This window comes from Oncorhynchus masou, chromosome 7 (assembly GCF_036934945.1).
Source record: "Oncorhynchus masou masou isolate Uvic2021 chromosome 7, UVic_Omas_1.1, whole genome shotgun sequence".
In the NCBI taxonomy this organism is placed as follows: Eukaryota; Metazoa; Chordata; class Actinopteri; order Salmoniformes; family Salmonidae; genus Oncorhynchus; species Oncorhynchus masou.
The window spans coordinates 14,964,482-15,036,570 of record NC_088218.1 but is presented as its reverse complement, the minus strand read 5'-3'; the positions used below and the strand labels follow the sequence as shown (position 1 = coordinate 15,036,570).

The 72,089-nt window shown below is 44.2% G+C and overlaps 2 protein-coding genes and 1 pseudogene across 3 annotated transcripts in view; 1 reads left to right on the top strand and 2 right to left on the bottom strand.

Annotated features, from left to right (window-relative positions):
* LOC135543353 (integral membrane protein GPR180-like) overlaps positions 1-2,205 on the top strand; it is a 5,145-nt gene extending 2,940 nt beyond the window's left edge. For both annotated transcript variants that reach the window (XM_064970546.1, XM_064970547.1), the window contains exons 7-9: positions 1-120; positions 234-311; positions 397-2,205. The exon at positions 1-120 is cut by the window's left edge and continues 72 nt beyond it. In XM_064970546.1, coding sequence (XP_064826618.1) covers positions 1-120; positions 234-311; positions 397-549 — 351 coding nt within the window. In that variant the 3' untranslated portion in view covers positions 550-2,205. The remainder of the gene's footprint in view (positions 121-233; positions 312-396) is intronic.
* A 2,626-nt stretch (positions 2,206-4,831) lies between these two features.
* Positions 4,832-7,037, bottom strand: LOC135543022 (sodium/myo-inositol cotransporter-like; annotated as a pseudogene).
* A 15,616-nt stretch (positions 7,038-22,653) lies between these two features.
* On the bottom strand, positions 22,654-67,485 carry LOC135543352 (prostaglandin F2 receptor negative regulator-like). Its single transcript, XM_064970544.1, has 11 exons — positions 67,163-67,485; positions 63,086-63,454; positions 60,155-60,565; positions 58,585-58,944; positions 47,708-48,027; positions 47,491-47,611; positions 45,212-45,431; positions 44,923-45,107; positions 40,886-40,993; positions 25,236-25,541; positions 22,654-25,156 (listed from the first exon to the last, which is right to left on the bottom strand). Exons 1-11 carry the CDS (start codon positions 67,200-67,202, stop codon positions 24,993-24,995), a joined length of 2,604 nt encoding a protein of 867 aa, XP_064826616.1. The 5' UTR covers positions 67,203-67,485; the 3' UTR covers positions 22,654-24,992.
* Between the last annotated feature and the right edge of the window lie 4,604 nt (positions 67,486-72,089).

Genomic DNA, 72,089 nt, shown 5'->3' with positions numbered 1-72,089 from the left:
GGTCTGTTACTCATATCTCTACGTATCATCCTGGCCTTGTTGCTAGCCTCTGTGCTCTACACCATCATCAGCACAGAAAGGAGCGCCCTCAAGAGAGACTTCTATCTCAGCTTCGCCAAGGTAGGCGTAGAAATACAACACAGAATAGCTGGTAACCCTTTCCATGCGTTTATAGTGCCATCTACAGTGCATTATAAGATTGGTTATTCCAGTCTCACTAGTTTGTTTCCCAGGGTTGTTTTATCTGGTTCCTGTGCCACCCTGTGCTGGTCCTACTCTCTGTGGTCTTCAACGAGCATCAGAGAGAAAAGGTGAGAGGACGACACTCTATAGATAGATATTGTACTGTCTCATTCGGAAGGTTTTTGGTGCTGATGTTTGTGTGTCTGTTTGTAGGTTGTGACAATCGGTGTGATTCTATGCCAGGCTATCTCCGTGGTGATCCTCTACCAGCTTTTCCTGTCCCGTAGCTTATACTGGGAAGTATCTTCTCTCTCCTCTGTCTCACTACCCCTCACCATGTCCAGAGGGGTCCGGGGACGCTACTGACCCCGCGTGCAGGGGGAAGACTTTTACTGTGACACATGCCGAGGGCGAAGGGATACACTGTGACACCCGCAGTTAATGGGACAATACTTCCACTCCTCTCCACCCACTCACGGCGAAGGTGCCCCCACAGATGGATGAGGAAAGAGAGGTGGGTGGGATGAAGAGTAGGAAGTTCACCCAAAAATATAGAAGAGAAGAGGAATGATGGCCTGCTCATGTAGCTGGATAGCACACCTATTTAATAGCCTCCCAAGCAGGATGAGAGTGAGTCCTGGGTTTAAGCGCACATAAAGTATGTATGTAAATGAGACATTTGTTAGTATACAACAGATGTGGACAAATGTAACTGCCAAAATAATGGAAACGCGAGTAAAAGAGGGATCCAAAGTATATTAAAAGCAGGTGCTTCCACACAGGTGTGGTTCCTGAGTTAAAGCAATTCACATCCCATCATGCTTTGCTTAGGGTCACGTATAAAAATGCTGTCTGCCATGGCTGTGGCCCTACAGGATTACAATGCCCCCATTCACAGGGCAAGGGTGGTCACTGAATGGTTTGATGAGCATGAAAACTATGTAAACCATATGGCCGTCTCAGTCACCAGATCTCAACCGGGGACGGTGTTTTCCACCACCATCAACAAAACATCAAATGATGGAATTTCTCGTGGAAGAATGATGTCGCATCCCTCCAATAGAGTTCCAGAATCTATGCCAAGGTGCATTGAAGCTATTCTGGCTCGTGGCACAACGCCCTATTTAGACTCTTTATGTTGGTGTTTTCTTTATTTTGGCAGTTACCTGTATGTTAGTCTTATTTGTAGTATGCATGTGTGAAATTGTGGTTCACTGTTTTATTTTGAATGTCAAACTTGGGCTGGATTTGATGTGTCTTTCATTTTCAGACGGAGTTTAAGACTCCCAAAATATTTAGATTACAACGAAAGGTTACTGATTGTCAAATTCCCTGTTAAGTCTTATTCATTGCCGATAAAGATATCCAGGCGCGGACTGAAATACATTTGTTTACTGTTGATCCATAGAGATATGGATCCATGTTCAGTGTGGTAAATCTCAAACCAAAAATATAGTATGATTTTAACTGTCAGAAATAGAAAGTTGGGTCGTTTAAACATTTTTTTTAAACAGAGTTGCTTCACACTGTTTTACTGCCGTTTCATTCTATTGTCGTCAATTGATCGTTCTTTCTGCAAGGTTCAGGTTTAGGGTGTGCTGAAGCTATTACAGAAATCACATGGAACTCATGGAATCTTTGTGTCATCCCCAGCACTCCAACACTGCAGCTAGTTGCATGTGTGAGAATCATATTACTATTTTTAGTTGTGCAATTATTGAATTATACTTGAATATGAACGCTTGGTATTGTTTTGTCTGACATTGGAGCTAGACATGTGCAATGTCTAAATGCAGCTTTATTTTCTTTTTCAATCGTCGCAAGTGCCTGAGAAGACAATCCCTTTGCTAGTAGAAGGTACCTGTGTTTGTCTATGAAAATATGGGTTTCACATTGACAAACATGACCAGTCTGATAGTTAAGTTATGCAGAGATATTGGGGCGCAAATGGTCAACAGAGCAGTGACTGTGTAATGTTCATATTAAGCATGTTTATAAGGCTGTTTTAAATTCATTGCTGTATACTTTTGTAAAATAAGTCTTTATTAGATGCTGATGCAATACAAGAAAATGTCTGCAGGGGGCAGCAGTTCTCTTGATCTATTACAGTAGCTTATGTTGACCAGCGTTTCTCAACCCTGGTCCTCCAATATTCCCAACGGTGAACATTTTGTATTGTAACCCTGGACAAGCACACCTGATTCAACTTGTCAACTAATCATCAAGCCCTCAATGAGTTGAATGAGGTGTGTTTGTCAAGGGCTACAACGAAACGGTCTATTTTTGAGCTAAGACACTGCTGTAGACTACTCTCAACCAATGCACACGCAAACCATAGAAGTTACCAGTGTCTTTGCTCAAACTGCCTGCATTCTCATTCAACAATTAAATGCATGATAATTCAAACATGGAAGGAGAAACCACGTGGTTGCTAGGAAATGTGGTTGCTAGGAAATGCCACCACGACGCTCCACATTGAGTACATAAACAGTTTTCCACTCTCCACTTCCTCAAATGGATATGAGAGGCTAATATCAAACACTAACATCAGAGCTAAGCCAAGTCAGTCTCACTTTATTTGGGTAGTTGCTTGCAGATAGATAATCATCTTTGGTTGGTTATTGTTTTCGGTCCATCTGCTATGGATTCCAGTATGTGACACTAAATAGGCCAATATAAATAGTAGCCTACACAACACAGTCAAAGTTGTGGAAACATGTCGTGGAATGTGGTTAAACTAACCCCAGACTTCTAAACAGTGAAAAGGGGAGGAGTGATGTTACTGATGTTTCTCCACTACCTGCCTGATGGCCTGTCTTCTTCTTTGGTGGTTTCGGAGTCACTGTTAGTTAGCTGGTTATAATCCTTGTTTTCTGGATGCTCTTCTTTCACTCATTTTACCTTCATGTTGCAAAAGATCAAGAACACACCATAAACTATGATGGCTGTGTTTACACAGGTGGGCCAATTCTGATCTCCCCCCCCACTAAATCTGTCTTTTGACCAATCAGATCAGCTATGAAAAAGATCTGATGTGATTGGTCAAAAGACCAATTAGTGGGGGGGGAAAAGATCAGAATTGGGCTGCCTGTGTAAACGCAGCCTATATGGCATTGAACCCTAGATGAATTAAAACTATTTGAGAGTGGTGGGCTATTAGTGACAATGAGGACTAGGCCAGCAGCAAAGTAGTGCTCACTCCCACACCAATCCCATACTGCTGTTTAACCAGGTGCTCCTGTGCTGGTTTACACACATCAGTGGCTCCCTACAGACCAGACCATGGCGTCTATCTTGGGTCTTTTCAGGACACCGGTTACCCACTGGGCTATTTCTGACCTCAGGCACACCAGGACACTGTGGGCTGAGGGGGATGAATACACACAGGACATATTTTCCTGCAATACCACCATTAACTCCCTTTCTTGTATTATGCAAATAGTCTGACAACAGGAACGTGCTTGGGCTAATACTGTAACATTCATTTGCACCTTTTTTGACTCTACCATAGAAAGTAGTACCAATTCAGGCAGTACTATTCCATTTAGATAAGGGGTTTCTATGTATTCTATATCTAGGTTAGGTAGAGCGTAGCGTATGTGGCAGCCTGAAACTACAGGCAAAGATGGACAGTTTCTGTTAGATGTATTTGAAATACTTATTTGAATTCCGAGTATTTTGTTAATTTGACTTACACTTGGCTGAACTCCAATCCAATGTATTTTGTATTTTCAAAATACTGTAATTTGGATTGTCAAAATACAAAATACTTTTCTGTACCATTTTTGATAGCGGTTCACATTTTGTGGCCCCTCCTTCATCCTGCATTGGTATCAGAAGTCTGATAGCACTATGGTGTGATACAATTGCTAAATTAATGAATGAATGTGTGTTTGTCATCGGCAAGGACTTGGGAGTTTTATTTGGGATTAAAAGAAAGGGAATAGAGCTAAGCACAGGCATAGTCCTAAAGGAAAACCTGGTTGTCTGCTTTCCAACAGACGAAGAGACAAATCCACCTTTCAGCAGGACAATAGCCTAAAACGCAAGGCCAAATATACACTGGAGTTACTTATCAAGACGATATTGAATGTTTGAGTGGCCTAGTTACAGTTTTGACTTAAAAAATGTCTGTTTAGAAATGATCAACAACCAACTTGACAGAGCTTGAAGAATTTTTGAAAGAATAATGGGCAAATATTATACAATCCAGGTTTGCAAAGCTCTTCGAGACTTACCCAGCAAGCTATAATTGCTTCCAAAGGTAATTCTAACATGTATTGACTCAGGGGGTTGAATACTTATCTAATGAAGATATATTAGTGTTTTATTTTCCATTGAATTTGTTGTGAATTTGTAGTGTAGTGTAAATCGTTGACAAAAAATGACAATTACATCTATTTTAATCCCACTTTGTAACAACAAAATTTTGAAAAAGTCAAGCGGTGTGAATACTTTAAGGCACTGTACCATACGAAATGTAACATTACATACTAGATTTACGTTTCCTATGTTACGTCTACATCTGAATCCATGTTGGAGGACCACCAAGGTTGGACATTTTTGTTCTAGCCCAGCTCAAGCACACCTGATTCACTGGGCTTGAACTTTTGGGGTGGCGTAGGAAACACAAGTTAAGAAACACTTCTTTAGATGTCACATGTAGACATATTACATATAAACTATATTGTGTATGTCACAGGTTGAGATCCCCTCCTACAGAGAGAAGTAGATGAAGAGGAACACCCCCACAGAGCAGACCAGCACCAGGCCCATGTTGAGGATGAGTCTGGTTCTGGGGGTCTCCTGGAGCATCTCCTGCAAAAGTCTCTCTTCCTCCTCGGCTGATCTGGGCCGGGTCTTAGCCGGCTCCTCCTTAAACCCACAGAACCACTCTAGAACCATCACACACCTCCCCTTCTCCCCTCCTACTCCTCCACAGCAGACCACCCAAGGCTTTTCTTGGTTTACCGCCATTCCAGTGCTTGAAAAGGTCGGGTGGCTGCCATTTTGGAGATTAGATGGAGACTCCATATAGGATAAAGCCTCCACCCCATTATGGAGGTCTTTGGTCGTCTCCTTGTCTATGCAGCCGTTCCCATTGACATGGGTCTTAGTTTGGGGGTTCAGCTTGCTCATCTCCTCCTCGTCTCTCTATGTTTAGGGTTGTGTTTCCTTGGCGTAGCCCCCAGAAGGTAGTGGTGCGGACCTGCTCTATGCTGGGTGGAGGGGTGCAGAGGCTAACCACCACAGCCACCAGGCCTGAGACCCAGAACAGCCCGGATGCCACGTACATGAAATGAACGTCCTTGACAAAAGATGGCCGCTCGTCCGGCTCGTCGCAGTGGGGCTCTCTGTAGACGAACGCAAGCACCAGTCTCGTGGCGCCCAACGCGAACCCCACTATGCCACCCCAGAACGCACCAGTCTCATTGCAGCGCCGCCATAGGACGCCCAGCAGGAATAGGGCAGCGATGGTCGGGGTCAGGTAGTCAGACACTTCCTGGATGTAGTAGAACATCTGGCCTCCCTGCATCTCGATGATGACAGGAACCCAGGCAATGCTGATAACCACCATGAACACCACGAACACACGTCCCACCACATTCAGCACCCTCGACAACGCCCGCTCCCGCGCCATTTTGTAAATGTCCAAGGTGAAGATGGTGCTGGCGGAGTTGAAGATGGAGTCCAGGTCGCTCATGAGAGCTGCGATCATCACCGCCATCATCAGGCCACGCAGACCCACCGGCATGACGGACATCACCAGGCGGGGGTAGGCGATGTTAGAGCACCCGGCCCTGGATCCACACACCTCCATGCAGTGTTCTGGGCTGATACACGCCAGCTCATCTGCAAACAGTATACGGGAGATCATCCCGGGAATGACGATGATGAACATGGGCAGGATCTTGAGGAAGCCGGCCATCAGTGTGGAGCCTTTAGCGTGGGGGATGCTCCGTGCGGCTAGCACCCGCTGGACGATGACCTGGTCGGCACACTAGTACCAAATGGAGGCCGGGGTCTGGCCAAGGAGGAAGCCCGGCCAGGGGAGGTCCTTGTCCAGCGGGTCCCTTAGGATGCGCAGGGAGTCGGGCTTGGGCTCCACATGGCAGGAGGGGATATAGGTGAAGTTGGAGGATGCTAATATCGCTGTGATGTTCGGTCTGGCTTCCATGTACTTGGTCTGCACCCCTTCCAGGCCACCCACTTTTACCAGGCTAATGGCGGTTAGGCATAGCGCGCCACCAATCATCAGTAACGCCTGGAGGGTGTCGGTGTAGATGACCGCAACCAGGCCCCCTGTGACGGTGAGCAGCGCGGTCACAGTGATGAGGAGGATGATGGACAGATTCCAGCCCAGTACCTCCTGGATGAAGAGCGCTCCGGAGTACAGGTCCACAGAGAGCTTGGTGAAGATGTAGAGCAGCAGAGAGAGAGCAGCGAAGTAGACCGTGAGCCGTCGGCCGCCGAAGCGCTTGGCCAGGTACTCTGGCATTGTGTAGACCCCAGAGTGGATGTAAACAGGGATGAACACCCAGCCCAGGAGCTGGAGGAGCAGGAGGGCATTGAACTCCCATGCGGCGACTCCGAACCCGCTGGCCGCCCCGGACCCTGCAAGGCCAATGAAATGCTCGCTGCCAATGTTGCTGACGAACAGAGAGGCACCAATCATAGCCCAGTTCATTGATCGGCCGGCCAGGAAGTAACCGCTCACAGTGCTCCCATTGGCTTTCATCATGGCGAAGAAGCCAATGGCAAGGACCAGGACGAAGTACAGCACCACAACAACGATGTCCGCCGCCTCCATGGTGGTGGGAGCCATCTTGGATAATACTTCTAAAGACAGTTATTGAGGAGTTAGGTGATATGGTTGCTTTAGTGATCAGTACCCTTTCAATTTAAGTACCAGTCTTTCAGTTGATTATGAGAGATTCTAAGACACTGAATGCTTGGATGTTGCAGGCGAGTCAGGTCCAGTTTAGGTCTTGGTGAGGTATTCCCACAGAAAGGCACCCTAAGGGTTGACGGGGAATACTGTAGGTTGGAGGTAGCAGCTCATCTGTATCGACACTCCTACAATAGAGCACAAAAACACACAACAGATCAGGGTTGGAAAAACCTTTTTTAAATAAACAGAGGTTAAATAAATAAGAAGATATACAGTACATCTAAAACTGTGTTTCCCCAAAGAAATAGCGGGTCAAGATAAACTGGTTTTGAGTTGTGGCAAAAGTCTTTTAATTAAGTTGTGGCTGGGTCCTGGCCAGGAACATTGGTTTCGCTGACTTGGTTGGCCACTAAAAAACCTCAAAAGCTATAAAAGGGTCACAGTGAAAAAGGCATTTGTGAACCACTGATCTATAACACATAGCTAACAGTATAGTCGTATGAGTCTTGTATGAGTTTTGCACAGTTCAATGGGTGCATGCATACTTACCCCTACCAGTCCCACCCTCACGCTTTATTTCTCAGTTTACCGGACGACTACTCCCCTTATATAGCTGTGTAAACAGTCATCCAATTTTAACATGCAGTAGCTGGATCTTCGTGTGTCAGATGGGTGTACATATTTGTGGTCGTCAGGTTTGACTCAGATTTATGTCAAATAGTTCCATAGGGTGTCGTTTGTTCATCTGGGTTATTTTGAAGAGATGCATGTCACAAAGGGACGGATGTGTCTGAGTTATTGTACGCCCCAATGTGTGCTCCTTCCACAACCAATAGCTCTGGTGTGTGATTCTAACACCGTGTTTATGGGACAATCAAAGCCTCGCAGGGCTATGGACATAGGGATGTGTCTGTTACTGACATTCATTCTAAATGTGTCCAGGCAAAGCCTCGCAGGGCTATGGACATAGGGATGTGTCTGTTACTGACATTCATTCTAAATGTGTCCAGGCAAAGCCTCGCAGGGCTATGGACATAGGGATGTGTCTGTTACTGACATTCATTCTAAATGTGTCCAGGCAAAGCCTCGCAGGGCTATGGACATAGGGATGTGTCTGTTACTGACATTCATTCTAAATGTGTCCAGGCAAAGCCTCGCAGGGCTATGGACATAGGGATGTGTCTGTTACTGACATTCATTCTAAATGTGTCCAGGCAAAGCCTCGCAGGGCTATGGACATAGGGATGTGTCTGTTACTGACATTCATTCTAAATGTGTCCAGGCAAAGCCTCGCAGGGCTATGGACATAGGGATGTGTCTGTTACTGACATTCATTCTAAATGTGTCCAGGCAAAGCCTCGCAGGGCTACCACACCACATTAAATTGGAGGATAACCCTAAGCGAAAGACTTGACAGACAGTAAAAAGATGAATAAGTTAAGGACATTTTTGAACAATCACTAATTCTGATCCAAACTTTACAAAAGTGTCATTAAGGTTCATCTTTCTCTCTGGCTTTATCTGGTGATTCTAGAATTATGATAGACAGAATATATGATTGATTAACAGTGTTGAGTAGTAAACTACACATAGTTCTACTAGTAATTGAACTACATTTTGCAGGAACGTAGTGGTAGTTGAAGATAATTCAAATGTTGGTAGGGTAGTTAATTAGTATTCAGTAGTTAATTACTTTTGTGGTATGTAACGGTGTAACTACTGAAACTACACTACTTTTTAAATGGGTGATGTAGGCAAGAATTTCCTTTCTTTTTCTGCATCAGACCTGCCTAATTCTCACTTGAAACATAGTTTAAGTGTTTAATAGTGATGGATTCTGGGTTCTGACTCCTAAACTTGGAATAGTACTATAGTCTAGGTTCTACACCAGAAGTTAATTGTTATCTGAAGGAGAAATGTATATGGTGGAGGCAATTACGCTTGGAATGTACTGAGTAAGGGAAGGGCAATCACATGTGGCAGGCACTGATAAGGGTGGTGAGATGTGGATTAGTGACGAAGGGGGCCGAGGTCAGCTCAGATCACATTAAGGGAGATGGAACAGTTTATTGCCCACATCACTTCATTTCCTGCCTAGCAATAAAGATGTAATGTTTCGAGAGAAGGAGGACGTCACCCAAATTGGGGTTTATATACTACCACTGGTGGAAGCATGTCTTTGTCTTATGCAGCTGTATTGACCCAGTGGGTGAATAAACTTGGTTTACTCTTTAATAATCGTCCGTGAGTTTTACTAGGTAAATTTAGAACCTCACAATAGGCTAAATGACACATTCCGTAAACATCGGACTCCAGAAAAAATACATTGCTTTCAAAAAAATAAGCAAATACGTTTGGTGTTTGCCAAAAGGCCTGTGAGAAGAACATATGGAAGAAGGTACTCTGGCCATCAAGGAAAACACTATGTCTTGTGCAAACCCAACACCTCTCAACACCCCGAGAACACCATTCCCACAGTGAAGCATGGTGGTGGCAGCATCATGCTGTGGTGATGTTTTTCATAGGCAGGGACTGGGAAACTGGTCAGAATTGAAGGAATGATGGATGGTGCTAAATACAGGGAAATCCTTGAGGGAAACCTGTTTCAGTCTTCCAGAGATTTGAGACTGAGACGGAGGATCACCTTCCAGCAGGACAATGACCCTAAGCATACTGCTAAAGCAACACTCGAGTCGTTTAAAGGGGAAACATTTCAATGTCTTGGAATGGCCTAGTCAAAGCCCAGACCTCAATCCAATTGAGAATATGTGGTATGACTTAAAGATTGCTGACCACCAGCGGAACCCGTCCAACTTGATGGAGCTGGAGCAGTTTTGCCTTGAAGAGTGGGCAAAAATCCCAGTGGCTAGATGTGTCAGGCTTATAGAGACATAACCCAAGAGACTTGCAGCTGTAATTGCTGCAAAGGTGGCTCTACAAAGTATTGACTCTGGGGGCGGGGGGTATATAGCTATGCACTCTCAAGTTCTCAAATGTTTTGTCTTATTTCTGGTTTGTTTCACCACAAAAAAAATATTTTGCATGGTATGTGGTATGCATGTTATGTAAATCAAATGATACAAACCCTAAAAAAGAATAGGAAAAACGCCAAGGGGGGGGGGGGCACGCCCTTAGTCAATTACAGCACAAACTCTGTTTACCATGTGCTCTCTCCAATCGTATCAGCCAGCCATAATAAGCTTTCAGCAAACAGTGATCCAACATGCCTCTGGACTGGATCACTTCCTGTGGGCTTGTTAAACATTGCAGGCGACTGACTGATCGATAAAAATAACTGCTCATAAATAACTACTTCATATTATTTGAAGATCAGTCAGTCCCAATTTATCCATGATACAGTGGCTTGTGAAAATACTTATTACACCATAATTTGCAAATAAATTCATTAAAAATCCTACATTGTGATTTTTTGGATTTTTTTTCTCATTTTGTCTGTCATAGTTGAAGTGTATCTATGATGGAAATTACAGGCCTCTCATCTTTTTAATTGGGAGAACTTGCACAATTAGTGGCTGAAACTGCTGAAACTGATTGAAAACCTTGCCTTACCATGTTTAATTGCAGGATAACCATAAGTGTCAGACAGTAAAGATTAATAAGTAAGGAAATGTTCTAACAATCAATTCTGATCCAAACTTTGCACAAGTGTCAATAAGGCTCATCTTTCTCTCTTGCTTTATCTGGTGACTCCAACATTATGATACAGTATTCATAATGTTTCTCTAACCTAATGTATGATTGAAGTGCACCAAGGTCCCTAGACACTGGAACACTCCATTAGAACGGTGGAAATGCCGTGCATCAAGTGAGGTGCACTAGCGCACAATCGAGAAGTGGTCCCTAGACTTACAGGTTTAAGGTAAACGAACAGGTTTCAACTAATTTTTCAGGTGAATGTGTCACTTTCCACCTTGTGACATTTGGTGTAGCATCAACTGGGTCCGGGCCACCGAGTGGGCAGTTGTGGAGCAGGGACCATTTTAGTTTCATGGTCTAGTGTTTCTTTGTGCCCTCCTAGGTTTTGCAGTCTCTCCCATGGGTGGTTCTGAGCGCAGGTGAGGAAGCCAGTCTCTCCCCTTCTGGTCCAAGAGACACTAACTGGCCTGGGGCATGTCAAGGTGCCTTGTGGGTGAAGGCTAAATGGAACTGGTTGGAGGTGTGTGGCCTGGTGAGCTGAGGGCAATGTGCCAGCAATAGGGCAGGTCTACACCACTATGGGAGCCCTGGCTGCCTCAGGACACATGTGGTAGAGTTGCTAGCAGGTATTGGAGGTCTATTTTTCCGTGGGGACATTGTTGTATAGTTAAGAGTTTCAGGGAGTTTATCTTTGAGTGCAATTTGTGTGTTCTAACCCGTGTGTAAAACCTATTATTGCACATGTACTTTTGCAGAGTTTCAATATTAAGTGCAAGGAAACACTCATTTTAAGTGGGTGAGAATGTCACCTGTGACTTATTGGCACGTTTAACCTGAGTAGCATTTTCTTTTGGTTAATTGCCTGGTTATGAGCTAAATGATAGTATTTAAAACTATTTTTTTCCAGGCAGCTGCCCACAGGAAGTGACGCTGTCCCGAGGCATGGTAGATCATTGTTCGCTGAAAGCTTATTATGACAGGCTGATATGTTTGGTGAGAGTACAAATTGAGACTGTGCTGCGACGTTTGCTACACTGACTAAATCTAGATGATGGACACCTACCCGATGGGCTTGCTGTGCCCCTTTGTTTGCGTCTGATTTTAAAGTAACGGTAACGACATCGAAATGAACATAACTGAATTGTGAAACCAAATTTGAAAATGCGCCGGTACTGAGAATGTGCTGAAACTGATAGAAAAGCATGCCTTACAAAATAATTGTTAGTCATTTTTGTCTGCCTCTTATTTCACGCTGCCTGCTCAACTAAGACCTAGAATCTGTCACTTTCCACGTGACAAGAAGAATGTCAGAATGTTAAAATAATTTAAATAAATTTAAAAAATCCCATTTCCGGAATAAAACAACAATTTAATTAGGTTTCCATTGAATTTTCAACTCTACTGATGGTCTTGCAACCGAATGTGTATTGGGACGTGCGCGCTAGCCACCAGCTCATTCCGACATTTCTTGATTCCATTTCAGGTGTATATATAGATAATTTATTGCAAGGTCAGGACTTAACATAGCATTTTGCTGCACCCGCTATAACATATTCTAAACCGTTTACTTGACTTAACGTTAATTTGATGAAAAGTTCTGCAAGCACTTCCTTATACGTCTATATGACTTGGAAGTGTGTTTGTGCTCTGGAGGTCATGTGCACACTCCAGGGGTGCAACACCTTTGGCAAAAATGCATGAAATTAAAACACTTTCAGGGGTAGGCTACATCATTCTCCAGCTAATCCTCTACATTACATCCTACTTGATGTTTCATAGCCAGCGATGACAAAACAGCCCATGTTGTTGCTCTATTAGTTAAAAGTTCCCGTGGAACACCCTCATTCCCCCAAAGGGCTTTATCACTAAACCAAACATCCTTTTAATGACGTTTTAGTCATTTAGCCGACACTCTTATCCAGAACGACTTATAGGATCAATTAGGGTTAAGTGCCATGCTCAAGGGCACATCAACAGATTCTTCACCTAGTTGGCTCAGGATTTTGAACCGTGACCTTTCAGTTGCTGGCCCAAAGCTCGTTAGGCTACCTGCAACCCAAATTGTCTGAATAACACACTGATGACTGGACACTGTCATAATGGCGTGGACTGTCACCGATGAAACCCCCAGAAGCACTCACTCCCTGAGTGACAGGCATGTAAATATATTATTAGGCTGCCCATTACCCTGATGTGGACCAGGGATGTGGCAGTCGTCTTCTGCAAAGACACCATGAATGTGCATTTTTCATCCCTTAAATCACTGCTAGCTGTATAAAGAAGGCTACTTAATTAAAACATACTTTGAAGTATAGCATTTGCTCAAGTTTGACAATCCACAACATTTTAACCACTGCACTTAAGTAGGCTACATTTATTTTACGTTATAGCAGAAGCTCTTATTCAGAGCAATCACAGTTAAGTGCCTTGCTCAAGGGCACATCAACATATTTGTCACCTGGTCATCTCGGGGATTTGGTCAAAGCCATCTCTTAACCACTAGGCTATCCCTACCTGCCGTGAGTCATTTTCTATTAAGGTATCTTTACTTTTACTCAAGTATGACAATTTGGTACTTTTCCTCCCTGCTATCTGGGATCCTTGAGACGCTAAAGCCAAACCTTAACCCCTACCCTTACCGTAACCCTTAACCATTTAAAAATTAAACTTCAACAGGGAAGGGCCATTCCATGGATCCCGATAGCACGGACCCCATTGCTGGCTTTGACCAAGACAGCCATTTTCCCATGGAGCTGTGTGTGTACATCGCAGAGATCCATGCAATAAACTGAATTTGATCAAACTGTCATTCATGGAATTGATGTGTGTGAGTTTACCTCATCAAAATAATGCACTTTTGCTTCAATATTAATAGCAGCTACAAAGTACGAGCCAATTTTGTTGTGTGTCCTCTTGCCAAGTGATCTGGACCTTTATTGCGCTGGAGGCAGAGTACCGTGGGCTACCTGCAGGGTCGCTGGTTCAATCAAATCCCACTCTGGCTCTTTGCTCTCAATTGCTGCAGTTGTACTGTGTAAAGACAGGCTTCACATTGCACCCAAGGGCATTGTAATCTGCAAATGCATTGACAAATAAAACCCGGATGATCTCTTTGGAAATCTTCTTTCTTTGAGCTTTCTCAACAGTCTTGTTGATTTTGCAACATTCTATTCTAAATTGCAGATAGCAACCCTAAACCTGGTTATGAGTTTATCTATGTAATGTAGGTCTGATGTAGTGTCTAGATAGACACTTGGTGGCAATGTTGCATTTCTAACAGTATAAAATACCGATGTCAAACCTTAAATCACTATGAAATGAGAACACTTTGAATGGGGCAGACAGGAGGCACAAACCACAAACAGGAAGATACTATTTTTAACTTAACAAGGTTATTCGGTTTTGGAAGCTAAATGTCTGTGGAATCGATAGAGATCTGTCTCTAAGGTGAAGAATAGGAGCCAGGTGTTAAAGGTTGCTCCAGTCCATAGAATTAGAATACTAGAATGTACATCAACCTTCTTATGATGGTCCAAAGGTCAGCCATGTTGGTGAGGGAGTTGGTCAACCATGGTTTACCAGTGCTGTGATAAGATATTGTGTAAAATAATGAATTTGAATAATTTATCTGCACTGTATGTTTATTAGCTAGCTAGCCAGCCAATTTTAGAGGAATGATTCCATAAATACTTCAAATTAACTGCCAATATACCAACAGTCCATTCAAACAATGCAGTCAATCCACAGACATACACTGTCTTAAATCAGTTGATGATAGAACTTAGAAAAGTTGTAAATGCAACAAGTACTAATATTGCATCATATAATAGAACTCACAGCTTTCCAAAAAAACACACCTGTTTAGATATATTTTTTATTTATACAGAAAATGTGTATAAAACCCCTATAAAATAAATTTCTAATGATATATTTTAGGTTGACAATTCTATTACACAATTTCTGATATCACATGCCTTACTTTTATTTTCCTGCATAAGTCCAATCAGGATTATGCCTCTACTGCCATTCAATCCAATTGGACTGGTTTGTTTTTCTCCCTGACCAATATGGCTGCAATTTGAAACCCATTCTGAAACTTTTATGACATAGCCCGTCTAGTAATTTAATATGATCTCTATGCTCCAGTCACTCTCCAGCCCTAACAACTGATTCCAGATCAGAGCTGTTCATTTCAAGGCTATTGTCAAGGTAACAGGTCACATCTCCACTGCAGACAATAGAAATAGAATACCTATGATCTTCTAGAATGGTAGACGATTATAGCTAGAATAGAGTGATTCTAATTGCTACATATGTTTCCAAACTCTGACAGGCAAAGAAAAAGATCAACCAAAAGGTCACAGAGCTCTAAAATGCCCAATTGTAACCATGGAGATGAGAATATTTACATTCTAACCCAACCTTTGCTCTCAATGACAGGAAGAGAAACGAGGAGGCCTATGGGAAAAGTGAAGGAAGAGAAGAAGGAAAGAAAGAACAGAAAAGTTGATTCAACATGGGCTATATTGATTCTCAGTCTGGGAGAGGAAGAGAAAGGCTTTTGACCTGAATGAAGCCAGTCCAGAAGTCATTTCCTACACCGTTAGGAATCTTCTTTAGCCTCGTTTGTGTCACAGACTAGTTGATTCTGATAACTGATGGATTTTTAAAAGACACATAGCCTACAGTAGAGTACTGTATTCTTAAGGACAAAGTTCTAAAATGTACAATTAGCTAGGTATTTTAGCCATTCATTTGACTTGTGTTATTCAGAGGGACGTAACATAAGTTTATTTAAATAAGGAGCCTGAAACCCCTACTCAATAGTAACATCCTAAATCCCTCTTCACAATGGCAGCGCTAGACTATAAGATTCTCCAGGATAAGCATTCCTAACAGTGGTGGGCCGTCAGGGCCAGCAAGGCCTTCTCTGCTGGCCTAAACATCATCAGAATATATATATTTTTTAAATATATTTTCCCACAAATATGTATTAAATTATTCCCCAGAGTAAGAGTTATACTCTTCATTTCATAGCTTTCCTCTTGGTTGCACTGCTTCCAGCCCCAGGTTGAGATTTGGAGGGCTGGTCTTTATGTTAGATCTTTTATCCAATCATATTCAGCCATCATGTGTTGCCAGGGGTCTAAAATCTGCCTTCAGGCCTTCAGAATCAACAGTGCGGGCGCTTGTAGCTTAAAGTGAATGGAAATGAAACTTTAGTGTCAACCAATCAACTTTAGAGTTGGCTATTGTACGTCTGCTGGCTGGCTCCAGTGTTACACAGGAGCCAGCTAGCAGGCGTAGTGCGTGCTCGTCTTTTGATTGGATTACCAATATTGAGAGGCAGGTCCTATGGGCAGGTATATGCAGAACCTTAGAACTAGGAAACTGAATTTGATAAACAAATTAATTTGCGTACTACTAAGCTGTTTTTTCAACCCACAATGGCGGAAGGAGGAGAAGATATCGATTTGGTCGAGGATATAATTATAACGCCATTAAAATACAAAATGACCTAATTTATGCTATTGCTGAAGTGATGGGAGAAGAGATCAAAATGGAGATTAAAAAAGCTCCCTTTGTTGCTGTTATGGTGGACGAGACAACAGATGTGGGAAATGCAGCACAGCTCTCACTCGTCCTGCGTTATGTGACGGACACAGGAGTCAAGGAGCAATTTATCCGATTTGAAGACGTGACAAGCGACAAGCGAGCTGATGACATTGCCGCTCTTATTTTCAGTTTCTTGGAGGAAAATTAATGTAGTCTGGATAAAGTTGTGGCACAGTGTTTTGATGGCGCGGTAGTCATGGCATCTGGACTCAATGGGGTGCAAGTTAAGGAGAGGGCACCAATGGCCTTATTCATTCACTGTTATGCACATCGACTAAATGTAGTACTGACTCAAGGAGCGTCAAAGCTTAAAGAATGCAAGGTCTTCTTTGCCAACCTCAATGGCCTTGCAGTATTTTTCTCACGATCCCCTAAGCGCACGCAACTGCTGGATGACATCTGCAAGCTTCGTCTTCCTAAGGTTGCACCAACGAGGTGGCAATATACATCTAGATTGGTCAATGCAGTCTTTGAAAAGAGAGTTGCCCTAAAGGAGCTGTTTAACCACTTACTGGAACATCATGATGACCATGACGGGGATACTGTGCTTATGGCTGATGGATTTAATGCACGTTTGGATGATTTTGAGTTTTGTTTTTTATTTGAAACATTCAATGGGATTTTGAATTATTCTGAGGTGCTTTTTGAATTCTACAGAAACAAACTTTGGATGTACAATTCTGCCTGACAAGGGTGAACGAGTTTTGTGACACAATTGAGCGAGAGAGGCGCAGGTTCAGTCAAATCTACGATGACACAGCGTGCTTCTCAAGTTCACCCAGCGCACGCAGAGGCCCAGCACAAGGAGACCCTCACACATACTACCAACAACTCCACAGCAATATTCTGGACAACATTCTTTGCCAGATACGAAACAGGTTTCAAGACCACGAAAAATTAATGTTTCTCTCCCTCCTGGACCCCCAGCACTTTCAGACCTACCTACGAAAAAATTCCTGCAAACAGCCTTCTGCAGCTTAACAGAGAGTCGCGGAACACTGTTCGACCTATCCAAGCTAAAAACAGAACTGACTGTAATGTATGCTATGACTGATTTTGAAGGGAAAAGTCCCTCTGATCTCATTGATTTCCTTAAGCAGAAAAATCTGAATGAGGACATGGGACAACTTTACACATTGGCATGTGTGACAGTGACCATCCCTGTGTCCACGGCTTTTGTCGAGCGGTCATTCTCGGCCTTAACCTGATGGGGCTATGGGAAATACTGCCCCCTTTTGGATGAATGGTGTGCCCAAAGTAAACTAAAAAAAAAACTGTCAAAAATTGCTAATATATGCATATAATAATAATTATTGAATAGAAAACACTCTAAAGCTTCTAAAACCGTTCGAATTATGTCTGTATGTAAAGCAGAACTCACAGGGCAGCCATTCTCCCAAACTATCTCTCCCTCCTTAGAAAATTCCTCCAACTTTGACGTCATCGCCCCCACCCTTGCCAACCAGCTATGGCTCTGGGAACAGTTTCTATCTCTTCAGCACGCTCCCGTCTTACAGTGAGACGTGCAAAGGAGAAAATAGCACGAGCTTTGACTGCTTGGTGGGCCAAATACTGAGGTGTCACGAGTTTTCAGGAGCGCGCTCTGGAAAAACGGACGTTATTTTCCAAGCTGGTTGAAGTGAGTTCGTTACGTTTGATTTAATCGCCAATTGTTTTGTACGTTAAAAACATCCTAAAGCTTGATTCTGCATTTAGTTTGACCAGTTTAGTCGACATATAATATGTAAATTTGAAGTTTTGATGCGCAATTTTCGTGATCAGAAGTCCTTTTTGGGGTAATTCACCTGAAGATGTTAGCTTTTGCTAATACAAAGACACACCAACTGCAACCAAACGTTATATTAGGTAAGTATAACTCCTTCCACGGCATTCTTGTCGAAGACCATCAAAGGTAAGGGAATATTTATGTTATAAAATTGTATTTTTGTCGAATCCAACATAGTAGAGAAATAATGCTAATGGCTGAGCGCCGTCTCAGATTATTGAATAGTGAACGAATTCTGTAACGTTAAAAATAAATGTAACACAGCGTTTGCATTAAGAAGAAGTGTATCTTTCTAAATACATGTAGAACATGTATATTTAGTCAAAGTTTATGATGTTTATTGCTGTTATCTGGCGTTAGCTGCTGGAGATATTTATAATTTCTCCGGTCATTTCTGCTGCATTTTTTGAACATGGCTCAATGTAAATGGAGATTTATGGATATAAATTGCATATTATTGAAAAAAACATAAATGTACTGTGTAACATGTGCTATTACTGTCATCTGATGAAGATTTTCAAAAGGTTAGTGAATTATTTTTCTTTTAATCCTGCGTTTGTGATTGTTCTAATTTGCATAGCCATGTGGCTACATATTGTATGTTTCCCTAGTGGTGGTTTAACATAAATATGTGCTATGTTTTCGCTGTAAAACATTTTAAAATTCTGACATGCTGGGTAGACGAACAAGGTGTTTATCTTTCATTTAAGCTATTGGACTTGTTAATGTGTGGAGGTTAAATATTTTTAAGAATATTTTTGCTTTCCCTGCGCCACCGTTGTGGGCTGAAGGGGGAGGGGGGGTTCCCAGTTGGGAACCCGTAGCCCCATCTTAAAGCGAATCAAAACATATTCCAGAAATGCTACTGCACAGACTCGGCTTTCAGCATTAGCCTCCATGTCGATAGAAAAGGACTTACTGGTGGAACTAAAACACACAGATAGACTGTACAACAGAGTCATTGAAGTCTTCTTGAGGAAAGAAAGAAGGAAGGATTTTGTGTTCAAATAATCAGTCTTTGGTGAGTAGGCATACAATGCATTTGATTTTTTATTAAATGTGTATGTATGTTTCGCATTTTATTTCGTTAATATTAAATAGCCTATATATAAACAAAATAAAATGGCAAATAGCCTATGTTGCAAATTATTTGTTTTCTTTCTTTTATTTTCAGTGAATAGTTATGTCTTTATCATCACGGTGAAACTGCTTTGGGTGCGACAATGCGCTGTTTAGTGAACACATTGTATTTTTTTTTTGGGGGGGGACTTAAAGCTCAAAGTTTGTGGACCAGAAATGGATAGAAGAAGAATATTAATATAACTGTTGCACTCGACTATGTTCTTGCCTATTAGTTGAACTGTACTGTATTGTACTCTTCCCCTGCAATTCTCGGAATAAAAATGTCAATTTCAAGGTGACGCAACGCCTGGTTATAGTGTGTTTCTGTCTAAATGTATAGTGTCTAGAGCCATGGTATCATAATGATGGTAATAAGAGGTGGATTAATTCGGGTGGGACTGTGTAGGACCTCACTGAAGGCCCAGGCCCCAGGCCCACGGCACGCTACTGATTCCTAATGCATGCATGTGGTGAAACAGGAGACTGATGAGGTTGGAAAGAACTTTGTCCTCCCTCATTCTGTTCCTTAAGCCAGGCAGAGTAGTTCTACAAATGGCGGGGGGATTGAGTCAGGCAGAGTAGCTGTGTGTGTAACAGAGGTGGGACTGAGGGCGTCTTATTGTCTGGAGACATCTGATCTGTTCACTGACTGAAGGAACATAAAGCTTAGACTCAGCTGTTTTAACAGAGAGAAAGACTGCAGTAACCAGAGAGAGATCGAGGGATAGAGAGAGAGAGAGAGAGAGAGAGAGAGAGAGAGAGAGAGAGAGAGAAGAGAGAGAGAGAGAGAGGGACAAAGAGGGAGGGAGAAGGAGATTACATGAGTTACATATATATATCCTGATGGAAGTTCTTTACCCTTTAGGTCAACAAACAAAAACAGCCATTAGATTGCAGCACTGAATTATTGAAAGCACATTCCTGGTAGGCATCCATCCACCATATTGCTTTCAATCACCCTGTGTTTTCAGACCAGAACACGAGGGAGAGCAGAGGAGACGAGAGGAAGCCACTTCAGGCTATTGAGATGCAGCCTTTAGGCTCTCGTCTGTCACAGCGTCAGATCAGTGGTTGTTGAGGAAAGGAGAAAAGCCAAGGTATCTATGACAGTGGAATGGAATACGACCACAGAGGCCCTGCTGTGTGTGTAGGATGTATGGGTATGGGGTTAATTCAATACTCGGCCATTCGTCACTGAGCCACCCTGAGCATCTATGCCAGCAGCTGTATGGCAATGCGAGGGAACCTGACCTAAATAGCCCCATGGTGCTAGCATGCATAACAATGGACTAGATCAGGGTTACCCAAACTCGGTTCTGGTGCCCCCCCTGGGTGCACGTTTAGTTTTTTGACGTAGCATTACACAGCTGATTCAAATAACCAACTCATCAAGCTGGGAGGCCCCAGGGCCGAGTTTTGGAATCCCTAGATGAGATGACCGCAGGCAGGGCCTTAATGTAGGCTGATTGAAGGCTAATAAAGACTGCTCCGCGTTGGCAGAAGTCTCTGTGGCTCCGTCCTGTGTTTATTATAGTGTCTGTATGGCTGTGCTAAATCAACATGAGCAGAGCTAATAGGCATTACAATGTTAGTCACTCAGAAAGATGGCTGTGCCAGCATGGATGGACAAACAGGGTGATGCAGTCAGACCTGATGGGATATGTGTTCTTTATTAAAGGTTAGAGGTCAGGGCTACTTAGTGATTGGAAGCATATTGGTGGTTAGAAAGGGTCAGGTTTCAGTCCCCTCTAGAATGATACAAAAACAGACAGAATAACTAAAGGGCTTCAATGTATCTTCCCGCAGGCTGTGAGCATTCATAGAGCATACATAACACCCGTATGAACGGATCTATAAACAGCCTTAGAAGCACACCAGCAGCCGTAGTGGCAGAGGTTAAATAACTGCAATCAGTGAAGATGTATATGGATTATGGGAGGGAGATATTGAACAAAATGGCCATGTGACTGAAATCCAATCAAATTTCACATCCATGGGTGGTGTTTGTTTTATTGATTTCATTTCTATGAGCCAGGGCCTCCTGAGTGCTGTGACAGTGATGGGTGAGGACACAGGAAGTTGGCACGGGGGACCGTCGCCCTGAAGAAAACACACAGCCTTACAAGGACAAGGCATGCTCCAACCAACTCCCAGAGTATGACACTACTGGAGGTGTGTGTATAGTAGACAGAATATAACTGTGGATAGGGGGAAACTAAACATAGATGTAGGTTACGTGTGTGAAAGAGCGTTTGCAGGTGGTGGAGGCAGATATCACACCCCCAACTTTCTTTCCTCTCTCTCCTCCACCCCCCCCCAACCACACACCCTCCGACTGTAGACAGTTGCCATGGCGAGGCGTTGACGAGTCATCGCCACATTCCGGGGCATGGCTCTCCCCCCTGGACACTCTCCGCCTCTCAAGTTTCATATTTACTCTATGCGGTGTACTGTTGTGTGTACTCATGCAGTCCCCTCCCTTCAGTTGCCTCCTGCTGCTGCGGAGCTAGATCAACCAACATACCGGAATCATTAACCTGCCTGTACGTCACGGGTGTCAAACTCATTCCATGGAGGGCCTAGTGTCTGCAGGTTTAGTTTTTTTCCTTCTAATTAAGCCAGACAAGGTGAGGGTAGTTCCTTACTAATTAGTGACCTTATTTTCATCAATCAGGTACATTAGAGAAAATAACCCGCAGACACTCAGTCACTCTGTGGAATGAGTTTGACAAGGGATGTACATGGTTTCAGAAGCAGGATTGGATTTGTCTTAAGCATATCACACAACTGACCATATTGATTCATTCTTGACGATGTATTCAGACCTACAGGGGTGTTTACCGAGTTAGCCGAGGGGCTAGGAGTCCATTTGGAGGACAGATGTGAAACAAAAGGCCACCCAGGTCTAGAGTTGTAGTAAACTGTTGTTCTGAGCCATCAGGCCCAACCAACAGATCCCAGAGATGATATGTCTAATACAGGAAACACCATTGAGGATCAAACAAGGCCTTAAACGATCTGTGTCCAGACAAATACACACACACACACATCACCAGAAGGGGCATGGAGGATACAGCACCAACATCTAGGTCAATTTTTTTAAAGCGAGGGGAAGATGGAGGGAGAGAAAGAGGGGAGAAGGGAGTGAGAGAGACATTTAGGGAGTAAAGGAGAGTGAGGGATTAAGAAAAACAGGAGTGAAAAAGAGAGGGGAAGAAGAGAGAGAACGTGATCGAGAAGGTGAGGAAAATAACTCACTGGAGGCTGACAGTTCTAAACATAACGCTCATCTGCATTTGTAATTGAAGGAGAGAGAGGACACAGAAGCTATTCCCTGAAGAACGACAAGAGATGGAGGGAAGGAAGGAGGGATACAACAAACCAGCTTCAGTCGTGGTACTGTTATAAAACATTTATTCTGGCAGAAATATTTGAAGTTTTTCAGAGGCCTGGAAGCAGAGGCGAATCATAAAAAACCCTGATTGATCGTTACCCAGAAAAACATCGGCACAGAATAAGATATTCATGTCAGATAAAAATCCATATTGGGCTTTACAATCATTTACAAAAAGACTTAGAAATCAATTTCAAATTACAAAAAATAAAATGACAGTAAGGATCTTTAAAAAGAACTTGCAGTGTTTTGTGTTGGTTGTTGTCCTATCGGTCTGTGGTTCTAGACTTTAGGGAGGTTCTTCGAATAGATCTCGGATCAGCTTCCCCAAGTCCAAACCTGAACTAAATACTTACAAGGTTGCACACAGAACAGACCTTGGGTCAGTGCTTAGGGACACCTTTCACCCACACAGTGGGACAGCTCGAGGCCTGATACCAATACTATAAAATGCATCTTTCCTTCAAGTACATGTCTGATCTCATACATATGTATGGCAGCTGATAGCCAGGGTTCCACTACACATCTTTCACCAATCCAGTCATGTCAGATAAGGAAGGATACAATTTCTAAGTATTTTAACAGGGCCCTAGTGTATTGATTGGCACACAGCAGCTCTTCTCTCGTCGGGGGCACTAGTGAGTTAAACCAGGTCAGATCCCAGAGCCAAAGCCCCAGTTGGTACCTGGCCAGAACCTAGATACAGCTGGTGCCTCTCACAAGATGTGCATTCACACAGGGTTACATTGGCAGTGTGTATACAGGACAGTGTGTGTGTGTGTGTGTGTGTGTGGGTTGTATGTGTGTGTGTAGGGTTGTATGTGTGTGTGGTTGTATGTGTGTGTGATTTTATTTGTAGATGTTGGGGTACATGGAACTGGATAAGAGGAGTGTGTGTTTAACTGTTGGTGTGAATGTCAGTATGTTGAGTGTTGACAGCATATGGAGTGTGTGTGTACAGACAGGGCAGCATTTCAGTAGTGGTAGTTGACATCAGGTACAGGACCATTCTAAAAGGGCCTTCTGGGTCTAGGTTGGGGTAATTAGTAGAGGGTAGGGCTGGTCTTTGTCGCTGGGCAGAATACTGCTGGGCCAACCACTAACCCCATGAACACACAACAGCCCTGAGAGCCCCAGCCCCATACAAACACAGCATAGTCCTTTCTATGGACACACAGCTATTGTACTGTACCTGAGACCGGGGAAGAAGACTCCCTAAGGGACTGGGCCCTACTAAACTGGGAGGTTACATGGAGGTTGCTTTCAGGAATGGGTTTATTGACAGTTCTATCTCAAATCCTTCTCCATTGCATTCCAGAGGTGTATCTCCATGCTCTGGCTTCCTCGTCCCGTCTTCTTCGCTTCATCTGCACTGATGTGAATGAAACGGGTAGGCTTCAAACATTATATTGCTTAGATCCATCCTGTGTTTATTGATCAGTGCAGATGAAGGAGAGGAGACGAGGAAGCCACGTTGGAACTTCTTCAGCTAGAGCCAGGCATTGGCTGGGAGAGTGTGTGGAGGACTGCAGGTTCCACGCATTAATCCAGTATGCTACCTATATAAACAATGTGTCCCTCTGACTGTCAGTCCATATCATACCACTCCTCTCAGTCACCACCACTAGTCCACTCTCTTATTGGCCAGCTTGCTCCTCAACTTGCCCCATATAAACCCTAGGTCCAACATAACATCAATGTCCTTCACAGTGGGGGTAGCATCAGTGTCAGTGTAAGGGGTTACAGCAGGTGAGCTCTGGGTCCTTAAGTGTCTTTCACTCGCTCCAGAGGAGAGCCTCTGAGGTCTTCAACGTGCACCAAGGAACCTGGCTAGTTGCTGTGGAGTCACTGAAATGACATCACACCAGGAACAGGGCAGGTCAAAACGGGTAAAGTGGCTCTTTCCCAGCCTCAGGTGTGGCAAACAGCACAAATATGGTACACACACATCTCCATTTAAAAGCAGTCTCATTTCAAAAACTAGTGATGAGGACAAACGTAGACAAAGTCCACTAAGGTAGGAATACTCCAGGGCTGTTTTGTGCAATACCTAACATCAATACGTTCACATAGGCAGACTAGATATCCTGCACTCTTCTTTAGCAGTTGATTCAGTTCAGTGTTTTTTCCCCCTCTACAGCTCCACAGTAAATGTCCTATTGTCTCTCCTCCTCCTCCTCCTCTCCCGTTGGTGCGCTTAAAAGCTCCACGGAGCGCACCCAAAGGGCTGTGATTGGTCAATTGTCTGCCGTTGCCGTGGTCATGTGCCGGCGCGGTAACGTGCGCGTGCTGGTAGTTCATCAGCTGGAGAAGCGGTGGTCGCTCCAGCGGGCCTGTGCTAGTCAATCCATCTCCAGGTCCATGAGTTTGTTGCGTGAGCGGGGGGTGTGTGTGGTGTTGCGGCAGCAGCAGTGGGCACAGATGAAACCCAGGAGGAGAGAGAAGAGCCCCACGGACACAGAGGCTACAGAACCATACAGCAGAGGCAGCTTCAGAGAGTCCCACACTGGAGGGAGACAGACAGACAGAAAGTGTTAGTTACTGTACACACACACACACACAACGCCCCCCCCATCCTTACTCACTGGGGAATCGTACAGTGAGGAACACCCTGGTAGAGGTGAGTTCTGCCCCGTGTGTCCAGGCCCCTGTGGAGGCAGACAGGTACCAGGGCGTGGCCTGGCAGTGGTACTCCCCGCTGTCGCTGTCCTGGGTGGCGTGGATGTTCAGGGCGTAGGTGTGTGTGTCTGTGCGCTCCAGGGACACGTCACTGCTGGCGTTGCGCGCCTCCTTCTTGACCAGACCGAAGCGGTCCACGCTGGCCAGTAGGGTGCCTTTGTTCCCCCCTCTCAGCCGCGTGAGGTACCAACGCACCTCGTAGGACAGGTCATCTGAGGGAGGAAGAGGAGAGAATTCTATTAAAACCACTTCATTGGGTTATTTAATATAGCTAACATCAGCAGATTGAAACTGTGGATGTAGGGACAGGAAGAGGGGAGACTGGCCAGAGCGACAGGGGGAAGAGACTGGCCAGGGAAGAGACTGGCCAGAGCGACAGGGGGGAAAGAGACTGGCCAGAGCGACAGGGGGGAAAGAGACTGGCCAGAGCGACAGGGGGGAAAGAGACTGGCCAGAGCGACTGGCCAGAGGGGGGAAAGAGACTGGCCAGAGCGACAGGGGGGAAGAGACTGGCCAGAGCGACAGGGGGAAGAGACTGGCCAGAGCGACAGGGGGGAAGAGACTGGCCAGAGCGACAGGGGGAAGAGACTGGCCAGAGCGACAGGGGGGAAGAGACTGGCCAGAGCGACAGGGGGAAGAGACTGGCCAGAGCGACAGGGGGGGAAGAGACTGGCCAGAGCGACAGGGGGGAAGAGACTGGCCAGAGCGACAGGGGGGGAGACTGGCCAAGCGACAGACTGGCCAGAGCGACAGGGGGGGAAGAGACTGGCCAGAGCGACAGGGGGAAGAGACTGGCCAGAGCGACAGGGGGGAAGAGACTGGCCAGAGCGACAGGGGGGAAGAGACTGGCCAGAGCGACAGGGGGAAGAGACTGGCCAGGCGGGGGGGAAGAGACTGGCCAGAGCGACAGGGGGAAGAGACTGGCCAGAGCGACAGGGGGGAAGAGACTGGCCAGAGCGACAGGGGGAAGAGACTGGCCAGAGCGACAGGGGGGAAGAGACTGGCCAGAGCGACAGGGGGGAAGAGACTGGCCAGAGCGACAGGGGGGGGAAGAGACTGGCCAGAGCGACAGGGGGGGGAAGAGACTGGCCAGAGCGACAGGGGGGGAAGAGACTGGCCAGAGCGACAGGGGGGAGAGACTGGCCAGAGCGACAGGGAGAGACATGGAGGGGAGACTGGCTAGAGAGAGAAGAGAGGGGGAGGGGACTGGATGGAGACAGAAGTGGAAGGGGGAGGAGAAAATGGGAAGGATTTCTATAAAATACTGGTTGGTTGAGGCCAAAGGTTTTGTCAGTCTATCGCTGAACCTACAGTTAGTTTCGGGTGTTGCCACCGTCTCAATGTTGATCTGTGATGGGAATTCATGGCTCTGAAAAACTCTACATGTAGACATGCTATCACTGAGAGAACATAGAACACAGTACACATCTTCCATATGGATACATCTGTTTCTCTATCCATGTATTCATATATCTGTGCTATGGGCTCTTAGCAAAGGTCTAGATGAGCAGCTTTAACCAGTCATTAATGTGTCTAAAAGGCACTATCATTACTGTCCCACCCACACACAGATTACACATCAATACTGTGCGCGTCTCTACAGCCACCTTTAGATAACATCTCACAGAAAGAGGAACAAGAGGAAGAAAAAAATAACAAGAAAAGGAGAGGGAGCAATGAGAGAGGGAGAGAGCAATGAGAGAGGGAGGGAGCAATGAGAGAGGGAGGGAGCAATGAGAGAGGGAGGGAGCAATGAGAGAGGGAGGGAGCAATGAGAGAGGGAGAGAGCAATGAGAGAGGGAGAGAGCAATGAGAGAGGGAGAGGCAATGAGCAATGAGAGAGGGAGGGAGCAATGAGAGAGGGAGAGAGAGCAATGAGAGAGGGAGGGCAATGAGAGAGGGAGGGAGCAATGAGAGAGGGAGGGAGCAATGAGAGAGGGAGGGAGCAATGAGAGAGGGAGGGAGCAATGAGAGAGGGAGGGAGCAATGAGAGAGGGAGGGAGCAATGAGAGAGGGAGGGAGCAATGAGAGAGGGAGGGAGCAATGAGAGAGAGAGGGAGCAATGAGAGAGAGAGGGAGCAATGAGAGAGGGGGAGCAATGAGAGAGGGAGCAATGAGAGAGAGAGGGAGCAATGAGAGAGGGAGAGAGCAATGAGAGCCAGAGACGAGCAATGAGAGCCAGTGACCCAGAATGTGGTATGACTTCTTCAGTCAGATTTGATATCCTGTCCAGCAGCCTCTAATTACTGGACATCTTAACCACCAATACAGAGTTCTCTCCACTGGAGAGTTGGATGTAAAAAAATAAATAATTAGGTACTATGGGGTGAATCCTAACTTTAAGTAACATTTTCACCTCATATTCAATTGACAATGTGTGACTACCTGAAGATTCGTCCATTAAAAATGCTAATACAAGGCCTACTTTGTGAAAAACAAAGATGCTGATGGTAATGATGATGATGAATAAGATGGGGAAAGGCAGGAAAGGACACAACTATATTTATAGAGATGGAACGGAGGGCACCGCGACCCCTCGTTTCCACAACCTCGGTGTCCGGATTCAAGAGGTGACTGGATGTGACACGAGCCTAAACGTAGAGGACCGCTGGACTAACGGACCAATCAGGCCGATTCCTGCAGAACTAATTGAGGACTGGTCAGTGGACATTAGTCTTAAAGGGATAGTTTGGTAGCTGGGCTGTTGTCAGTCTTAACCCTTTTCACTCCTAGAATTTGGACTAGATGGATAGGGCCAAATTAAAAACTTAACAGAACAAATATGAAAAATAAAAGTTTTGAGAATGACAAATATTAATTTCCACAAGGGTTTGTTGCTTCAGTGTCTTCAGATATTTTTGTCAGATGTTACTGTGGAATACTGAAGTATAATTACAAGCATTTTATAAGTGTCAAAGGCTTTTATTGACAATTACATGAAGTTGATGCAAAGAGCCAATATTTGCAGTGTTGGCCCTTCTCTTCCAAGACCTCTACAATCCACCCTGGCATGCTGTCAATTAACTTCTGGGCCACATCCTGACTGATGGCAGCCCATTATTGCATAATCAAGGCGTGGAGTTTGTGGGTTTTTGTTTGTCCACCTGCCTCTTGAGGATTGACCACAAGTTCGGGATTTCTGGCCATGGACCTAAATTATCAATGTTTTGTTCCCTGAGCCACTTAGTTTTGCCTTATGGCACGGTGCTCCATCATGCTGGAAAAGACATTGTTCGTCACCAAACTGTTCCTGGGTGGTTGGGAGAAGTTGCTCTCGGAGGATGCGTTGGTACCATTCCTTATTCATGGCTGTGTTCTTAGGCAAAATTGTGAGTGAGCCCACTCCCTTGGCTGAGAAGCAACCCCACACATGAATGGTCTCATGATGCTTTACTGTTGGCATGACACAGGACTGATGGTAGCGCTCACCTTGTCTTCTCCGGACAAGCTTTTTTCCAGATGCCCCAAACAATCGAAAAGAGGATTCAGAAAAAATGACTTTACCCCAGTCCTCAGCAGTCCAATCCCTGTACCTTTTGCATAATATCAGTCTGTCCCTGATGTTTTTCCTGGAGAGAAGTGGATCTTTGCTGCCCTTCTTGACACCCGGCCATCCTCCAAAAGTCTTCGTTTCACTGTACGTGCAGATGCACTCACACCTGCCTGCTGCCATTCCTGAGCAAGCTCTGTACTGGTGGTGCCCCGATCCCGCAGCTGAATCAACTTTCGGAGACGGTCCTGGCGCTTGCTGGACTTTTTTGGGGGCCCTGAATCCTTCTTCACAGTAATTGAACCGCTCTCCTTGAAGTTCTTGATGATCCTATAAAATGGTTGATTTAGGTGCAATCTTACCGGCAGCAATATCCTTGCCTGTGAAGCCCTTTTTGTGCAAAGCAATGATAACGGAATGTGTTTGACAGAGGAAGAACAATTATTCCAAGCACCACCCTCCTTTTGAAGCTTCCAGTCTGTTATTCGAACTCAATCAGCATGACAGACTGATCTCCAGCCATGTCCTCGTCAACACTCACACCTGTCTTAACGAGAGAATCACTGACATGATGTCAGCTGGTCCTTTTGTGGCAGGGATGAAATGCAGTGGAAATGTTTTTCAGTTCATTTGCATGGCAAAGCGGGACTTTGCAATTAATTGAAATTCATCTGATCACTCGTCATAACATTCTGGGGTATATGTAAATTGCCATCATACAAACTGAGGCAGCAGACTTTGTGAAAATGAATGTGTCATTCTCAAAACTTTTGGCCACGACTGTACACTTCATTTTCATGTGCATTTTACAGTACTTTTTGCAGCATTTCTCATAACGAAAATCTAAAAATACTCTGGATACATTCAGTAACATAGAAACTGGTTGCTTAAATGGGAAGAGGTCCATGATAAGGCGTTGCTCTGCCTTCTTGACATCTCAGTCGAGGGAAAGTGTCAGTAACATGCATGTCAATCAAAAAACGGCCCATTATAAATCTCAACGTGGTTCAGGTGTGCATCGTTTGAAAGCCCGTTCTATTGTCAACATTACTAGTTATAAAATACAGTCCTACATTAAATACATTTTAAAATGTGACGTACACATTATGATATCAAACCGGTATTATAATCCTCAACGTCTCATCTTTCAGAACACACGGACTCCTCTAGATTTACAGCATTCCCCTCGCTCAGACTACAAACTAAATTACTAAAGTAGCCAAAATCATCCGCGACGAGTTACAGGTGCTGAGACTAGTAAAAGTAGTAGTGGTAGTACGTTTCTAGGTAACAATGTAAACAATGCCACTTTATATGAACGGGACCATGTGTATGTTGTCTCATATCATGGGCAGGAGAGGCTCTAACAATGGGAACTCTAAACCACCCGTTGTATAAACCTGTTTAGAACGTCTGCCAGTTGAAACTCATACAACGCTGTAAAGCAGACAGCTTGAGCTCTGACGTCATATACAACATGTTACTGTACAGCCCCTGCATTCCAATTGAGGTGCTCATTAATGACCAAATCTGCCATTTTCAACCAGTATATGGGATGACAGGGGCTGTGAGTGTAAAGGGTTAATAGTTTGGTAGCCAGGCCTTTTATATTGAATAGTAAGCAGAGTGTTTCTATGAAGCCACTTAGTTCCCATCTGAAAGGATCTCCTAAGTTATAAAGCCTCATAAAGCCACCGTTTTCCTCCTTTGACATTGAATACAATTATAACAAAGGACAGGAAGAGAGAACATGAAGATATTGAAACAACAACACATCCCTGGAGTTGTATGAACACCCATTACACTATCCAAATAGAATATATCTAAAGAGGAATTAAAAGGTGACCCACCACACCTTGGAGAAACAAAAAGAAGAGTAACCTGCCAAGACCCCCTCTTCCAGGCCCTGCAGATAACATTCTCTCACGCACATGCACACATGCCTGCGAGCACACACACATCGTCACATTGCCTCAGATTGGTCCCAGCTGTTTCAGTGGACTGTAATTCCTTGAATATACTGCTCTTTGAACCGCACGCGTAGCAACAATAACCAAGACGGCAAAACAATTACATTATCATCACCAGTGTTCCCATTAACAAGCTTGATCCCCACCACAACACAACAGTATGCTGTAAGATTCCTTCCACTGGCCCTTTTATCCCCCCCCCACCTCCCCTCCACCATCCTCCCCTCCACCATCCTCCCCTCCATCTCATCAACACCAGGAACCGCTAAGGAGAAATAAAAGTAGATTGTCTTCACATTGAAATGAACTAAATACATTTGATTGGTTCATTCCATGTATTGATCCCCAGAGGTGGGGAGTTCCTTAGTTTTTCCAGCAGCAGCAGAAGGTAAAGACCAATAGTGGTAGATACTACAGGCATCCAGAACACAGAACTCAACAGGGACACTGCCACTGATGTCTGATAGAACAAAGTCTATTACACGTGGGCCATAAAGCGCTGCTACAACACAGCACACAGGAATACTAAACACTGCATGGACCTCGTAGAATCACAATGAGCAGAACGGCCATTCCAATTACGAGCAACGGGCCATGACCGACGGGCGGCGGCCATTTTGGGTGTCTCATTTGGAATTGACGCTAACAAGTCATGACGTCGCGTAAATTCTATTGCGTCGTCAATATTTGGGTGGAATGTGGAAAATGTAGTATTTCTTAGAGTTATGGGCTGATCTAAAGAGACATATCGTGCAGTAGGGTGCCATTTCACACACAACTCATGTCTGTTCTGTTGTGTTATCCCTTCTATTTCTATGCTCAGGCCGTCCTCCCCTTTATTAGCAGAAGGACTTAATGGACTGAGTGAGTCTTTTTCCCCGCACCAGGGAGTTAGACCGTTCTCTTCACCAGTCCTTTAGGAGGTCTCTCCAGTCTCCTCTTCTCCCTGTGAGGGGGAAATGGGCCATGGAATAGAACTATTAATTACTGGCTGGAGAGGAGAGGAGAACAGGGTTGGCAGGCTAGTTTGATTCTGTGGGGCAGGCTAGGAGAGGAGACTAGACACTCAGTGAACTACTCTAGACGTAAAGGATGGTTCAATCCTAGTCAGACGTTTACATGCTTCTTTAGTGGGTTTACATTTTTTTTTTTAATATTTAACTAGGCAAGTCAGTTAAGAACAAATTCTTATTTACAATGACGGCCTACCCCGGCCAACGCTGGGGCAATTGTGCGCTTCTCAAGTGTACTACCAATCACGGCCGGATGTGATGCGGTACTGAGCAGAGTCCATATTCCACTCCATTCAAAGAAAATTATAACCAATGAACAATTTTATGTTCCATCTTTCTCTTGATCTTAATTTAACCTCCTGTTGTCCTTTTTATGTTATGTCCTCTCATGGCAGCAACTGGCACAAGCAGGGACAAAGTCTTCAGTGTCTCCCCTAAGGAAACAGACTCCGTACTCTGGGTACAGATTCACGACAGCATCTGAGAAAAACAGCTGTTGCTTGTCAGCTTCAACTGATGCCAAACAAACAAACCCATAACTCTGCTCTTTGATGACAACATCCGTGTCCCAACCACTCACACACTTCTATACATTTCCTGGGCATTCTATACATTTGCTGTGCATTCCTTACGTTGTGAACATCTGACGTCTCCCATTAGTCTTGGTCAGCGGGCATCAGCACGCCAGGCCAACAGCTAGCTAGCTTTCTCAACAGCATCAGTTCACAAGTGCAACATTCCCACCAACAGACGTGCAGTCTGTCGGTCTCACACAATCGCCACACCGGCTGCGTCCTAATGATCTAATATATATGTATTTCCTTGACGTCCACTAATCTGAAAGGACATGATGATAGACCAATATATATATATTTTTTAATCCATCTGTCCATTTATATCAGCTAGGAAAGGAAACAAGGAAAGGTGGCTGTTTGTCATCTTGCGGTCTCTCTGTGACGGTCTTGTGGGTAGGTCCATTCCAGTCCTGCATAGGAATGTGATTCTCCTGCTCAGGCTTGTTCCTGCATTGTACATGTTGTATATAGAGTATCACTGTGGATTACTCAACACTTACACCAAACCATCAGTCCTGTCAGGTACTATCCAGTCCCTCTCCTTTCTATAGAGCAGTGGTTCCCAAACGTTTTATAGCACCGCACCCCCCTCTCGCACCAGGGTCACCTGTAAGCCCCTCTCGCACCAGGGTCAGCACACTTTTTTGCCATCATTGGAAGCCTGCCACACACACTATATGATACATTTATTAAACATAAGACTGAGTGTGAGTATATGTCACAACCCGGCTCATGGGATGTGACAAAGAGCTCTTTTAGAACCAGGGCACAAATAAAAATAATCAAATCATTTTGCTCATTTTTTTACAATGTAGAAAATAGTAAAAATAAAGAAAAATCCTTGAACAAGTAGAGGTTCTGAAACTTTTGACCAGTAGTAAGTGTGTGTGTGTATGTAAAAACCATTGAACTATATATATATATATATATATATACACACACAGTGCCTTGCAAAAGTATTCGGCCCCCTTGAACTTTGCGACCTTTTGCCACATTTCAGGCTTCAAACATAAAGATATAAAACTGTATTTTTTGTGAAGAATCAACAACAAGTGGGACACAATCATGAAGTGGAACGACATTTATTGGATATTTCAAACTTTTTTAACAAATCAAAAACTGAAAAATTGGGCATGCAAAATTATTCAGCCCCCTTAAGTTAATACTTTGTAGCGCCACCTTTTGCTGCGATTACAGCTGTAAGTCGCTTGGGGTATGTCTCTATCAGTTTTGCACTTCGAGAGACTGAACTTTTTTCCCATTCCTCCTTGCAAAACAGCTCGAGCTCAGTGAGGTTGGATGGAGAGCATTTGTGAACAGCAGTTTTCAGTTCTTTCCACAGATTCTCGATTGGATTCAGGTCTGGACTTTGACTTGGCCATTCTAACACCTGGATATGTTTATTTTTGAACCATTCCATTGTAGATTTTGCTTTATGTTTTGGATCATTGTCTTGTTGGAAGACAAATCTCTGTCCCAGTCTCAGGTCTTTTGCAGACTCCATCAGGTTCTTACAGAATGGTCCTGTATTTGGCTCCATCCATCTTCCCATCAATTTTAACCATCTTCCCTGTCCCTGCTGAAGAAAAGCAGGCCCAAACCATGATGCTGCCACCACCATGTTTGACAGTGGGGATGGTGTGTTCAGTGTGATGAGCTGTGTTGCTTTTACGCCAAACACAACGTTTTGCATTGTTGCCAAAAAGTTCAATTTTGGTTTCATCTGACCAGAGCACCTTCTTCCACATGTTTGGTGTGTCTCCCAGGTGGCTTGTGGCAATCTTTAAACGACACTTTTTATGGATATCTTTAAGAAATGGCTTTCTTGCCACTCTTCCATAAAGGCCAGATTTGTGCAATATACGACTGATTGTTGTCCTATGGACAGAGTCTCCCACCTCAGCTGTAGATCTCTGCAGTTCATCCAGAGTGATCATGGGCCTCTTGGCTGCATCTCTGATCAGTCTTCTCCTTGTATGAGCTGAAAGTTTAGAGGGACGGCCAGGTCTTGGCAGATTTGCAGTGGTCTGATACTCCTTCCATTTCAATATTATCGCTTGCACAGTGCTCCTTGGGATGTTTAAAGCTTGGGAAATCTTTTTGTATCCAAATCCGGCTTTAAACTTCTTCACAACAGTATCTCGGACCTGCCTGGTGTGTTCCTTGTTCTTCATGATGCTCTCTGCGCTTTTAACGGACCTCTGAGACTATCACAGTGCAGGTGCATTTATACGGAGACTTGATTACACACAGGTGGATTGTATTTATCATCATTACTCATTTAGGTCAACATTGGATAATTCAGAGATCCTCACTGAACTTCTGGAGAGAGTTTGCTGCACTGAAAGTAAAGGGGCTGAATAATTTTGCACGCCCAATTTTTCAGTTTGATTTGTTAAAAAGGTTTGAAATATCCAATAAATGTCGTTCCACTTCATGATTGTGTCCCACTTGTTGTTGATTCTTCACAAAAAAATACAGTTTGATATCTTTATGTTTGAAGCCTGAAATGTGGCAAAAGGTCGCAAAGTTTAAGGGGGCCGAATACTTTCACAAGGGTCTGTCTGTCTGTCTGTCTGTCTGTATGGTTTTTCTTTATTTGTACTATTCTGATCAATTTGATGTTATTTTAAACAGACCAAAAAAAATTGCTTTTCTTTCAAAAACAAGGACATTTGTTTGTGACCCCAAACTTTTGAACGGTAGTGTAGATATTTGTTTTAAATGTGAATCACGCTTTTAATATACATACACCCAACGACATTTGGGAATTTTGTTTGGAAATACCTGCTATATAGGGTATCACTGTGGATTACTCAACATTTACACCAAACCATCAGTCACGCCAGCTACTATCCAGTTCCTCTCTTAGACATCTGTTCCCCAAGTCTCTCTGCCATTTAGTTTCATGTGGTATTGTTGACAGTTTTACAGCACCTCACATATCCAACATCAACAGCATTAATATGGGGATTAAATATACCCCACCTCTGTAAGAGAAGAAGGAATAAATAGTGTGTGTGTGTGTGTGTGTGTGTGTGTGTGTGTGTGTGTGTGTGTACGCACGCTAAGACAATAATGGTTGGGTAACACCATCCGGTGCATGACTAAACGACAGCACACAACCACACACACACACCTACCCACGTGAGTTTAGGACACCGCAGACGTCAGGGTTGGGCAATACCGTATCAGTCGGCACATGACGAAACTAAACAAACCACTGCCACACCTGAAGGAAACGAGATGTATCTGTTTTAGTATCAGTAGGATCAGTTGGAACAATTTGGCTTGAATAGTGCGTCACAATACCGATTGTGAGGCATCATGACCAAGTTAATACGAAGGTAAGTCTGGCTCACAGATGAGACATGGAATTCTTAAAGCTACAGGTCAGAGTCTGCAGGCTTTTACTCCAGCCTAGCTCTAATTAATTAACACCTGATTCAACTAAACCAGAGGTCTTGATAATCAGCTGATTGGTTGAATTGGTTATGTCAGTGCTGGGATGGAACAAAAGCCTAGGCTACACCTGAAAGCTCTCACCACTGTCTGAGAAAATTCTGCCGTCGATTGAGAAGACAAAATGCCATTCTAACCAAAAAAAGCCATGAGCTAATTAACAGACTAACAGTGTAGTTCAGTAATACCATTCCCCTGCAGCCTTCTAGCTGTCTCCCTGTAGGTAACTAACATACTAACAGTGTAGTTCAGTAATACCATTCCCCTGCAGCCTTCCAGCTGTCTCCCTGCAGGTAACTAACTAACATACTAACAGTGTAGTTCAGTAATACCATTCCCCTGCAGCCTTCCAGCTGTCTCCCTGTAGGTAACTAACGAACAGACTAACAGTGTAGTTCAGTAATACCATTCCCCTGCAGCCTTCCAGCTGTCTCCCTGCAGGTAACTAACATACTAACAGTGTAGTTCAGTAATACCATTCCCCTGCAGCCTTCCAGCTGTCTCCCTGTAGGTAACTAACATACTAACAGTGTAGTTCAGTAATACCATTCCCCTGCAGCCTTCCAGCTGTCTCCCTGCAGGTAACTAACTAACAGACTAACAGTGTAGTTCAGTAATCCCATTCCCCTGCAGCCTTCCAGCTGTCTCCCTGTAGGTAACTAACTAACAGACTAACAGTGTAGTTCAGTAATCCCATTCCCCTGCAGCCTTCCAGCTGTCTCCCTGTAGGTAACTAACTAACTAACAGTGTATTTCAGTAATTCCCCTGCACCATTCCCCTGTAGGTAACAACAGCTAACTGTCCAGCTTCCCCTGTTCTCCTCCCTGCAGGTAACTAACAGACTAACAGTGTAGTTCAGTAATACCATTCCCCTGCAGCCTTCCAGCTGTCTCCCTGTAGGTAACTAACATACTAACAGTGTAGTTCAGTAATACCATTCCCCTGCAGCCTTCCAGCTGTCTCCCTGTAGGTAACTAACATACTAACAGTGTAGTTCAGTAATACCATTCCCCTGCAGCCTTCCAGCTGTCTCCTGTAGGTAACTAACATACTAACAGTGTAGTTCAGTAATCCCATTCCCCTGCAGCCTTCCAGCTGTCTCCCTGTAGGTAACTAACTAACAGACTAACAGTGTAGTTCAGTAATCCCATTCCCCTGCAGCCTTCCAGCTGTCTCCCTGTAGGTAACTAACTAACAGACTAACAGTGTAGTTCAGTAATACCATTCCCCTGCAGCCTTCTAGCTGTCTCCCTGTAGGTAACTGACTAACAGTGTAGTTCAGTAATACCATTCCCCTGCAGCCTTCCAGCTGTCTCCCTGTAAGTAACTAACATACTAACAGTGTAGTTCAGTAATACCATTCCCCTGCAGCCTTCCAGCTGTCTCCCTGTAGGTAACTAACATACTAATACCCATTCCCCTGCAGCCTTCCAGCTGTCTCCCTGTAGTTCAACATACTAACAGTGTAGTTCCCATTCCCCTGCAGCCTTCCAGCTGTCTCCCTGTCTAACCTAACAGTGTAGTTCAGTAATGTCTCCCTGCACCATTCCCCTGCAGCCTTCCAGCTGTCTCCCTGCAGACTAACAGTGTAGTAGGTAACTAACATACTAACAGTGTAACATACTAACAGTGTAGTTCAGTAATCCCATTCCCCTGCAGCCTTCCAGCTGTCTCCCTGTAGGTAACTAACTAACAGACTAACAGTGTAGTTCAGTAATACCATTCCCCTGCAGCCTTCCAGCTGTCTCCCTGTAGGTAACTAACTAACAGACTAACAGTGTAGTTCAGTAATACCATTCCCCTGCAGCCTTCCAGCTGTCTCCCTGTAGGTAACTAACATACTAACAGTGTAGTTCAGTAATCCCATTCCCCTGCAGCCTTCCAGCTGTCTCCCTGTAGGTAACTAACATACTAACAGTGTAGTTCAGTAATACCATTCCCCTGCAGCCTTCCAGCTGTCTCCCTGTAGGTAACTAACATACTAACAGTGTAGTTCAGTAATCCCATTCCCCTGCAGCCTTCCAGCTGTCTCCCTGTAGGTAACTAACATACTAACAGTGTAGTTCAGTAATACCATTCCCCTGCAGCCTTCCAGCTGTCTCCCTGTAGGTAACTAACATACTAACAGTGTAGTTCAGTAATAACATACCATTCCCATTCTGCAGCCTTCCAGCTGTCTCCCTGTAGGTAACTAACATACTAACAGTGTAGTTCAGTAATACCATTCCCCTGCAGCCTTCCAGCTGTCTCCCTGTAGGTAACTAACATACTAACAGTGTAGTTCAGTAATACCATTCCCCTGCAGCCTTCCAGCTGTCTCCCTGTAGGTAACTAACATACTAACAGTGTAGTTCAGTAATACCATTCCCCTGCAGCCTTCCAGCTGTCTCCCTGTAGGTAACTAACATACTAACAGTGTAGTTCAGTAATACCATTCCCCTGCAGCCTTCCAGCTGTCTCCCTGTAGGTAACTAACATACTAACAGTGTAGTTCAGTAATACCATTCCCCTGCAGCCTTCCAGCTGTCTCCCTGTAGGTAACTAACATACTAACAGTGTAGTTCAGTAATACCATTCCCCTGCAGCCTTCCAGCTGTCTCCCTGTAGGTAACTAACATACTAACAGTGTAGTTCAGTAATACCATTCCCCTGCAGCCTTCCAGCTGTCTCCCTGTAGGTAACTAACATACTAACAGTGTAGTTCAGTAATACCATTCCCCTGCAGCCTTCCAGCTGTCTCCCTGTAGGTAACTAACTAACAGACTAACAGTGTAGTTCAGTAATACCATTCCCCTGCAGCCTTCTAGCTGTCTCCCTGTAGGTAACTAACATACTAACAGTGTAGTTCAGTAATACCATTCCCCTGCAGCCTTCCAGCTGTCTCCCTGTAGGTAACTAACATACTAACAGTGTAGTTCAGTAATACCATTCCCCTGCAGCCTTCCAGCTGTCTCCCTGTAGGTAACTAACATACTAACAGTGTAGTTCAGTAATACCATTCCCCTGCAGCCTTCCAGCTGTCTCCCTGTAGGTAACTAACTAACAGACTAACAGTGTAGTTCAGTAATACCATTCCCCTGCAGCCTTCTAGCTGTCTCCCTGTAGGTAACTAACATACTAACAGTGTAGTTCAGTAATACCATTCCCCTGCAGCCTTCCAGCTGTCTCCCTGTAGGTAACTAACAGACTAACAGTGTAGTTCAGTAATACCATTCCCCTGCAGCCTTCCAGCTGTCTCCCTGTAGGTAACTAACAGACTAACAGTGTAGTTCAGTAATACCATTCCCCTGCAGCCTTCTAGCTGTCTCCCTGTAGGTAACTAACATACTAACAGTGTAGTTCAGTAATACCATTCCCCTGCAGCCTTCCAGCTGTCTCCCTGTAGGTAACTAACATACTAACAGTGTAGTTCAGTAATACCATTCCCCTGCAGCCTTCTAGCTGTCTCCCTGTAGGTAACTAACATACTAACAGTGTAGTTCAGTAATACCATTCCCCTGCAGCCTTCCAGCTGTCTCCCTGTAGGTAACTAACATACTAACAGTGTAGTTCAGTAATACCATTCCCCTGCAGCCTTCTAGCTGTCTCCCTGTAGGTAACTAACATACTAACAGTGTAGTTCAGTAATACCATTCCCCTGCAGCCTTCCAGCTGTCTCCCTGTAGGTAACTAACATACTAACAGTGTAGTTCAGTAATACCATTCCCCTGCAGCCTTCCAGCTGTCTCCCTGCAGGTAACTAACTAACAGACTGGAGCCATCCATTTGGAACCGCTTTGTACAGTTCAATCGGTTCCCAAGTTGTCAAGCGGGTGGTTACGTGTGTTGGCATAGCTCCAGAGACAAGTTGAGAGAAAGAAAGAGGGAGGTAGAGGACCCTGGTTCAAGCCCAGTCACAAGCAAGTTGAGGGAGGCAATGTTACCCCAATGGTGGAACAAACTCCCTCACGACGCCAGGACAGCGGAGTTAATCACCACCTTCCGGAGACACCTGAAACCCCACCTCTTCAAGGAATACCTAGGATAGGATAAAGTAATCCTTCTCACCCCCCCCTTAAATGATTTAGATGCACTATTGTAAAGTGGCTGTTCCACTGGATGTCAGAAGGTGAATTCACCAATTTGTAAGTCGCTCTGGATAAGAGCGTCTGCTAAATGACTTAAATGTAAATGATACTAACAGTGTAGTTCAGTAATACCATTCCCCTGCAGCCTTCCAGCTGTCTCCCTGTAGGTAACTAACATACTAACAGTGTAGTTCAGTAATACCATTCCCCTGCAGCCTTCCAGCTGTCTCCCTGTAGGTAACTAACATACTAACAGTGTAGTTCAGTAATACCATTCCCCTGCAGCCTTCCAGCTGTCTCCCTGTAGGTAACTAACATACTAACAGTGTAGTTCAGTAATACCATTCCCCTGCAGCCTTCTAGCTCTCTCCCTGTAGGTAACTGCTATGTTCCACCATCAGGAAAAGAAGCTGCAACTGCCCATAAGATTACCATGACGTTCTCTGATATGCACGTGAATAACAGGAAGGCGTATGTGTGTATGCATGTGAATCCATACACACACACCGACAGCTGGGGTTCTGAAAAATGATGACCCCCCCTTGCATAATCACACAATCACATTCAGACAAACACACAGAACACTTTGTTCTGATCTCTGACCGGTCTTGTGTAAGACTGGACTGAAGAATATAGAACGATAACAATATGAAAGAGACAGAGAGGAGGAGGAGAAAGGAGACAGACAGAGACACAGAGTTAGGTAATCTAATAGCTGAGGGAGGGAGAGGAAGACAAAGTGATAGAGAGTTGATATGAGAGAATGAGACAGAATGACTTCCAATAAGAGATCACACTGCACTCCTCCCTGAGCTGGGAGAACAGTGATAGGAGAGGCAGGAGGAGGACAGGATGGAGAGATGTGAACAGGAGAGCTGATAAGAAACAAATTAACTCAGTCCGGCTCAACACTGGAAGGTTGTGTCTTATGGATACAGTTATCACCTGATGATTGTGTGCGCGTGTGTCGTCCCCTACCTGACTTGGGGGATGCTCCAGAGACGCTGAGGGCACACACCATCTTGGCGGTCTCCCAGGGATAAAGAGTGGTGGTGTCAGAGCGGATGGCCACAGCGAACAAGGGGCCTACAGGAAGGAACACAGAGGTTACATTCACTGTGTTTACACCCCTAACACTGGTCCTTCGCCAGGTCTTTCAAAGGTGCTAGTCCAAACAGCTCACACACACAGAGAGACAGAGACAGAGAGTGTGTGTGTTTGTTAGAGGTCGACCGATTCATCGGAAAGGCCGATTTCAAGTTTTCATAACAATCGGAAATCGATATTTTATACCTTTATTTAACTAGGCAAGTTAGTTAAGAACACATTCCTATTTTCAATGACGGCCTAGGAACAGTGTGTTAACTGCCTTGTTCAGGGGCAGAACAACAGATTTTCACCTTGTCAGCTCAGGGCATCCAATCCTGCAACCGTACAGTTACCTTGTCCAATGCTCTAACCATTGCACTCCACGAGGAGCCTGCCTGTTACGCGAATGCAGTAAAAGCCAAGGTAAATTGCTAGCTAGCATTAAACTTATCTTATAAAAAACAATCAATCAATCATAATCACTAGTTATAACTACTAATCCAGTTTAGCAGGCAGTATTAACCAGGCGAAATTGTGTCATTTCTCTTGCGTTCAATGCACGCAGTCAGGGTATATGCAACAGTTTGGGCAGCCTGGCTCATTGCGAACCAATTTGCCAGAATTTTACGTAATTATGTCATAACATTGAAGGTTGTGCAATGTAACAGGAATATTTAGACTTAGGGATGCCACCCGTTAGATAAAATACCGAACGGTTCCGTATTTCACTGAAATAATAAAACGTTTGGTTTTCGAAATGATCGTTTCTGGATTCTGTGTGTTATTATGGTATAATTAAGTCTGATTTGATAGAGCAGTCTGACTGAGCAGCAGCAGGCCCGTAATCATTCATTCAAACAGCACTTTCGTGCGTTTTGCCAGCAGCTCTTCACAAGCACAGCGCTGTTTATGACTTCAAGCCTATCAGCCTCATGGCTGGTGTAACCAATGTGAAATGGCTAGCTAGTTAGCTGGGTGTGCGCTAATACCGTTTCAAACGTCACGTGCTTTTAGATTTGGTGTAGTTATTCCCCTTGCGCTGCAAGGGCCGTGGCTTATGTGGAGCGATGGGTAACGATGCTTCGAGTGTGGCTGTTGTCGATGTGTTCCTGGTTCGAGCCTAGGTAGGGGGGACGGAGGGGGACGGAAGCTATACTGTTACACGGCAATACTATAGTGTCTATAAGAACATCCAATAGTCAAAGGTATATGAAATACAAATGGTATAGAGAGAAATAGTCCTATAAATACTATATTAACTACAACCTAAAACCTCTTACCTTGGAATATTGAATTCTCATGTTAAAAGGAACCACCAACTTTCATATGTTCTCATGTTCTGAGCAAGGAACTGAAACGTTAGCTTTTTTACATGGCACATATTTCATATTGGCACATATTACTTTCTTCTCCAACACTTTGTTTTTGTATTATTTAAACCAAATTGAACAGGTTTCATTATTTATTTGATGCCATTTTATTGATGTATTATATTATATTAAGTTAAAATAAGTGTTCATTCAGTATTGTTGTAATTGTCAATATTACAAATGTAAAAATAAAATAAAAGAATTGCTGATTCAGCGGTATCTGCTTTTTTGGTCCTCCAATAATCGGTATCGGCGTTGGAAAATCATGCCCTAACCCATCTGGACAAGAGGAAGAGGAATACCTATGTGAGAATGCTGTTCATCGACTACAGCTCGGCATTCAACACCATAGTACCCTCCAAGCTCGTCATCAAGCTCGAGACCCTGGGTCTCGACCCCGCCCTGTGCAACTGGGTACTGGACTTCCTGACGGGCCGCCCCCAGGTGGTGAGGGTAGGTAACAACATCTCCTCCCCGCTGATCCTCAACACTGGGGCCCCACAAGGGTGCATTCTGAGCCCTCTCCTGTACTCCCTGTTCACCCACGACTGCGTGGCCACACACGCCTCCAACTCAATCATCAAGTTTGCGGACGACACAACAGTGGTAGGCTTGATTACCAACAACGACGAGACGGCCTACAGGGAGGTGGTGAGGGTCCACGGAGTGTGGTGTCAGGAAAATAACCTCACACTCAACGTCAACAAAACTAAGGAGATGATTGTGGACTTCAGGAAACAGCAGAGGGAACACCCCCCTATCCACATCAATGGAACAGTAGTGGAGAGGGTAGCAAGTTTTAAGTTCCTCGGCATACACATCAAAGACAAACTGAATTGGTCCACTCACACAGACAGCATCGTGAAGAAGGCGCAGCAGCGCCTCTTCAACCTCAGGAGGCTGAAGAAATTCGGCTTGTCACCAAAAGCACTCACAAACTTCTACAGATGCACAATCGAGAGCATCCTGGCGGGCTGTATCACCGCCTGGTATGGCAACTGCTCCGCCCTCAACCGTAAGGCTCTCCAGAGGGTAGTGAGGTCTGCACAACGCATCACCGGGGGCAAACTACATGCCCTCCAGGACACCTACACCACCCGATGTTACAGGAAGGCCATAAAGATCATCAAGGACATCAACCACCCGAGCCACTGCCTGTTCACCCCGCTATCATCCAGAAGGCGAGGTCAGTACAGGTGCATCAAAGCTGGGACCGAGAGACTGAAAAACAGCTTCTATCTCAAGGCCATCAGACTGTTAAACAGCCACCACTAACATTGAGTGGCTGCTGCCAACACACTGACACTGACTCACTCCAGCCACTTTAATAATGGGAATTGATGGGAAATGTAAATATATCACTAGCCACTTTAAACAATGCTACCTTATATAATGTTACTTACCCTACATTATTCATCTCATATGCATACGTATATACTGTACTCTATATCATCGACTGCATCCTTATGTAATACATGTATCACTAGCCACTTTAACTATGCCACTTTGTTTACATACTCATCTCATATGTATATACTGTACTCGATACCATCTACTGTATCTTGCCTATGCTGCTCTGTACCATCACTCATTCATATATCCTTTTGTACATATTCTTTATCCCCTTACACTGTGTATAAGACAGTAGTTTAGGAATTGTTAGTTACTTGTTGGTTATTACTGCATTGTCGGAACTAGAAGCACAAGCATTTCGCTACACTCGCATTAACATCTGCTAACCATGTGTATGTGACAAATAAAATTGGATTTGATTTGTTGATCGGTCGACCTCTAGTGTGTGTGTGTGTGTGTGTGGATAAGCACCTACAGAGGGACTCAGAATGGTGTCTCCTCTAACACAGGTTCAACACACACGAGAAAGATCGCCAGTGATACGGATCATTGCAGCTTCTAACTGATTTGTCCAGGAGAGGTTCGTTATGGGGTGCCGCTTTGAAGCTTCCACCCCAAAGAGGAAGAAGGGCTGCAGGAACCTAGGAGCGTTGGACCTGTAACCGAATGGTTGCTAGTCCGAATCCCCGAGCCGACTAGGTGAAACATCTGCTGATGTGCCATTGAGCAAGGCACTTTACTATATTTGCTCCTCTAAGACAGCTAAATGACTCAAATGTAAGAGAGCGTGTGTCTTTCCACAGTGAGAGAAATGTAGAGAGAGCGCGTGCTCAAGAAGTCTACCTCCCCAGAGACAGTAATAGAGGTTTCAGTAATTAGTTACATCTCTCTCCCACGAACATCAAACACAGCCAACTAGGCCAATACAGGGAATGTGAGAGAGTATATTTAGAGTTCATGTGAGAGAGTATATTTAGAGTTCATGTGAGAGAGTATATTTAGAGTTCATGTGAGAGTATATTTAGAGTTCATGTGAGAGTATATTTAGAGTTCATGTGAGAGTATATTTAGAGTTCATGTGAGAGTATATTTAGAGTTCATGTGAGAGCTTCAGTAAAAGTCTAGTGGGTATAGACTCAGTAGGACACAGAAGATATTGTATGTAGCTCAGTGGTGGTCAGAGTGTGTGTTCTATCCTCGTACCAGTCTCCTGGAAGTTGATCTGGACCTTGTTAGACTTGGCGCTGACAGCTTTGGTCCAGGCCTGGCCTGGTTGTTTGGTCCAGGCGGTGATGTCACACCAGTAGAAGCCCCTGTCAGCCTGCTGCACTCCAGCCAGACGGAAGCGGAACTCAGCCGGACCCGTCTTAGTCAGAACCAGGCTGTCCCTGGGAGCCAGAACACAGTTTACTTTCAGCATAGGTCACTAGTAATAACACAACAACTTCATTCATCTTATGATACATACTGCTCAGTGTGTGTGTGTGTTTACCTGCGGTTAGGGTCTGTAGCCCCTCCATGTTGTAGTACAGAGTCAGGACTGAGAGAGAGGACGGTTCTAGTGGCAGAGTCCACACTGTCCTGAGTCTGCACCAGCACAGAGTAGCCCGGGTCCTGCAAGTGCACATGGGATACGGTACAGCTCATCTCAAAGGTGGCTCCGCCAGCCACCACCTCACGCACACGCTGTGCCACGGCGGTTAGAGACGGACCTGGAGGGAGGACAGATCAATCAATTAATAATCAGTGAGTCGGTCAATCTGACTGACTTTATGACTTAGAAAGCTGCCTGGAGCGCAACCTAAATCAAGGACCATGAGAGCAACTGGGATTTGTGTGATAGTGTGGGCCGGGTACCGAGGTAATGGCAAGGGAAGCAGTGCAATCAATCAAGATAGAGCCTGAAGCTAGTAGAGTGGTAAGGAGTAGCCAGGACTACAGACAGACATTAAACAGTCAGATGCTCTGCAACCACAGCTACTCTAACCTAACAACCAGCTGTCAGTAGTAACCACAGGGACTGAGTGGACAGACCATCAGTAGGAAAGTCCGGATTTCATGAATGGACAAAGACACTGACTGAGCTCTGCAGAGAAAGATGGACAGAGAGAGTGAGATGAAGAGGGAGGGAGAGATTGAGAGATGAACAGAGAGAGAAGGGGATTCCCAGAGTTGCTGGGAGGAAACAGAGGAAGACAGTCAGAACTAGAAGGGGGAGAAAAATACAAACTGCCTACTGTATATCCTCGTCGCTATTCAGTAGCTTTTACACTAGATCATCATCATCTAACCAGCTTTATGGGGTTCACAGAGTTCAGTTTGGGTGAGTGTGTGTAAAAAGGTTATTTTGTGAGAATCTGGAAGCCGAGGGGCAACTTGAACTATTTAGACTCAAATCAACAGTGGAAACTAGGACTCATAGCTGTCACTCAGGGCAGCTGTCTAGGTCCCTTAATTCAATCTTTACTAATGTCATGCCACCTGCTTTGAAAAAAATGACCCAACACTATACACGTCAGCAGCTACTACAGCGACTGAAATGACTGCAATGCTCAACAAAAAGCTGCAGTTAGTTTCAAAGTGGGTGGCAAGGAATATGTTAGTCCTAAATATTTCTAAAACTAAAAGCAATGTATTTGGGACAAAAATCATTCACTAACCCCTAAAACCTCAACTAAATCTTGTAAGAAATAATGTGGAAATTGAGCAAGTTGAGGTGACTAAACTGCTTGGAGTGACCCTGAATTGTAAACTGTCACGGTCAAAACATATTGATACAACAGTCGCTAAGATGGGGAGAACTCTGTCCATAACAAAGCGATGCTCTGCCTTCTTAACACTATCAACAAGGCAGGTCCTACAGGCCATAGTTATGTCGCACCTAGACTACTGTTTAGTCGTGTGGTCAGGAGCCACAAAAAGGGACTTCGGCAATTGGCTCAGAACAGGGCAGCACAGCTGGCCTTTGGACGTACACAGAGAGCTAACATTAATAATATGCAAGTCAATCTCTCCCGGTTGAAAGTAGAGTAGATTGACTTCATCACTACTTGTTTTTGTAAGAGGTGTTGACAAGCTGAATGTACTGAGCTTGTCTGTTTAAACTACTAGCTCAGACACCCATGCATACCCCACAAGACATGCCACCAGAGGTCTCTTCACAATCCCCAAGTCCAGAACAGACAATGGGAGGCGCACAGTACTACATAGAGCCATGACGACATGGAACTCTACTCCACATCAAGTAGACCACCCTCCCTATTGTATACAGTGCTGTCCATGAGCTACTCTTGTCCTGTATTATGTCATGTTTCATGTGGACCCCAGGAAGAGTAGCTGCTGCTTTTGCAACAGCTAAATGGGGAAATACTCACACGCCAAACTGACTGACACCATCTAAGGTATGTTAGAGACTGATGCCTGTGTGTGTGTGCGTGTGTGTGTCCTAGACTTGTGGTGTGCCATGGTACAGGCTTTCCTGTTGTCAGACATACATTGGCGCCTCGACTTCCTCTGCCATGTCTGTTGAGCAGCCAACATGAAACAAGCCAAGGTTACATGGTAATGTTTTACATCCTCTAGCTTGGACTCCCATCCAGAACACACGTCCCTTATTACCTCAAACACATCACATAGAAAACAAATTAACATAGCAGAATGACAACTGTATTAAATAGCAACATTGCTATATTCAGGTGGTTTCATCAAAAGAGAAATAAAGAAGGAGGGAGGAGAAGAGCGAGATGATATGAGAGCGTCATCACTACTTACGTTTGGGTTCCCATCGCACAGTCAGAGGGGGGGTGAGGAACTCTGCTGCCTCCTCCATTCCACCCTGCCTAGAGGGAGTCCACGCTGTCACACTGCACGCATACGCCCCCATGTCCACATCCTGACGGTACACACACACACATTTTTAGCGGCACTTGATTTAACACAAACTTGTGTGTCTAACAAATGATTGTGCTTGAGGTACACACACACCTACCTGTGTGCGTAGGAAGCGGAGCTTGAATGTATCCGGTTCTACTCGGGTCAGAACGATGGCACCAGACTCCAACCTATCATGGTACAGTGTCCCAGACTTCAGGTTGCCGTGGGCATCCAGGGAACCAATAGGGAGGGTGGTCTGTGTGGTTGTCAGGCGGTCGCCAGGTGGACCAGGAAGTGGTGTGTATTCCCAGGTCACGCCCAGTCGGCCCCCTGCAAGGAAGTGGGTGATGTTGGTCACATGACACGCCAGCTCTGTGGGGTCACCTGTGACCTGCGGGGTCGACGAGGGGGTAAGGGTCACTGCGAAATTAGGCTCTGGAGGGAGGGACAGAAAGATGGGGGGGGGGGGGGGAGAGTGCGAGAAACATTAAATAAACAGACTCTAAATGTCAGTAAAGGGACATGGTGAAATAACATCCACCTTAGTGCATTCAGGGTAGTGTAACATGTTGACTCCTGCTGTACACAGAACCAGACCAGTTAGTTAAAAATGAATAATCTGGAAGCCACTTCACAGCCACTACGGTAGTGGTGAGCAGAGCTCTTCCCTGTCTGTAGCCATGAATCCAATGGGTGGTGTGTGTGTGTGAGTTAGGGATGTGCATGGTTATTTGAATAACCAAACGGGCGTTAGTATTCAAATAATTGGGAGTACTCATTTTTTGTGAGAGATAAAAGGTGTTTTTAAAGTATTTAAGGTAAAATATCCATGTGACATTGTTATACCATGACCTTTCAAATTATGAATTTAATAAAAACGAACTTTGATGTAATACATGACATGCGCCCCATAAAAGACTGTTAGCCTTCACGTGTGTAGCTTGTTGGTTATGTTGGCCAATCAAAACGGCAAAGAGGCTCAATGTGTAGCAAGTGGAATGAGAGTTCACTAATGCAGTGCAAGATACAACAAAAATAACCAACAGGTAGGCTGTCTTATCTGAATGGGGTTGGGGAGAAAGCACAGCATATGGCCTCAATTAGCCTAACTTGACTGCTAGCTAGCTTCTAGGCTCCTGCAGTCTAGAGAGGTATTGATAAATGGGATGAAAAATTGCTTCTACAGGTTAGCCAGTCTTGGCTGTAGTAGGGTTGCCTTGGGTACTCGTCTCGCTAGCTCCTATCTTACTGGTCCCTCAGCAGAGAATCAGCCTCTCTCCTTCCCACAGCAGTGCTCAGGTTAAAAAAACTTAAGCAAAAAATAAATAAAATACAAAAATCATTACAAATATCTAGATATGACAAAAATTCATGATACTATTCAAATAGTGAAATTTTTTCTAAACCCCATTCCTAGTGTGTGCGCGCAAATGGGGCAATCAGACTTTTCAAACACGCACACACAGTGTATCAATGTTAAGTGTCAGTGGCGGAGTGTGTGTTGGGTCTCAGTAGGTGATTGGGCTGGTATCTCAGTCAGACCTCTAGTCTACAGATTGTCCCTTTATGCTCCAATGAACAGGGAACACACATATTCCTTGCTCTCGATTAGTGTGTGTGTGTGTGGTCATGGGTTTTCCACATTGTGTCATTTGGACGTCACAGGGGCTGAATCATGCACTGTCACCATCTGCTACACTGCTGTGAGGATCATCACAAGATCATCTGTGAAAATCCTCCTTCCTTTGTGAGGAGAGAATCCCCGCCAATTACCCATGTGCCCATTCCTCCACTTTCACACCCCTCATCCATCTTTCCACACACACACACACACACACACACTAGCTCCATTAATAGACCAAAGGAAGACTCACACTGCAGAACGACTCAAACACATTTCCTGCTAATGGCCTACAAATGGAACGAAACATACATTATAACACACTCACGTGCCCACACAGGTGCACATCCACCCACCCTCCCCTACTTACCCAAGACCGGATAAACTGAGGCATTATGCACAGGACAAGAGCTGTTCCAGGGCCATTTGTTAAGGGAATAGAAAGCTGAAATCTAGTCCACCCAGTAGAGAGCTGATACCAGGCAGTGAAGAACACTACTCTGCAATGATGAAGAAGATAATGGCCCTCAACAAAAACAAGACTGGCTGTGGTTCCCAACTGGTTGGTATGGACCATAGAGATGTAGAATACATTAAATGTTCTTCATACATATATGCATGTAATGATATGGAGCTACTTCTGGGTTGTGGCTAAAGACTGGGGTACTATCTCGGGTGCACTAACTAGAACCACAGTTCTGTTTACTTGAAAGGTTGTATTGAAAAACAGACATGGTTTGGGTATAGCCTAGCACAGCATAGGGGTTGACAACCACTGTTCTACAAACTAACCACATTCAGGATTAGGTGCTTGCTTGTCTTAACTTCTTTGGGACTGGGGGGGATTGAGTAGCTTGGATGAATAACGTGCCCAGAGTAAACTGCCTGCTACTCAGGCCCAGTTGCTAATATATGCATATTATTAGTAGATTTGGATAGAAAACACTCAGAAGTTACTAAAACTGTTTGAAAGATATCTGGAATATAAACAGCACTCATATGGCAGGCAAAAACCAGAGAAAAAAAAATCCAACCAGGAAGTGGGAAATCTGAGGTTTGTAGTTTTTCAACTCATGCCCTATCGAAGATACAGTGGGATATTGGTCATATTGCACTTCCTAAGGCTTCCACTAGATGTCAACAGTCTTTAGAACCTTGTTTGATGCTTCTACTGTGAAGTGGGGGCTCATAAGGGCTGTTTGAGCCAGCTGTCTGGCAGATTGCCATGAGCTCGTGACGCGTGTTCATGTGAAAGTTAACTCACGTTCCATTGCTTTTCTACAGACAAAGGAATTCTCCGGTTGGAATATTATTGAAGATTTATGATAAAAACATCCTAAAGATTGATTCTATACTTCGTTTGACATGTTTCTACGAACTGTAATAGAACTTTCAACTGAACTTTCGCATGGACTTGCCGGCGCGTCGTGACTTTGGATTGTGTACTAAACGTGTGAAAAACAAGAAGGTATTTGGACATAAATGAGGGACTTTATCGAACAAATCAAACATTTATTGTGGAACTGGGATTCCTGGGAGTGCATTCTGATGAAGATTAAAAGGTAAGTGAATATTTCTAATGCTATTTCTGACTTCTGTTGACTGCACTACATGGCGGATATCTTTTTGGCTGTTTTATTGTCTGTCAGATTATTGCATGGTGTGCTTTTTTTTGGAAAAGTGTTTTTGAAATCTGACACAGCGGTTGCATTAAGGAGAAGTTTATCTAAAGTTACATGCATAACACTTGTATTTTCATCAACATTTATGATGAGTATGTCTGTAAATTGATGTGGCTCTCTGCAAAAATCACTGGATGTTTTTGGAACTACTGAACATAACACGCCAATGTATACTGAGATTTTTTTATATAAATATGAACTTTATCAAACAAAATATACATGTATTGTCTAACATGAAGTCCTATGAGTGTCATCTGATGAAGATCAAAGGTTAGTGATTAATTTTGTCTGTATTTCTGCTTTTTGTGACTCCTCTCTTTGGCTGGAAAAATGGCCGTGTTTTTCTTCAACTTGGCTCTGACCTAACATAATCCTTGTGGTGCTTTCGCCGTAAAGCCCATTTGAAAATTGGACTCTGTGGCTGGATTTACAACAAGTTTATCTTTCAAATTGTGTAAAATACTTGTATGCTTGAAGAATTTTAATGATGAGATTTGTTGTTTTGAATTTGGCGTCCTGCACTTTCACTGGCTGTTGAGGTGGGATGCTACCTTCTCGAATATCCCAGAGGTTTTAAAAGTGTGACCTATAAAAAAAAAAACTACAACCACACACACGCGCTAAACAGACAGACACTTCGGAGGACATTTCAGTTGATTAAAAGCCATGATAAAACCAGTTTGTGTTTCAATTGATTTGGATCAGACCTGTCTTAGGGTTGTGTCAGCAGGGGCAAGCTGACACAGTGTTAACTGCCAAATATCTCTGGGGGGGGGGGGGGGGGGGTGTGAGTGACTCACTGTTAATACAGGTCTGGAGTGTCAACGGTAAACACAGCCTGACCTGTGTTTGAAATAAGTCATCCAATCTTACGTCAGTATGAAGTTCAGGTAAGAACATAAAATGAGTTGTACTTTGACCTCGTTCAGTAAGGGAACAACATACTTCAGCCACTGGGAGCTGAGTGCGACACTGACGTTTGAGTGTGGAGTTCTGCACCGCTTTCAAGTTTTTTGGTGCGTTACCATAGAGATACCATCCGTTTATAACAGACGGGAACTATCTGACCATCTCAACTCTAGAGACGTTTACTAACGTACTAGAGAGTTCACCTGTTCAGACTACCACACAAACCAGACGTAACTAATGAAATTCTGTATATTTCATGAAAATAGTTAAACATTGGTTCCAATAAATAATAAACATACTCAAGAGTCTGTCTGCACACACACACCTAATATAGTTAGTGTGTCTCACACACACATGCTGTGCAACAAACCAAAATGCCAAGGGGAGATTTAATTATTAGGACAGAGCAAGCAGGTGTTCTATCTGGAGTGAAGACAGAGACAGATGGATGAACGAGGCGAGAGAAAACGAGAGCGAGAGAGAAAGAAAGAAAAGGGACTAAGCATGTTCCAAGGAATGTTCTCAGAAGACCCTCGCCACTGCCAAGAAGCTCCGGCCTTCACCGGAGGGTCTCTGGTTTCACTGGGGTGTTTGAGCATGTGGTGTGTGTCTGTGTTGAACCAGATATGACCCAGAGTGCATTCCTCCACTCAGTCACCACCCTGTCAACACCCTCCATCATCACTTTTCCTTCACTCCCTCAGTATACAGCAGCCACTCAGCATCCGGAAGCCTGAGATGAAGGTGATTTGGAGAACCAGAGGTGGTCGGTGCTGTTTATGATGAGGGAGAATGATAATTTTTTTATGATTAGTCTTATTTTCTGTTCCAGTATGTTGGATTCACCCAGCTCAATGTAACATTGATAGGTTTAGGCTACTACATGATAAGCAAATCTTCCCTATCCCCATCAATGCGTTTGCTATTACCTAGCCTATGAATGAAAGTCACCATAGGTGCACAGGTCAAGGTAATTTTTTGTAATCAAGGTGAGAGAGTGACACATTCAATACCACCTTCCACACTCTTGCCTGCATCTAGCTGATCTAGGGTGTGAATCATTCATACACCATGGTGCTACCCTACAGAGTGCTGTTGAGGCTACTGTAGACCATTGCAAAACAGTGCGTTTTAATCAATGATTTGGTGAATATATTGTGTATTGTTTTATCTAAAAAGTGTAACATTCATGTTTAACAGTTTATTTTTATGAAACTCACTGAGGATGGTCCTCCCCCTCCCCTCGGGAGCCTCCACTGGAGAGAACCCATTGAACTCTATGGTGACTCTGGGAGATTGTATGGGAGAGGTGACACAGCACTAACATCACAGGGGGGGTTGTAGGATGGAGGAAGAATAACAGCAACTTAAAGTTGTAATAGGTCACTTTTTGGGCAACTCAACCAAATTCACATAGAAATGCGAGTTACAGATCTGTCATCCTCATTGAATGTTTTGGCATCTTTTACTTTCAGTTTTGTGCAACAGCCTCAAACAACTAAAAACAAGATTTTGGGTTATTGAAAAGGTATTTCACAGCAGTTTAGGTGGTACAGTGTGATTATCTATAGAATGACTGCTTGTTTTGTCAAACTGAAATTAGGCAAACTATTAGAATATTAGCAAACAGGATTTCTGCAAATTGCACCTTTAAGAATGGCTCATTAAGTGTGTGCGTGTGTAACCACAGGAGGCTGCTGAGGGGAGGACGGCTCATAATAATGGCTGGATTGGAGTAAATGGAATGATAAACACTTGGAAACCATGTTTATGTTACCAATCCTTTGATTCCGTTCCAGTGATTACTATGAGCCTGTCCTCCACAACTAAGGTACCACCTCTGGTGTGTCATGCTTCCGTCATCATTGTGACATACAGTAACTATTGTTGTGATGGACTGCAGATGTAGAGTCAAACAATAGTACCAATCAGTCAAGGAAAGACACACCAGGGTAGCTCGCCCCCTCGGCAGCTCCATAGGGGATTAGAAGGACAAAGTGACTTCCAACTCTTTATAATACACCTCTACTGTTGGACAGAGAGGTTTATGGTGGTTGGAGGTATCCTGTAGAGAGAGTCTGCGTGCACGTTACTACATACAGTGCATTCAGAAAGTACTCAGACCCCTAGACTTTTTCCACGTTTTGTTGGGTTATAGCCTTACTCTAAAATGTATTAAATAGTCACACCCCCATTACTCAGTACTTTGTTGAAGCACCTTTGGCAATGATTACAGCCTTGATTCTTCTTGGGTATGACGCTACAAGCTTGGCACACCTGTACTTTGGGAGTTTCTCCCATTCTTCTATGAAGATCCTTTCAAGCTCTGTCAGGTTGGATGGGGAGTGTCGCTGCAGAGCCATTTTCAGGTCTCTCCATTGATGTTGGATCAGGTTTAAGTCCAGGCTCTGGCTGGACATCTCAAGGACATTGAGACTTGTCCCGACACTCCTGATTTGTCTTGGCTGTTTCCTTAGGGTCATTGTCCAGATGGAAGGTGAACCTTCAACCTAGTCTGGAGGTAATGAGAGCTCTGGAGCAGGTTTTCATCAAGGATCTCTCTGTACTTTGCTCCGTTCATCTTTGCCTCGATCCTGACTAGTCTCCCAGTCCCTGCTGCTGAAAAACAGCATGATTCTGCCACCACCCATGCTTCACTGTAGGGATGGTGCCAGGTTTCCTCCAGATGTGACGGTTGGCATTCAGGCCAAAGAGTTTAATCTTGGTTTCAACAGACCAGAGAATCTTCTTCCCTCATGGTCTGAGTGTCTTTAGATGCCTTTTGGCAAACTCAAAGCGGGCTGTCATGTTACTTCTACTGAGGAGTGGCTTTCGTCTGGCCACTGAACCATAATGGCCTGATGGGTGGAGTGCTGCAGAGATGGTTGTCCTTCTGGAAGGTTCTCCCATTTCTACAAAGAAACTCTGTCAGAGTGACCATTGGGTTCTTGGTCAATCAAGTTGTAGAAACATCTCAAGGATGATCAAGGGAAACAAGATGCAAGAGCTCAATTTGTCTCACAGCAAAGGGTCTGAATACTAATGTAAATAAGGTATTTTTAATGTTTAATAAATGTGCAAACATTTCTAAAAACCTGTTGTTTGCTTTGTATGTAGATTGCTGAGGATTTCTTTTTATTTAATTAATTTTAGAATAAGGCTGTTGTGTAACAAAATGTGGAAAAAGTCAAGGGGTCTGAATACTTTCCAAAGGCACTGTATACTACCATTTCCTCAGCGTAGTAGGTCAGAATTTCATGGGATTTGGGTGCGAGTGTGAATGTGAGTCTTCCAGACGTAGGCAGAGTTCCTCTTCCATTGATGTCTGGCCTTGCCTACGACCACTAGGCTTAACCCAGGGCACTTCTCTCAACATGCACAATGGCAGACAGAAAACAGACATCTAGTAACCACCAACACATACATATGGTTGGTGAGTCTGTTGGTGTAGGGCTCTATGGTACTAGAGGGAACTCCTACACTCTGGCCTCTGGCTACACATTCCTTTCCTCCATGACCATTTTCACTGCACAGTGTTTGGTGTGTGTGTCAGAGGAGCGTCATGTTTGGGACTCTAGAGAACCAGCACCAGGCAGACCTACTTCCAGAGCAGATTTAACCCCACAGCTACTGCAGCACAAACAGCTACTGTGTGGCGCATTCAAGATCTGAATTCGAAGACCGTTTCATACATTAGGAGCAGTGGGGTTGCTTATTATCAAGCTAATGCTAACCCAATGGACTTTATGACATTTCCTCACACAGAAATACAACACGTAGCCTAAAGCAGCGATTCTCAACTGCTGGATCGCGACGCAAATGTGCGTCACAGGAGGTTTCTTCAGAGTGTTTTCAATATAAAACTCCATTAGCAATGCTATTTTGGAAGTCTCAAAACAGTGAATTTATTACTGTTAGATTCTAATTTTCAGTGTAAAAACTCTAGATACCATGAAAGTGCAAACCAAGTTTATTCTTCCCAGAGGGCCAATACAGCCACATTAGACAAAGTCATTCACACAAGCACTGATATTTAATCCTTTCTATGCTGAGTCTCCTCCTACACATCTGAACAAACATTGTATCTTTATTGCTAGGCAGGAAACGAAGTGATACGGACCATAAACCTTTCTCCCTTAAACATGACCTGGACCCCTTTCATCACTAATCCATGGCTCTCTCCCCTTATCAATGCCTGCCACGTGATCATTTCCCCTACACTCAGTACGTTCCAAGCTTCACCACCAACTTCTGGTGTAGCCTCTCAGCTATGACACCCCTCAGGTACCTTTTAAAACTAATGATTAATAACATTTAAAGTTCAGAAACCCAAAACCATCATTAACATTCTTCATCAAGAATATGGGGAGGATTGAATTAATGACAATGAAAGAGGTTGGAATGTGGTTCCCTTGTCATATACAGTGCCTTGCGAAAGTATTCGGCCCCCTTGAACTTTGCAACCTTTTGCCACATTTCAGGCTTCAAACAAAGATATAAAACTGTATTTTTTTTGTGAAGAATCAACAACAAGTGGGACACAATCATGAAGTGGAACGACATTTATTGGATATTTCAAACTTTTTTAACAAATCAAAAACTGAAAAATTGGGCATGCAAAATTATTCAGCCCCTTTACTTTCAGTGCAGCAAACTCTCTCCAGAAGTTCAGTGAGGATCTCTGAATTATCCAATGTTGACCTAAATGACTAATGATGATAAATACAATCCACCTGTGTGTAATCAAGTCTCCGTATAAATGCACCTGCACTGTGATAGTCTCAGAGGTCCGTTAAAAGCGCAGAGAGCATCATGAAGAACAAGGAACACACCAGGCAGGTCCGAGATACTGTTGTGAAGAAGTTTAAAGCCGGATTTGGATACCAAAAGATTTCCCAAGCTTTAAACATCCCAAGGAGCACTGTGCAAGCGATAATATTAAAATGGAAGGAGTATCAGACCACTGCAAATCTACCAAGACCTGGCCGTCCCTCTAAACTTTCAGCTCATACAAGGAGAAGACTGATCAGAGATGAAGCCAAGAGGCCCATGATCACTCTGGATGAACTGCAGAGATCTACAGCTGAGGTGGGAGACTCTGTCCATAGAACAACAATCAGTCGTATATTGCACAAATCTGGCCTTTATGGAAGAGTGGCAAGAAGAAAGACATTTCTTAAAGATATCCATAAAAAGTGTTGTTTAAAGTTTGCCACAAGCCACCTGGGAGACACACCAAACATGTGGAAGAAGGTGCTCTGGTCAGATGAAACCAAAATTGAACTTTTTGGCAACAATGCAAAACGTTATGTTTGGCGTAAAAGCAACACAGCTCATCACACTGAACACACCATCCCCACTGTCAAACATGGTGGTGGAAGCATCATGGTTTGGGCCTGCTTTTCTTCAGCAGGGACAGGGAAGATGGTTAAAATTGATGGGAAGATGGATGGAGCCAAATACAGGACCATTCTGTAAGAACCCGATGGAGTCTGCAAAAGACCTGAGACTGGGACAGAGATTTGTCTTCCAACAAGACAATGATCCAAAACATAAAGCAAAATCTACAATGGAATGGTTCAAAATAAACATATCCAGGTGTTAGAATGGCCAAGTCAAAGTCCAGACCTGAATCCAATCGAGAATCTGTGGAAAGAACTGAAAACTGCTGTTCACAAATGCTCTCCATCCAACCTCACTGAGCTCGAGCTGTTTTGCAAGGAGGAATGGGAAAAAAGTTCAGTCTCTCGATGTGCAAAACTGATAGAGACATACCCCAAGCGACTTACAGCTGTAATCGCAGCAAAAGGTGGCGCTACAAAGTATTAACTTAAGGGGGCTGAATAATTTTGCACGCCCAATTTTTCAGTTTTTGATTTGTTAAAAAAGTTTGAAATATCCAATAAATGTCGTTCCACTTCATGATTGTGTCCCACTTGTTGATTCTTCACAAAAAAATACAGTTTTATATCTTCATGTTTGAAGCCTGAAATGTGGCAAAAGGTCGCAAAGTTCAAGGGGGCCGAATACTTTCGCAAGGCACTGTATTTGCAATCTATATAACATTTAAAAATCCAGATTGTATTTTGTCGATTCTTTTCGCGATGAGAATATTGGGCCGGGACTGAAACAACCCGATTCAATTTGGGTCCTGAGGAAAAACCAGTTAAGAACCACTGGCCTAAAAGGTCATGAAAATCTATACCAAACTGGGAGGGACGACATGAACTTATCCATTGCAAAATGTTTTGCTACGGTGGTCCCTAATGAATCCCTACACGACCACCCACACACTCTGAAGGATGGCATGAGTGACACCACAGCACCTTGAACCTGTCAGGTCATATACAGTTACACCCTTCACCACCGCTTTGGTCCCAGAGCAACCATGCTGTCATTGTAAATAATAATTTGTACTTAACTGACTTGCCTAGTTAAATAGAGAGGGAGCGAAACAGGGTGTAAAACTAGAGAAAGGAGTTAGCTAGGCCTAAATAAGCAATATTTTTCACTGTGGGGGCAGGTATGTCAGAAAAAAGGCTTGACTAAAGGATAGGCTCACTCTGCGGGTGCCTGTGTATGATGTGTGTGTTCGTTCCTGTGTGTCTCTGTAGTACAAGGCATCACTGATGTACTGCCATGGTGAAGCATGTGTGTTCAAAGTAAGCCTAGTGAGAGGCCAATGCTATTAATAGTATGTTAGATATGGTAATCTTGGTTGGACTGCATTTCAAGACCTGAAAAACATACAGTAGATATTTTAACAGCATTTTCACTCACTGATCTGTGTGACTAGAACTTGTATTGGGTTGGAGGTCTTCTCTGCAGCCTGGTACCATCTTCCTCCTCCTCCGACCCAGGCCCGGACCCTACAGGAGTACATCCCCTTGTCAGACCCCCTTACCCCCCTCACCACCAGCCTAAACTCCCCTGGCCCCGTCCGCTCCAGCCCCACCGAGGGGGACCCGTTTGAGACCACCCCGTCACGGCCCAGGCTGACCGCTGTGCGTCCGTCCACAAGCCAGGTGACCTCCAGGGCCAGGGAGGCCAAGTTACCCGCGGAGACCAGGCAGGTGAGGGTCAGGGTGTCGTCCATGTTGAGCGTGGTGTTGGACATGGCCACGACAGACAGTGAACGAGCTGGAAGGCGGAGGGAGAAGACAAAATGGCTGCCGTTAGAACCAATAAACAAGGAAACAACCCCTAGACACCTGTAGAACTGGACCGGTTGGATAAGTAGAAGCAATATGGTGAAAATATAGAACACTCCAGCACAGTTGGATATGGAGATACAAGTACTCTACACATCAAGAGAAGACGGAGTAGAAGGGATTCAACATGTAAAACTTGATTAAAACCGTCCAGATCAAAAGAACCAACAGTGAGAAGTTGAAAAGACCCACATAGAAGATCAAGGATGACTATTTATTAAAAAAGCCCATTTCAAAAGCTCTAGAACCCACAAAAAGTCAAGTATAAATGGGTAACTATTAAAAGTGAATATACGCCGAGAACGATTTAGGCTAAATGGTAAGAGTTTCAAAGCTATGGAAAGAAAAGTCAAGGAAAATCACATTAAAACATGATACGACTCATGACTCCAGAGACTGAACTGAAGCTAAACCCTTTTGGGGGGGGTTTATATTTCTCAAATTAAATCCTGGATACTGCTACTATGGGAGACTAGGATATCTGGTAGGTGAGATGACTTCACTATAGCTCACTATGCATGTTTAGACAAGAGAGCCAGGACAAAGGCCCCTGTTAGACTTCTCCAATCCTCTTTACTTTAGCATCTCAGTAGACAGTCAATAGTGGCTGCATGGCTACACTAGTCTGTACTTAGATACAGCATGTAAAGGAAGGCCCAGTCCCTCTATGTTGTCTTCCTGCTGAGCTAGTCCCTCAGTCTCTCACCCCATTTTAATCAATCACCATGCAGGAGAGGGTTCAGGGGATATGGTGTTCCAGGCAACCACTGTGTGTGTGTGTGTCGGGGGTTCCTCACACACCCAGGGATAAAGGCCTGACAGGGGGAGGGGCTGAGATAGATCTCTGGGTCAAGAGCCTCTCCAACACAAAGAAATGCTGCTAGGCTAAAATAAAGTAGAGGCCATAGAAACGACAACCATCCCCCAGATCCCGCTCTCTCAGCTGTTCCTAACCATTCGATATTTTTACATCTGTAAGGTGGAAGCCATATTGTGGAAGCTCCATTGCACTGCTTATACCAATCCAGACCATACAGATCTGCAAATATCTCGGGGTTAAGGTCAAAGGGGAGTGATTTAGGATCGGCTGAATGTTTCACATACTAAAGTACATACAAGACACACCCCATCCCCTTTACCTGTAGGTGTGACTGCCACAGCTCCCATCTCCACAGCCTTCCCCACGATGTTCTTCCACTGACCCCCTTCCTCGTGAATCCATTCCCTCCCCGTGCACATGTACATCCCTGCATCAGCCTGTGTCACCCCGGCAACAACCAATCCAAATGCCCCATCTCTGCGAATAGCCAATCGGAGCCCTCCGTCAGCATAGCGCTGGGCGGAGCCACTTCCTGTGACCACATCCCCATCTGGGCCAACGGTCAGGATATCCACCAATGGGATGCCTGGTCTCTGTAGCGACCAGGTGACGGACAGGTAGGTGGGATCAGTGAAGTGGCGGGTGACGTTGCAGGAGAGGGTGATGTCACCACCTTCAGGGACCACGGGCTCTGGGGGCTCCGGGGCCACCTTCAGGGTGTTAGCAATGACTGTAGGGAAAGGACAGAGTTACACACACACACGGCTAGCGTCGTTAATTTGCTGCTTCACTACAGCGACATGGTTCTTTACTGCATGTTAAATGTCATTGTGACAGAACGCTAACAGATGTTGCCGTAAGCCAACACATCTCAAAATGTCATCATGTTCGTTCTTCTTCGCCAAGAGTCATTACTGCTTTTATAATCCATGAAAAATCTATTAATACCAAATGTCAAGCTTACACATGCGCATCTTCCTTATCTGTCCATTCCCCCCCCCACCCCCAAACACACGGTTTAGGCTGTCAGTGAGGGGTGTAATGGGGGGGTGCTGCTGTCAACAGTATGTGTAAGGAGGGTTTAGATTTGATAATCACAGAGGAGAGAGAAGCCCTGTTTACTCTGACCGTCACAGCTGAATAAACAGAAGAGAAACGAAAGGGAAGGGGGGCGAGTAAGAGAGCGAGAGACTGTATGCCTGTGGCTCTCTCGCAATGTCTGTTCATCGCACCCTTACGCTCTTCCTCACTCCCGCTCCCTCAGCCTCTAAACAAGAATGATACTGTGCTTTGAAGTGTTCATATTCTGATGAACCTTCTTACTCTAAGCTCAGTAAGCTGCCATTCTACCAAGTCTTTGATATTGGACTTAGTGTCCTGGAGCTGCCAAATCACTGTCACACTCAGTTAAAAATCACCCTTACCCCCCCAACTAGCTAAACATATTCCTGTCTATGTGTTCGGGTACGGAGAAAGTGAACATCGCACAACAGAAAGCCATTAATGTTGAACGTGCTGAAAGCCATTCAGTGGATCATGAATAGTTGACATAGCAGAAGCAGCATTCAGTCTGTTCAGGGCGGGAGCAAAAACAAATTGTCAGAAAAAAAGTTGGGTCTTCCAAATGGACAATGACCCCAAGCCTGACCTCAATCCTATAGAAAATTTGTGGGCAGACCTGAAAAAGCATGTGCAAGCAAGGAGGCCTACAAACCTGACTCAGTTACACCAGCTCTGTCAGGAGGAATGGGCCAAAATTCACCCAACGCATTGTGGGAAGCTTGTGGAAGGCTACCCGAAACGTTTGACACAAGTTAAACAATTTAAAGGCAATGCTACCAAATACACTCAATTAGTATGTAAACTTCTGACCCACTGGGAATGTGATGAAAGAAATAAAAGCTGAAATAAATCACACCATTATTCTGACAATTCACATCCTTAAAATAAAGTGGTGATCCTAACTGACCTAAGACAGGGAATCTTTACCTTCTAGTAAATGTCAGGAATGGTGAAAAACAGAGTTTAAATGTATTTGGCTAAGGTGTTTGTAAACTTCAACTGTATACACACACGTAAAAAAAAATGTAAAAACCTGTTTTTGCTTTGTCATTATGGTGTAGTGTGTAGATTGAGGAACAAAATTATATTTAATCCATTTTAGAATAAGGCTGTAACGTAACAAAATGTAGAAGTCAAGGGGTCTGAATACTTTTCGAATGCAATGTACATTATACATGTCAAGGCCACTTTAGTCGGAAGAAAATAATGTATTAGATAGACAAGTGAGCCAAGCAAACACAAAACTGAAAGTTTTGGTGGAGAATGCCGTTTGCGTAGACACCAATAGGAGAGGTCAGTAGACTGCCTTACCTACACAGGTGACTCTTCATACCAGAGTAAACTAATTTACACTACATGGTGTTACATCAATGGATCTCACTGTACTATGTATACAAACCGTCTACTAGTTCAACTACACCACCATGAAACATTGTTTTACAGCACGGCTACAAGCAGCACTAAAAATCACCTACTAGTTCAAGAGCACTTAGATTTTACAATATAATCTCACGCCTCTACCTGTTCCAGCTCTCCTCGTCAGCACAATTCACCACTAAGCCTCTTTCTTTTCCTCTCCCTCAGCTCATTGAGACAGACTGTTCAGAACAGGGCAACAGTCAACTCCACAGAAATAACAACCCCCATTTGACATGAGATAAATACACCCATCTGGAATCTGCTCTCCAAGTGTGTGTGTGTGTGTTGGAAGACTGAACGTGTGTGAACATGAGTGAAATCACCCCTCACTAGTGTTTCCCCAAAGCAGCAGATCTAGGAACCGGTTCCCTCCCCAAAGCAGATTAGCATAATTGGGGTTAAAGTTACATAGCTGATCCTGAACCAGTCCATCTAAGGAAAGTGCAGCTGTGTCCATGTGTATACAGTATATAAGCGCACGTGTGTGTGTGTGTGGTCTGACAAACACACCAGCTTAAGAGAGCGTGTCATGTGTAAGCAAGGGATATGAGCCGTGTTCAATAGACCACACGAACCACAACAAGAGAACATGAACACACGCTGTATGGGTCTTCAAACCCAGCCAGCCTCTATGTAAACTAGAAGTCACAATGGAGGTCTGACTAATCTAGTTTAAAGTTAATACAGTTCTCCTAAATGGATATACGGTGATTCCACACTGATGGTTAAGACAGTCTATAAGTCTCTCTCATACTCGTGTCTGACCCACCTTTCAGCGTCACCCCTGCGTTGTAGTTCCCGCTGAAGACAGAGTCCGTACTGGGTGTACTGCAGAGGTACGTGGCACTGTCTGAAGACCTCACTTCCTGTATCCTCAGCTCCACCACGCTGTCCCCCAGCCGCACCACGCTCAGGTCCCCACTGGCCACCCGGTCGCTTAGCGACAAGTCCGAGTACTTTGGGTCGAAGGTGGATATTACTTGGATAGACCCCGCCTCCGCCTGCTGCATGGTCCAGTCAAAATCCTGCTCCCTGGGCCCCTCGTAGTCAGTAACATCACAGCGCAGTGAGACAGGTTGGCCCTCCACACGGAGCAGAGGGCCAGGGGACACAGACACCACCCGGGCATGGGATACACCTAGAGAGAAGACACACACATACACGTCATTGACAGATCCGCATACATAAAATCCGCAGAATCCCCCACACACTGACAGCGTTCCTACCACATCAGACTTCCTTAGCTAACCTCTTGAAAGCCTCTCTGCTTAACAATACGCATACAGTTGAGATACATTTAGCACAGGGCAGGCTAAATATACACTTAGATACTACCTTTGGTTTGATTCCTCTGATTCCAAACCCACAGTGTGTGTGTGGGTGGGTGTGTGTTCTATAAAAAGGCCCACATATTGACACCTGAACCCTAGTGTCGCTGCACTCAACGGGTGAATCAATAATCTGAAGCGGTTCCTCTCCTCGTCTCCTTTCCTTTATTCCCACTGACATACGCTTTGCTTTCACCTGTTACTCCATGGTAACCTTCTTAGACTGGAGTAGAAGGAAAGGAGTTGAGGAAAGGAAGCCACTAGAGACTATTTAGATGCACCCATAGAGAGAGACAGTCTTGCTCGAGAAGGGAACAGCCTGGACCACTTACTCAAGCTAGAGAGAGAAGACCTATATAAAGTACAGGCTTGTTTGGATGGGCATAGGGGAAAGAGCAGCAAACATGCACACACACCAGGCTTGTCTGAACAGGCTGAGGGGAAGAGCGTGCACATGCCATGGCCAGCATGGAGCAACACAAGCTCCCCCACCCACACACCACAAACCAAAGAACAGTATCAGGAAAAATGATAAGAGGTCAGCTCATTTGGAAAGAAGAAAGGGACGACGCACCAGCAGCTTTCAAAAGAACGACCCCACAGCCCAGAAATAGTCCCCGTTACATCCCAACTGGAACAACCAAAGAGCAAAGCCTTCTGGGAACATTTCCATCACGCTCTACTTCTAATGGTAACGTTGGCAGCATTCCAATTTGATCCTACACCACTGCCTTAGTTGGACCCTTAGCGATTAACATAGCACTTCAAAACACCTTGTTGACACACAGTATACTTAACCCTTTTTCCTGTCCTAGCATTTTGGGACACTCAAGGAACTGGAGAAATAGACGTTTGTGGGAAGGTGGTCCATAAAACATTGCTGGAACAGTCTGGTTCTGGGGATGTCATCGCTTTGACTTACCCTACGTCATAAGAGAAGGGATATTATACTGGTCGTACACCACTTAGGAGTGTGACTAATATTAGCACGCAACTCTTAAGCCACTCTTATCCAAACAAACAGCCGGAGGGCCACAGAGTAAACAGGCAATATGAGACAGACCAGTTATGTTTAGTGTTCCCACATGGCCATATCACTTGTTTAGGGAAGACATAAGTGGCCATCTGTGCTAATTAGCAGTCTAGCGTCCCCTGAACACCTGTTTGTAATCTGAGGAAGTGTTGTTCCTCAACTGGAGGCACACACAGCTTGTTGATCTGTGCAAAACTGCTACAGGAAGTGCATATTTTTTTACTCAGAAAATTATTTCTTGCCAATGTGAAAGGGGCAAAGGAGCATGTTGCCAAAATTGTTAAAACAGCATAGGAATTGTAGTTAACATGGAGGCAACAAATGGGCAAATGTACATGCTGAAAACCATAAATACAGATAAGGGTTTTGGAGAGCTCGGGCGGTAGTACGTCATCAACATGTTTGGGGTCGTGTGCATGTATTTATTGTTTAGGCCAGGGTTGTCAAACTCAATCAAGGTCCGGTGGGCCGCACTGAAATTTCCTCGCCGTAAAGATTGTCTAAAAATATTCCTTTATACCATAACCCCACCACCACAAGGCACTCGTCACAACATGGACATCAGCAAACCACTCATCCACAAGATGCCATACAAGTGGTCTGCGGCGAGACCGGATTGAGGACAACGGAGGCGGCTAAACGGCGAGGCATTGTCAATCCGCCATCTGCATTGGCTGTGTAGTATTTACAATGATTTGGCCTCTGCAGAAGTCATGCAGTTTGCAGAACAGCGCAGAGCTGTTGTGAAGGACGTTGTCATGGAAGTCAGTGTGTGTTCATACAGGACCTCCCTACCGTCACAAGCATTCACGTCAATACGGAGCCCTCCACATTCTTACAAAATTTGAGAAGTGCACAGCGATCCAGTACGGAGCTCAATTTGACCTCTGTGTGCCTACCTCTGTGCTCAGAGGCTTCGTAATTGTGTCACACCATCCATACAGTAGCACCGACCACATTTCAGATCTAGCAGAAATGGGCTCTTATGGTAGAGAAATTAACATTAAATTCTCTGGCAACAGCTCTGGTGGACATTTCTGCAGCCAGTATGACAATTGCACGCTCCCTCAAAATATATATGTGGCCCTGTGTTGTGTGACAGAACGGCACATTTTAAAGTGTCCTTTTATTGTCCCTAGCACAAGGTGCACCTGTGTAATGACCATGCCGTTTTATCAGCTTCTTGATATACCACACCTGTCAGGTGGATATGTTATCTTGGCAAAGGAGAAACAATCACTAACAGGGATGTAAATAAATGTGTGCACCAAATTTGAGAGAAAAGCTGAGCTATGAAAAATCTGTGAGCTTTTATTTCTGCTCATGAAACATGGGTCCAACACTTTACGCCGCGTTTACATTTTTGTTCAGTGCACAACTAATCTAACTAAGCTGTTTGGTGCAGTAGTTCAATTAAAATAAAGTGTATGAATACGAGGCATCTCGTTAAATGACAGACTTTCCTGTAGAATCCCTACTGTTGACCAGTCACAAGTCCGGAGACTCCGGCTTGTGACTAACGTGTGCCGTAACAACCGAAGAAAAAAAATCGTTATAATATATGCACCAACTCTTCCGAACGGTTTCGGCTGGGAAGCATGCGGACGCCTTTAAAGCCATCGGGAATGGCTCAAGGGCACACACATCCCCTGCTCCAGGAAGGCTGGAGACATGTTAACATTTGATAATCTCACAGTACCACACCAATGTAAAAACTCAGCCGCTCACACAAACACAGGGAAGCCCTGAGCGACGCAAAATGTACGTTGACACACACACTCCCCATCCTACACAATCCGACACACCGTTGTGAAATAAAATGGGTCCGATCAACCGAACGAAAATTATATTTCTTCCTTGATCACTGAGATAAGATAACCAATGACTATAATAACAGAGAGGTCCATCAGTGGTGGACAGTGCGCCATTCCAAATTCAACTACATTAGTTCAATTTATCAAGGGGATCTATGCGAATTGGACGGCTACCCATCGCGTGTTATGGTGCCTCCATGGAACTGGACCATTGTCAAGGCTTGTCAACTTAATTGATGTCATTAAATTAAAAGTTCTCGCTCGTATTCCTTTGATTGAACGATTAAAAGTTTCGACCAGGATTTGAGGAGCTGAAATGGAAAATTGCCACACACCCTCACCTGTGACCAACCACCGTAGCCTACATGTAACGATGAAGTTGGGCGTGGGAAAATCTATTCACATATTTAAAAAGGGTTCGTTTTAGTAAAAAACTCAGTCATGTGTAATTAATATAGGAGGAACAGCATGATCAGTAAAAATCCGTTGATAACATTGCCTTTAAATTAATTTGACTAATTGCTTTGTCAATGGAGATTCTTATCAGGTTTTAAGTGAAAACATGCCCGCGCGTGCATGTCAATCTAATAGTTCCCACTAAACGACAGCACCCGCGTTTTTATGACGATATTATCAGACCTTTAGACAACCCTTTTTCAAATATAACTTACCCATCGATAAAAACAAGAGTAGAAGAGATAGATGTTCCATCCTGCAAATTCGCGTAATTTTAACTCCCAGTTCGTTCCTTTGTCATTAAAATCCGCCGCGGGTGAAAGGAGTCCCCTTGGACCTTCAGTTCAAAAACCCAGCCACCGGCGACCTCTCAGAAATCCCCAAAATGCTGTCCACGAGAACCGACACTGGCGAGTAGACGTTCAGATATCCGTTAAATGGACGTGCGTGCAGTGAAAGTTCACTGGTAGCGACCTTGTACGCTCGCATAATTCATACTGAGCGTCGTTAATCAGTGTTTGGTTTTGGAACGGGAGAGGGAGGGAACAACGTTGCGGTGTCCGGAAGTCAGTTTTTGGAGGAGGGGAGTAGCGGCGGGATTTTCACAGGTAGCTCTGTCCCAAGTCTCACTCGTGGCTATTTAGAGCTGAATAATAGGCCTACAGAATATCATCGATACAGTATGTGTAACGTTAGCCTATTGAAATGTTGCTTTCAGATCATTGCACATCTACAAGGGGCCACTAAGAGGTGTGTAGTTTCAAGTTTTAAAGGGGAATTTAACTCAAAAACGATATTTTCATTAGTTCACTGTTGATACAGTCCTAAAATGCCTGGCATGTCAGCAGTCAAATTGTCAAGATATTATACAAGGTTGGATCTAATCCTGAATGCTGATTGGTTAAAACTGCATTCCAGCCAGTGTCTATTCTACAAGTTCCCACAAGCTACATATATGATGTTAAACGGCCAATTTACCTTGTTCCATTTGACTGTGCAACCCACTGTCTCATCAGCCCAGCCAGGCAATTTATAAACATGATCTCCACTATAAAAAGCATCTAGATATTATCTCACATTTCTTTTAGATTAACATTTAGTTAAACAGCTGAGATTTGTATTAACCTTAATGTCCGTCTCTCCGACATTTGCAAAATTGTTTCAATATTGAAATCCGATCTCCAGCTGTCGCATAGTAATGAACATGTCGGGATGAGACAGACAGGCAGGCACCTTCTCTCAGCTAGTTGAAATCAAGAATCAGCATAATTAAACATAATTATGTTTATTTCTATCGACTGGGTCACGTCCAAAGATACAGAACAAAAATACTTCACGTCTCTGGCAACCAAACCAATAAAAAGAACGACCAGGCGGCTTCAATAGCAACCCTTGATTTATGTCGGGACTATATCTTGTGGATGAATATGAATAAATTAATCAAAATATATGTTTATTAAAATATGTAAATCATTATTTTAATAATAACCCATTTAAGTGATAATAATGCCCTCGAAGTGTTTGGAAGATATGCCTCATGATTTTTTATGACCTTTATTTATTTAGGCAATTCAGTTTAAGAACAAATTCTTATTTACAATGACAGCCTACCAGGGAACAGTGGGTTCAGGGGCAGAACAACAGATTTTTACCTTGTCAGCTCGGGGATTTGATCCAGCAACCTTTTGGTTACTGGCCCAACGCTCTAACCACTAGGCTACCTGCTGCCCCAAAACACCTACCAGAAGTGGGATGATGTGGCTGGAGACACCTTTCTTCTTAAGTCCAATATCTTGACAACTTGACTGCTGACATGCAAACCATTTTGGGACTGTATCAACAGTGGGGGAAAAGACCAGGGATACTGGAATGATAGAGATAGATATGTATAGGGTGTGGCAAACCTCTTCAAGGTTAGGAGCGTTTGTCACAAATTAAGTGGTAAACTGTCACCAAATCACCCAAGAATGAGAGTTATTTCGAACAGGACAGTACCTGTGTGTTTGTTTCTCCGTTCTGGTCCACCCAGGCCGTATACGAGGCCAAGGATAGCAGGGTTCATTCAGTACACGAATCGGGTTCTCGGTAGGTCCAAACGCCAACAGGTAAGTCCAAAACAGTCCAGCTCATACACGGTAAATCCAGCCAATCTCTATTGTCTCTTTCTCTATTGTTCATAGATCTTTCCAGCACTCTCTCTCCTTCTTCCTGGTTTTTCTTGACCCTTTATTTGTGGGTCGGCTCCACCTTCTGAGGGTTCCCCTTGCTTCTGGGACTTGTAGTTTTGGCGGTCGGCCATTTTGTGATCTGTAGTTCTGATGGGGGTGGCCATTTTAGTGATCGGGCAGAGCCCGTTTATTAGATCTGCTCTCACATATCTGCCATTTATCACTCAACCCCCTTCTTTGCCACAAGGGGTAAGGTGACTAGGCATCAGGATATATGATAAACATATATGATAAACAGAGTAGCAGCAACGTATATGATGATTACACACACACACACACACACACACACCAATGAGTATCAGGAAAGCCAGTGGATGGACAGAAGGGCAGGTGAAAGGTCAGGGTTCATGACCCCAGGGAACTGGGGTTAAAGGGGGTGTCAGTGGTTGAATGGGACATGGGTGCAAGATGCTGCATTATGATGCATTTATTTTTACCTGTGTGTGTGTGTGTGCGTGTGCGTGTGTGTGTGCGTGTGTGGACGTGTTTGACTAACAAGAATAGTAAACAAACAAAAAAATGGACCAACTGGGGACATTTTGTTGGTCCCCACAAGGTCAAATGCTATTTCTAGGGGGTTTAGGGTTAGAATTAGTGGGTAAGGGTACAGGTTAGGTTTAGGGATGGATAGGATTTTGAATGGGACGAATTGTTAGTTAGCTGTACATCTCTCTCTCTCTCTCTCTCTCTCTCTCTCTCTCTCTCTCTCTCTCTCTCTCTCTCTCTCTCAAATCCCTGAGCTGACAAGGTAAAAATCTGTTGTTCTTCAGTTAACCCACTGTTCCTAGGCTGTCATTGAAAATAAGAATTTGTTCTTAACTGACTTGCCTAATTTACAGTTTTTCTCAATTGCTAAAACACAATTTCTGAAACCTTGCTCCATTTCCTGAAAACATTAAACACAAAACCTCATCTTCAAGCACTATTTACATAACCTCTGACTCCTCCCGCAAAATGAAACATTAGCCTCAAAACAGTTTTACCTGTGTTCAAAATCAAACACTGCTCTCAAATCATAAACAAAGTGATCAAAATGATATACACTCTTAAGCAGTCAGTAAACAATACACTGAAAAATAGAAAACACATTGTTCAAAACATACTATTCTCAGGGAGAAGTACATTTTTTATCTAAAAAAATATTCATCTTTTTCTGTCATTGTCTTTTGATGAACAAAAATATGTTCTATCATAGTAGCTCAAAATTTATCAGATATTACTACTCTGCTTTTCTCTTTGCAATTTTGTTTTTTGTTCTTCCTCTTCCTTGTACCCCTATTTTTACAGTACTGTACCCTGCATCTCACAAACTTATCATTTGTCTCTGTGATACTGTAATTATTGTTCTTTATTGATATGAACCTGCAACCAGTCAAAATCTATTGAGCAGTCAGTACTGTTAATAAATGGAAAGCACAATGTTCAGGGCCATACAATTTGTCCATTGTACAGTATACAGCCTACAATACACTGTACTACAGTATACAATACTAAAAGGGACAAAAATCAAAGGAGTAAACATGTGATCAATGTGCTTCTTCTTGTCTTTGGGCTAGGTCAGGCCAGTGCACTTCGTCAACATCACAAGCAATATTGCCCCTCCTGAGGCAACGGGGGAAGAAGCCTCTTGTGTGCCGTATCCAGCCCTGACATGATTCCTCACCTATATCACCACAGGCTAAATCCATGGCTTGCAGCAGATTTACTCTGGTGTAGGGTTGTCTATCATACACTTACCATCTCCAAGAGGAAAAAAACTCCTCAATTGGATTCAGGAAAGGCGAGTATGGAGGGAGGTACAAGTTCATAAACTGCCCATTGATGTTAAACCATTCCCTTACCTGAGCAGCTTGGTGGAAACTGACATTGTCCCACACTATCACATAGGTGGGAATGGGATTCTCATTTAGCTCTTGACCCTGCTGCTCTTGAACCTGATGCTCAAATAAAATATCTCTTAGATTGGCAATACATCTTAGAATGTGCTGGGTGTTATATGGCCCGAGTGTAACATGGTGATGTAGAACACCATGGTTGCTGATAGCAGCACAGATTGTGACATTGACACCTCGTTGACCAGGGACTTCAACAATGGCCCGCTGTCCAATCATGTTTCGGCCTCTCCTTCTCGTCTTTGTTAGATTGAAGCCTGCTTCATCGACAAAGATTAACTCATGGGGTCTGTCCAAGGATTCCAAGTCAAATATTGTCTGTGAAGAAATACAATATACTGTATGTAGGGTTTTGTAAGTCGTACAGAGACAGTGCTATACTATAGAGTACAATTAGGCTTCTGATTCACATACATTGTATGTACTGAAGAGTAATGTCATTCACATAGTATGTGTTAGTACTGTAGACAATCTGGATTACAGTAAATGTTTCTGAATGTACACTTACTTGCACATACTGAGCTCGCAGTTCTTTCACCCTTGTTGATTTGGCTCGAAAGGTTCTCTGTTTACTTGTTTCATTCGCATCCTGTTACGATGGAGGACACGGTCAATGGAAATGCTCACACTGTCGATTCCCTGGAAGTGTGTGTTGTCTTGTATCACTCGTTCCTGGATTTCTCTGAGTCGTATTGTATTATCTTGAAGGACCATGCCAACTATAACGACCTCTTGCTCCCAAGTGAATATAGCTGTCCTTCCACCTGCATGTGGCAGCCTTGCAATTCTACAAAAAGTAGTTGTGCAGTTACAAAACATATTCATGCAGTACAATACATACAGTGATTAACTTTACAAATGTCTATTGAAACAGCTGCATATAGTGTAGTACAGTAAATTTACAGTAGTATACTGTACCTGTTCTCTTCTCTGAATGTCCTTACTATGGTGGACACAGAAAATCGTCTCAAATTGGGTTGCACTCTAAGTCCTGCTTCCCTCATTGTCAGTCCATGGACAAG

What these genes read in the sequence shown, in the direction of transcription:
- LOC135543352 (XM_064970544.1), bottom strand. Translation starts at nt 67,202, where the DNA reads ATGGAACATCTATCTCTTCTACTCTTGTTTTTATCGATGG. An exon ending in ACTCTTGTTTTTATCGATGG is followed by an intron (nt 63,455 to 67,162) that starts GTAAGTTATATT and finishes TCTTCTCTCTAG; the next exon opens with GTGTATCCCATGCCCGGGTG. An exon ending in AGTTCTAGTCACACAGATCA is followed by an intron (nt 48,028 to 58,584) that starts GTGAGTGAAAAT and finishes CCCTCCCTCCAG; the next exon opens with AGCCTAATTTCGCAGTGACC.